The sequence below is a fragment of the Aulostomus chinensis genome, chromosome 4, assembly GCF_037954235.1.
Source record: "Aulostomus chinensis isolate RoL2024-O1b breed Wild chromosome 4, RoL_Achi_v1.0, whole genome shotgun sequence".
In the NCBI taxonomy this organism is placed as follows: Eukaryota; Metazoa; Chordata; class Actinopteri; order Syngnathiformes; family Aulostomidae; genus Aulostomus; species Aulostomus chinensis.
In genome coordinates, this window is record NC_141323.1 from 9,832,360 (window position 1) to 9,899,825 (window position 67,466).

At 48.1% G+C, this 67,466-nt stretch overlaps 7 protein-coding genes across 19 annotated transcripts in view; 4 read left to right on the forward strand and 3 right to left on the reverse strand.

The window, feature by feature from the left end:
• Positions 1–843: 843 nt before the first annotated feature.
• Positions 844–13,556, forward strand: tmem19 (transmembrane protein 19). The gene is made up of 8 exons (XM_086201665.1): positions 844–1,052; positions 2,512–2,659; positions 3,968–4,081; positions 9,980–10,117; positions 10,195–10,271; positions 10,670–10,847; positions 11,108–11,317; positions 11,666–13,556. Exons 2-8 carry the CDS (start codon positions 2,530–2,532, stop codon positions 11,824–11,826), a joined length of 1,008 nt encoding a protein of 335 aa, XP_086057791.1. The 5' UTR covers positions 844–1,052; positions 2,512–2,529; the 3' UTR covers positions 11,827–13,556.
• Positions 13,557–13,737: 181 nt separating this feature from the next.
• Positions 13,738–23,376, reverse strand: rab3ip (RAB3A interacting protein (rabin3)). Of its 5 annotated transcripts, none has more exons than XM_086201661.1 (14): positions 22,949–23,375; positions 19,621–19,721; positions 19,369–19,485; positions 19,098–19,264; positions 18,821–18,995; positions 18,347–18,442; positions 17,769–17,846; positions 17,136–17,345; positions 16,922–17,050; positions 16,392–16,504; positions 16,264–16,287; positions 15,922–16,021; positions 15,574–15,643; positions 13,738–15,375 (listed from the first exon to the last, which is right to left on the reverse strand). In XM_086201661.1, the coding sequence occupies exons 3-14, from the start codon at positions 19,456–19,458 to the stop codon at positions 15,296–15,298; spliced, it is 1,332 nt and encodes a 443-aa protein (XP_086057787.1). In that variant the 5' UTR covers positions 19,459–19,485; positions 19,621–19,721; positions 22,949–23,375; the 3' UTR covers positions 13,738–15,295. The 5 variants fall into 5 exon arrangements, with proteins under 5 accessions (XP_086057787.1, XP_086057786.1, XP_086057785.1 ...); XM_086201660.1 differs by having other exon boundaries at positions 13,738–15,378; positions 22,954–23,371; XM_086201659.1 differs by having other exon boundaries at positions 13,738–15,378; positions 22,949–23,371.
• Positions 23,377–23,954: 578 nt separating this feature from the next.
• Positions 23,955–33,332, forward strand: proser2 (proline and serine rich 2). Of its 2 annotated transcripts, none has more exons than XM_086201666.1 (4): positions 23,955–24,072; positions 25,594–25,774; positions 28,794–29,112; positions 29,319–33,332. In XM_086201666.1, the coding sequence occupies exons 2-4, from the start codon at positions 25,697–25,699 to the stop codon at positions 31,094–31,096; spliced, it is 2,175 nt and encodes a 724-aa protein (XP_086057792.1). In that variant the 5' UTR covers positions 23,955–24,072; positions 25,594–25,696; the 3' UTR covers positions 31,097–33,332. The 2 variants fall into 2 exon arrangements, with proteins under 2 accessions (XP_086057792.1, XP_086057793.1); XM_086201667.1 differs by lacking the exon at positions 23,955–24,072 and adding an exon at positions 27,537–27,722 and having other exon boundaries at positions 25,630–25,774.
• Positions 33,333–34,687: 1,355 nt separating this feature from the next.
• upf2 (UPF2 regulator of nonsense mediated mRNA decay) lies at positions 34,688–50,161 on the reverse strand. 3 transcript variants are annotated; one of them, XM_086201670.1, is made up of 22 exons: positions 50,037–50,161; positions 49,856–49,949; positions 48,685–49,053; positions 47,078–47,857; positions 46,842–47,002; positions 46,531–46,722; positions 46,297–46,446; positions 45,962–46,065; positions 45,723–45,808; positions 45,495–45,603; positions 45,242–45,355; positions 45,018–45,134; positions 44,304–44,693; positions 43,770–44,045; positions 42,618–42,801; positions 40,539–40,693; positions 40,123–40,227; positions 39,868–39,966; positions 39,535–39,708; positions 38,286–38,427; positions 37,525–37,645; positions 34,688–36,733 (listed from the first exon to the last, which is right to left on the reverse strand). In XM_086201670.1, exons 2-22 carry the CDS (start codon positions 49,885–49,887, stop codon positions 36,727–36,729), a joined length of 3,867 nt encoding a protein of 1,288 aa, XP_086057796.1. In that variant the 5' UTR covers positions 49,888–49,949; positions 50,037–50,161; the 3' UTR covers positions 34,688–36,726. The 3 variants fall into 3 exon arrangements, with proteins under 3 accessions (XP_086057796.1, XP_086057794.1, XP_086057795.1); XM_086201668.1 differs by having other exon boundaries at positions 34,688–36,736; XM_086201669.1 differs by having other exon boundaries at positions 34,688–36,736; positions 49,856–50,109.
• Positions 50,162–51,923: 1,762 nt separating this feature from the next.
• slc35e3 (solute carrier family 35 member E3) lies at positions 51,924–57,555 on the reverse strand. Of its 4 annotated transcripts, none has more exons than XM_086201674.1 (9): positions 57,343–57,555; positions 55,790–56,129; positions 54,372–54,824; positions 53,933–54,043; positions 53,790–53,849; positions 53,419–53,517; positions 53,144–53,226; positions 52,758–52,842; positions 51,924–52,659 (listed from the first exon to the last, which is right to left on the reverse strand). In XM_086201674.1, the coding sequence occupies exons 3-9, from the start codon at positions 54,771–54,773 to the stop codon at positions 52,558–52,560; spliced, it is 942 nt and encodes a 313-aa protein (XP_086057800.1). In that variant the 5' UTR covers positions 54,774–54,824; positions 55,790–56,129; positions 57,343–57,555; the 3' UTR covers positions 51,924–52,557. The 4 variants fall into 4 exon arrangements, with proteins under 4 accessions (XP_086057800.1, XP_086057801.1, XP_086057799.1 ...); XM_086201675.1 differs by lacking the exon at positions 57,343–57,555 and adding an exon at positions 57,106–57,248; XM_086201673.1 differs by lacking the exon at positions 57,343–57,555 and adding an exon at positions 56,588–56,952.
• nup107 (nucleoporin 107) lies at positions 56,382–64,573 on the forward strand. Its single transcript, XM_086201672.1, has 27 exons — positions 56,382–56,525; positions 57,469–57,551; positions 57,710–57,799; positions 57,876–57,970; positions 58,138–58,276; positions 58,363–58,466; positions 58,793–58,908; positions 59,007–59,055; positions 59,161–59,232; positions 59,381–59,469; positions 59,578–59,653; positions 59,737–59,850; positions 60,226–60,316; positions 60,631–60,710; positions 60,976–61,035; positions 61,142–61,287; positions 61,402–61,450; positions 61,531–61,600; positions 61,710–61,825; positions 61,948–62,137; positions 62,213–62,319; positions 62,433–62,535; positions 62,688–62,848; positions 63,084–63,209; positions 63,616–63,729; positions 64,066–64,233; positions 64,376–64,573. Exons 1-27 carry the CDS (start codon positions 56,518–56,520, stop codon positions 64,481–64,483), a joined length of 2,724 nt encoding a protein of 907 aa, XP_086057798.1. The 5' UTR covers positions 56,382–56,517; the 3' UTR covers positions 64,484–64,573.
• Positions 64,574–65,255: 682 nt separating this feature from the next.
• The window catches only part of mdm2 (MDM2 proto-oncogene), a 9,763-nt gene continuing 7,552 nt past the window's right edge, over positions 65,256–67,466 (forward strand). The window contains exon 1 of one of the 3 annotated variants that reach the window (XM_086201677.1): positions 65,256–65,402. The gene's annotated coding sequence lies outside the window, so the exon portion shown is untranslated. Of the gene's footprint in view, positions 65,562–67,463 lie in introns of those variants that run through there. The other 2 variants (XM_086201678.1, XM_086201679.1) reach the window with 2 other exon arrangements.

Below are 67,466 nucleotides of genomic sequence, written 5' to 3' on the forward strand. Positions count from 1 at the left end.
ATAATAAAAGTTCTTCTTCTTATTATTATTATTACTATTATTATTATTATTCTTATTATTATGATGACTACTACTACTACTACTGCTACTACTATTATTATTATTACTGTTACTACTACTGTTATTATTATTATTATTACTGCTACTACTATTATTATTACGACTATTATTATTATTATTATTATTACTATTATCATTATTATTATTATTATAATTATTAGTGTTGTTGGTGGTGGTGGTGGTGATGGTGGCGGCGATGGCGTCAGTGTTCTGTTCTCTGTGAAAATCCGATTTGAAAGGTTGTCCTACGAGTATGATTTGAGTCAGTAAAAGTATTCGGTACAAAATGAATCCGACATGAGAATCATGTGGAACTTTTCAGCCTCCAGGCCACAAACACTGAGCTTCATCTGTCGAGGGGAGCAGGAAACGTCTCACATCGAGCTCTCAAACATGTCTAATGAACAACATTTGGATTTTAATCTCATGTGGACTCATGAACTGATTTGAATGATGCTTTTGTCACTGTCTGCACATTTTATTCCTTGCTAAGAGTACTGATGCGTACCTTACACACATCTCATTTTCTACTCTCTCTCATCTTTGCACTTTTGCTCTATTGTCCTCTCTTCTAGTGCTTCATTTCCTTTATTTTGACACAATTGTTAAGTGTGACTATTTAATCATGTCTGGACATGTGAGGTTTAGTGTTTTTCCAGCCTGTTGTCCTCATTTTTTATGTCAAATTCTTTCTTAAATTCCGGCTGTCGTTACACGTCAGTTTATCACCTAAAGGGGGCAGCAGTGTGGTGACACAGCCGCCACCTGCCATAAATGACACGGCAGAAGAAGAAGTTTGCGGAAGTGTCCGTCCCATCTTACCACAGCTGTTGCGAGCAGAGGCGCCGCCGAGCCCGGACTGAGCGGACAGACGTCGGTCTCTGAACGTGAGAAATATCGTTTTAATAATCGCGTTTTTGGAGACTGAAGTAACTAAAACATTTGCTGCCGACTGTTTCTGGGAGAAGACACGATGGCTCCCGGGAAAGCGGGTGAGTTCCCTGACGGAGCAGATCCGTTATTATTAGTCCAGTATGAGCAGCTGAACGTCACCGACATTTTTTTAAAAATTTCTATTTGTTTTTAAAGCTTTTTTTAAAAAAAAAAAAACGCTTCCGTCCGTCTGGTCGCTTCTGCCGTGCTCGCAAGCTGCTCGCTGGGGCTGGAAACGCTCCTCAGCCCCAGCGAGCACTTGTAGCTCACCACATGATTCTGTCCTGCGCCTCGGGGGACGAGATCAGCCCGGCGGAGGAGGACCGGAGCCGAATCACATCCGAGGGGAGCTGGTGAACTGTGACCCAGTGGTCTTGTGACATGTGGTTGTTGGAACAGAGGTCGAGTCCGAGTTGGTGCTCGGTTTCATTCCCGCTGAGATGGAACCGCTCTTGTTTGCCTTTCATCATGACAATTAATGACGTCATGGTGAAGAATTAGGACTCCATGTTGTTCTCCATCATTACTGGAGGTTGATCCTTCCACTTCAAAGCTGCCTTTCTTCAGCGTCACCCTCCCTCCCTCCTCCAACACCCCTCCCTCCACCACCACCATACCTCCATCCACCCTCCTCCACCACCATACCTCCATCCACCCTCCCTCACTCTCTCCTCCACCATCCCTATGTCCACCATCCCTCCCTCCTTCACCACCCTCCCTCCACCACCACCATCCCTCCTCCAACATCCCTCCCTCCTCCACCACCCTCCCTTCAACTGCTACGTTTACTAAAAATGAATGAAATCAGAAACTTTCTTCAAACCTCCCTAAACGTCCCAGATTCTGTGTAACCATGTCTGGTTACTTTGACGTGGCGGCCACCCTTCATCCATCCTGAGTAGACAGCGGACCTGAGATGGAGGCTACGTGCAGGGAGGAGAAGCACCGTCACACGGGATTTCCTGATTAGAAAGCGGGGCTGAAGCATGATAGGTGTCGAATCGATTTTCTGTTCATTTCTCTGATGAAACACCACTGATGGAGGAAGTTGGGCCTCTCAAATGATTCAAGTAGTTTTCTTGTGAGTCTCTGGGACTAGTCCCCCCCAGGCCTTCCTGGCGTACGGCGTTGAGGAGATCAGGATGTGGTTCTGGGGCTGGTTTCAGATTTATGGGTTCAGTTTACAGGCCTAAACCACTTGAAGGAGAAGTGATCTTGAACCGTGTAGGCCGATTCAAAGGCTTTATTGAATCGTTAGGGTTAAAATCATGTCTTCTCTTCACTGGAAGGTGTTAAACCCTCTTGGAGCTGTAACAGTGCCATCTAGGGGCCTGGAGACGCTACTTTGCCATTCACTCATGATGTTCAACCCAACAGCTGCTGCTAACAAGTCCGTTGTCCTGGGGAAAGGGGATGTGTCGTGCGGTCCATTTATTTTGCTCAGTCACAGCGGTTTGGAGACATTGTGAGCCACCAGAGTGCAGCTCAGACGCGCTGACGGACTTTTGCCTCCTGCAGGTTGGTGTTTCTGTCAGCATGGACTCTGAGGGCAAGGAGCTGACGAAGGAGTACGTCAAGATGATGACTGACATGATCCTGCTGTGTGCCACTCTGGCACTGTCGCTCTTCTTCTGGTCGCTGTCCCTCACCGTCAGCACCTACTATGGTGAGCTGCCACACCTGTCTCTCTCTCTCTCCCTCTCTCTCTCTCACCATGGCAACCTGGGAAGGCTTTTCTCTCCAAACCTCAGCAGGTTACAGAAAGTTTAGATGTAGATCTTCAGATGCTGGATGCCTCACGGACGTCGTAAACCTTTAATGAATGTTAGAGCTGGGATTCCTGATCCCAGTGGTGTGGGACAGACTTGTCTATGAAGCGTTTGACCGTGGTGGTTCTGACAACTGTGCTCTTGAAAGAATTTAGTCAAATCAAATCATGTGCTGCCTGGAATAAAGGCTCAGATTGTTCAGGTTTTATGGATTGTTTCTTTCATTTCTTCCCAGAAACGGACAAAAGCTGAAAAGCTCATTAAACATCCTCATGGTTTTTTGTGGTTCAGAAGATAGAATGTGGTCAGTGCATCTTGGATTAGAAGCCCCTGCTGGCTTTCCTAGACCTCCAGTGATGATGGCGGTGATGAGTTGCGTGTACTTCAGATGACACGCTTCTTCTCTTATCAGCTACAATCAGCTGAAGCTGCTGCAACCACTCTGGAGCGGAAGGTGGCGGATCTCCATCTCATCTCACCTTATTCTCCGCCCCGTGCCTCCCCCTACCTCTCCCACGTGCCTCTCTCCTCTGAGTCACTCAGTCCAACCTGAAGGTGACCGTACCTGAGGTGGTGCCTTCATGGTTCACATGACACAGTGAAGCAGCAAACACGTGAAAGCCTCCGCTGCAGATTTATGAAGAATTTGAAGCATTTGAAACGTGGATGAGGCTTTTTCACAGCTCTGTGACGTGAACCTGACTCAGAGACGGATTCATGCTGCAACAGCATCACGGCACCTGAAAGGTCCAAGACACTGACAGGAAAACACGAGACCATCAGCATCACGGTCTGACCTGGAGTTGTCCAGGCCTTGGGCCTCTTCACGCCGCGTCATGTCAAGCTGGCACGCCTTGAAGTTGTCATGGTCTCTCTCTGTGAATGTGGTCTCAGTGAGCAGATCTGGACCTCCACAGAAGCCCCCTTTCTCATGTCTATGTGGAAACTTGCTTCTCCAGATCAATCCGTCTTGGTTTGAATGTTTCATGGTCTAATCTGTGGAATTTGTATGTTTCCTGCTTCAGTGGCCCCGTGACATTCCTCGCTAGAGAAGGAAGTTGTCATATGGTCTGATGCTGCTGCTCTGTCACCAGAGCAAACCAGATTTAACCTCTTATGTGAGGGGAGCGTTGTCAAGCTGCACGCTGTGTTGAAAGCCCTCAAGTGCAGAGAAAATGATATTCTACATTTCTGTGTGATTCCAGGGACACTACAGCCTGTTTCGCCATGGCGATGGTTGTTCTCCATCTTGATTCCGCTGGTGGTGACTATCCGAGCCCTGAAGAGGCGTAGTCTGGACTCCTCCGGAGCGCTGGGAGGTAGGTCAACGGTTTCCTGAAGCATCCGTTGAGTATTCCTGTGTTTTACTTCAACTGACACTGCTGTTCCCACCACAACATTCCTTCACACCATGGCTGAACAGCCCGTCGCTGCTGAGGTTCGCAGTCACTGCTCTCATAACGTGGGTTCAGCAGCAAAGCCCTGGGATATTAGCAACATTAGCAGCTAGCTAGTGAACGTGGCGCAGTGGTGTGGTCCCGATGTGGGATGGGATCCCTCTGCGCAGCGCGTCAGTGTGACGCCGGTCCAGATGTCTCTGAGCAGGGCCGGGGGAGGCTGGGGGTCTGGGTCCGGTTCGGTCACATCAGCTGGGCAGGCGTACTTGAAACGGTGAAAATACGTTGGATGACGGACCCACGGAACGGTTTGGTAAAACTTAAAGACACTTGAACATTTTGTATTATGGCTTAAAACGTGTCATTAAATCCAACACTGGTAAATTTAGAATCTTTTAATTATCTTCAAAATGTGGGTTGCTGGTCTCAGTCATTTGTCCCTGAATCTGCCAATGGCGCCATTCACCACCAGTTTTCAGTGAGTCGAAGCCTCGGCCTCCGAGAATCCAGACATAGAATTACTTTGTATTCAAATGTTGACTTTGATGTGATAAAATCACCAAAATGACCGAATAGTTTGGGTTTTTTATGTACTTGTGAAGTAGCCGTGAGCATGTGATGATCAGTGGTCATCACCGTGACATCATCATCTCTGTGAGTCTCCTCTGAATCTCTGTGGGAGTCTGAGAACAGAGTCATGCTGCAAGATGCTTATTAGCTGACTGGGCCGCACTCACAAGACACTGAGCTCAACTGGCAGCACAAATCCCCCACCGTATGTTGCATGTTTGTCTGACTTTTCAGTCTAAGAGGGAATCACAAGCAAGTTTGTCAGACTTTAGACTCTGAAGCATCGATGACGAGCCTCATGTTTCTGCACTGTGGAAAAATACAACAACCCTTTCGAATAAAGCAGTGCTGCTGAGCTCTGACAGATGAATAAGTCAAGTTCAAGGATGAGCCCTTCAGACATGACAAGTTTCACTCTTAATGACACATCACACGGGCTAAAGAAACGCCCATCAGACTGATGTCATTCAGCCTGATGGGCAGCTGTCACGCGTCGTCCCTGGACTCAAACACAACAAACCAAGGACTTCTGTCTAGGAATTACATTTGTTGTGGGACTTTGTTTCTTTTAAAGTAAGCCTGGATGCTTTGGAGAACATCGATTTAATTTGCAATGTGATTCACAGTATTGGAAGGAGTTATGGTTCTGTCCCTCGTCATTCCCATTTGGACTGTAGAGACATGGATCGCGGCGAGGCTGGAGGGGTTTGTACTGAACACAGATGCTTCCTGAGGCCTGCTGGCTGGGACGTCACTGCAGAAACGTACTTGAACACACGTTGCTCCTTTAACCAATGTTTCACCTCCTGCTGGTTGGATGTTGCATCTTAATTCTTGACTTGGATTGAGGAAGAGGCGTTGACAGCTGTCCTCCACTTCACGCCGGTACCGTCTCCTCAGGTGAGCCCAGCCTCGGGCGTTCCTGCCGCGACACTTCTCCAGCTCCTCCCAGGGCAACCGGGTTTTCTGAGGATGTGTTCAGTCCAACTCAGCTTCTCTTTTGGATGCATACGTCAGGGGGAGCGTGGCGCGTTGTATCAGGTCACTTTGCTTCCTGTCTCACCTCCAGATGTGCAGGATTGTCCTGAAGCAGGTTGGTGGCTGGTTTTTGGCTCACTCAGGGTTTCTCTTCATGGTTCTGTTCGTGACAAAGTGACACTGAAGCCAACGTCTGACCATGGACTGATGGGTCACCAGCGGCGCATCAGAATGCCACCTAAACGTGACCGCGAGTGACATGTGGGCTTAGGTGTTGTAGTCTGCGGATTTCTGATTATTACACGCGTGGAATAAAGCTGAAGACCTCCTGACTGTAAAAACTGTTTTCTCCAGCTGTTCAAGAGCTGACTGTTGTCCCCGCTAAGTCTCACCAAGTGCTGCTTAAATTTGTCACAAAATATTCTCAACCTCAAGGTTGATGTGATTTTCCCTCGAACCGCAACACAAGGCCGAGCAGAATATCGGTACTCACGACTCTCAGCTGACCAGCAGTTAAAATCCCAACATCTGACCTTTAATTCCAAGCAGAGATTCTTTTCAGGTCACATTTGGTCACTGAAGCTCTTTATCTGAAAACAGATGGAGTTTATTTGGATGAAACATGATGCTGGATTTCTATGTTTGGTGGACATGATCTGTGTTCTTCAATTCCAGCGTCCACCAAGAGACGTGGAGACAAAAAATAAGTTTATAGCCCCAAGAAACAAAATGAAGCAATTTGATTGTCATGGAGCAAAACAGAAAAAGACTTGATAGCATTGGAGATGTCACTTGATTTCAAGCGCTGGGTCACTACAGTCCTCCAGAGAGCGTGGGAACGTCTGAACGTTTGTCCGGCTCTCTGCAGCTCATTTTGGGTCCTTTTTGACTTCATTATCCTTCTTTTGACGTCAAGACTATTAGAGGAGAGATTCCCCAACTTTGAGCACAGCCCCCGCTGTCTCTCACACACACACACACACACACACAGACTAACAAGCTGATCCAGTCAATTTGAATTGATTTAAAATGTAACTGCTGTTTTTAATAGGAGTTTTTGCACAATTTTAACAAAGGAAACAAATTCAGTTTTTTTATGTCTGTTAGAACTTTTGAGAAGATTTTTGGGAATCATTTTGCGACCTCTTCCATGTGCATCTTGGGGTCCTGCCCCCTTTTTGGGGAACACAAACAATAGAGGATTACATGAAATAGTTCACATGTTAGTCATGAAATAATAACTCTTATCATAGGGTTGAGGCAGGGTGGTGCTGGGCGGGTGGTGTGGATCCCCATTTTGAAGCCTCAGTTTAGTATTTTTGCTGCCATCAACTGACGAGCCGAGGACACAACATCACCTGCCTGCAGCAAGTTGCTAACAAAGTTAGCCTCCACATTGAAGGTGAACTTCATTGCTAAGTGTTGCATATTTTTTGATGTCAAATATAATAAAGCAGTCAGCTTATGCTGCTGTGGTTGCTCATAGTTGGTTCTGTCAGTCCAAGGTTAGCACCGCCCATCACAGTGAGTCTTTACAGCCAGAGAAACGGAAGAGGAGCTTTCCTCAGTCCTCGTTTGCCAGTTGTAGCTTCAGCAAGTTCTTGCAGCTGCACTTGAGTCAACCGTGATGATCATCAACAGTCGGAACTGTGTAGCTTGGCCTGTCGGCCAGAGATGTGCTGTGAGATCAAGAGCCAGTAGACGCGACTGCCGTTCCTGTTGCTCCTCAGAACTCCGCTCCTGAGGTTCAAGCCCAGTTAAACGTGTATTTACGAAGCTTCCTCGTTGCTGTATGTTGTAAATTATAAAGAAGGCATTTGTCCTCAGCCTGAGGCGAGGGAACGTTGTATTTCCAGGTAAGCCTGGGAAGTTCAGCCAGTCAGTGCTGGTTCTGTTAGGTTTTCCTCTAGAACCTACAAAACAAATCAAATCTCACTAGTGGAATGTGTTTGAACCCATCCAGCCATGTTCTGGATCTTCAAACACGTCCAGACAGACAGAGAACATGAGGAGCAACCTGGTGTCTCTGGCATTGACTGAGGTGGTCAGAGACGGACGATCCATCTTCCAACCTGGAGGACGTCTCAAGTCCTCGCCGCAGCTATGAAGGAGGACCTCTTAGTGACCTGATTCATCTTCACTGATGAACAACTTTGACGATGCTTGAAGCCGAATGCAGTGGTTAGCGTTTCAAAGCTAACGTTAGCGAAGGAACTACACCAGGGTCACGTGACTTCCACAGCCTCTGTTGGCTCTTTGGACTCTTGTTAGCAACCCACATTGTTAAAACACTCCACCACTCCACCATCCACCGGTCTGGTGTTTACTGGTGGATCTGATGTAGAACTGAACCTCCACCATCCACCGGTCTGGTGTTTACTGGTGGATCTGATGTAGAACTGAACCTCCACCATCCACCAGTCTGGTGTTTACTGGTGGATCTGATGTAGACCTGAACCTCCACCATCCACGGTCTGGTGTTTACTGGTGGATCTGATGTAGAACTGAACCTCCACCATCCACCAGTCTGGTGTTTACTGGTGGATCTGATGTAGAACTGAACCTCCACCATCCAGCGGTCTGGTGTTTACTGGTGGATCTGATGTAGAACTGAACCTCCACCATCCAGCGGTCTGGTGTTTACTGGTGGATCTGATGTAGAACTGAACCTCCACCATCCACCAGTCTGGTGTTTACTGGTGGATCTGATGTAGAACTGAACCTCCAGCATCCACCAGTCTGGTGTTTACTGGTGGATCTGATGTAGAACTGAACCTCCAGCATCCACCAGTCACAAAGTGCCTGACGTTGGCTGAAGTGCCATGTGATCTGATCAGCCTCAGGGTTGCTAAGTGTCCCTCGATGCTCCCTGACAACAGATGGTTTGATAGAAGATTGTTCAACTCTCTGGATTCGTGTGCGTCCTGCTTGTTGTTGACTGACTTGTAGTTCAAATCATCGCTGAGGAGATCTGACATGAGATTCTGAAGTCAAACGGGCTTTTTGGTCATCAAACAAGCAGTTTGATGACGTGGGAAATGTCACTGTAGCTTTTTTTATTTTTGAAACCCTCCAGAGAATTGCTCAACAAAAGACATGTTTATAGTCCCAAATGCTAATTGGAATCAATTTGACATCCCTGCTACAAAACCCCAAAAAATCCCGTTACTTCTTCTATCGGCCATAAAGTTCTGTCCCAAATGATGAAGTCAGTGTGTTTTTTTCTTATTTTCCTTTGTTGACATCAATCCACGTCCTGCTGTCCTCTTCTTCAACTGCATTTTTAACTCTCACATAGCAAAGCAAAGTCCTAGATTCCAGTCTTCAAAGTTTGATGAACTAATTAACTTATCTGCAGTTGTCATTCTTCTGATTTGTCCATTGTTTATGCTGATCAAAACAATGTGTTGTGATGTGGGATGCATGACCACGTATTGATACCCTTTCATCAATGATTGGCAAAGACTTCTTCGAGCAAATTAAAAATCTGCATGATTGGTTGTGGGGGGGGGGGGGGGGGTGCTGGAGGATAAATCTGTCAGATGGTGACCACAGCTTTGTTGCAAACATTCCGCCTCGGTCTTACTGGGACGAATGTCATCAGACCACAACCTGACGGATCTGAGCCACAAGCACCCCCCAGCGCGTTGCTACACTTCCATCAGTTAACGAGGAAAGCAAATGAGAATCTACAGAACAAGCAGAAAATAGTCCCAATGTATAAAAATAGGTGAGGGAAAAATGCGTAGAAAAGAAAAAAAATTTAATTTTAAGATTTTCTTCTCTTTGTTGTTGTAATACTCACTTCAGCCACAGGAGGCTCCCAGAGGGGGAAAAGTAACTGGGTCATTCCGTCAGAAAAGCCTCCTCCCAACCCTCTCTGAGTCAGCTGATGTTTTTTATACAATAACTTTAGTATATTTCAGCAAGGCATGCAAAATCTCACCTTCATCCTAGGAGGACTTGTAGCGTCCTGGGCCCCGGAGCTCAGTCCACAGGTTCCAATGTTCTGGTTTGTCATTAGCAGTGTTCTTGCTGCATCGGCTTCACAAATTCAGGGGTGACAAACTTTTGAGCTCCATGAACCACCGTCTTTCCAACTTCATTCATTCATCTTAAAAAGTGCATTTTGAGTAAACTTGTGTGACTGATGATTGTTCCGGCGCACGCGAGGGTGCAGTTGTCCCTACAGATTGACTCCAGGCTCCTCTCCTGGACAGCCTGCCTTCTCATCCCCTGAGCTTAATTTCCAGATCTGTGTGTGGTTCTCAGCTCTCCTGGTGGGCTTCGTGCTGACGATGGCCAACTACAGCTTCTTCTCCTCTCTGCTGGCCTTCTTCATCACCTCCTCCAGACTGACCCGCTGGGGCGGAGCACAGAAGAAGAAAATAGACGCCGACTACAAAGAAGGTGCCAGACACTTCAACACTTCACGTGTCTCGAGATCGAAATGAAGACATTGAATTGGATGCGTGTGTTTGTGTCAGGGGGCCAGAGGAACTGGATCCAGGTCTTCTGTAACGGGGGGGTCCCCACAGAGCTGGCGCTGCTGTACATGATTGAGGTAAATCAGACAAGCGGGTCCCGCATACCCAGAGTGAGAACGTTGGCGTGTGTGACGCCGATCGGGGTCGAAGTCAGACTGTACAACATCCCAACGTCATCTGCTTTGACATCGTAATGTTCACGTGGAACAACTCCGATAGTTTGGGGTTCGTCGCGATGACTGAGCCCGGGAGCACACGGGGGTCCATCATGCCAGGAATCCCCTTTTATTCTCACAGGGAACAACTGATCCAAGGACAGACAAAGAGAGAGACAATAATAACACCAGTGTAGTGGAAATCGGAGTTTCCAGCTCCTGCATGTTGATATGGAAACGTTTGCACTTCCTGTTCGAACCAACATCAGAAAGTTCTGAAGGAGACGTGAGAACTTGATCAGATGGTGGTCTTGTTCCAGGTGGGTCCAGGTGAGATCCCCGTTGATTTTGGGAAGCAGTACTCGGCCTCCTGGATGTGCTTGTCTCTACTGGGCGCGCTCGCCTGCAGCACCGGGGACACTTGGGCGTCGGAGGTGGGGCCTGTCCTCAGCCAGTCACAGCCCAAGCTCATCACCACCTGGAAGGATGTCCCAGCAGGTACGCACGTTCTCAGTGGCCTCTAGTTTGAACCTTGGCTTTCACTCGGAGCCAGAATTCCCTTGGCCGCACGCTCACAGGCTGGTCGTGAGTGTGTCCTTGAACATGTGACTCAACACTGCAGCATGTAAATGTGTGACCTCCCCCCGGTGAACGCCGGCAGGTTCGGACCTCAAAGGATGTCAGTTTTTCTCTGGAAAGTTCCTCTGAAGAATCTCTCTGGAACTTGGAGAATGAGTCTGGTTTCTTTTTCCCTGCAGGGACCAATGGAGGAGTTACCTCCGTCGGACTGGTCGCCAGCTTTCTTGGCGGTCTTGTGGTGGGCGGGGCCTACTTTGTCACTCAGATGCTGTTTGTCAGCGACCTCCACCTGGCCAACCCCCAGTGGCCCATCATCATGTACGGGGGCGTGGCTGGATTACTCGGCTCCATGCTGGACTCCTTCCTGGGAGCTCACATGCAGTACTCAGGTACAAGCAAACGCAAGTACTCCTACTGATTACTCGCAGTACCGGAACATTCTGGTAGGTTTGAGGGTGAAAGGATTGATGGGGTCCAACTCTACTGAAGTGTTGAACATTTTCAAACAAATGGAAGAAATCCGTCTTGAACTTGACAAAGATCAAACGAGACAGAACCTCCCTGCTGTGGGACGGCGCCGTCCCTCGGAGGGCGAGGTGCTGCGGTGTCACACGGCTCGTAGGTTTGCTTTTGATTAGATTGTTTTGATGTTCTCAAACATGCCTGTCAGCTTTGTCAAGTGTTCTTCAAAAGATTAAAACGTGACGTCCACTTCCTGTTCCTGTCCCCGTCCCCAGGTTTCGACTCGAGCATCGGGAAGGTGGTGAGTTACGAGTCAGCCACCACGCGCTGGATATGTGGGAAACCCATCTTGGACAATAATGCCGTCAACCTGTTCTCCTCCGTGCTCATCGCGCTCATCCTGCCCGGGTTGGCGTGGGGGGTGTGGCCTCAGTAGAGGAGGCAGCATGGAGCAGGAGACTGGAAACATGAGACTGATGAGACTCCTCACTCTAACTTCACTGTCTGTCCCTCAGGTCCAGAGGAACCGCCCTGGACGCCATGATTCACTCATGTCTGACACTGATAATCGACCGATCAACAATCAATGAAAAACATTGATCCAGGACAGGACGTTGCTCATGACACGGAAGTAGAAGCAAAGGAGTTTGGTTGATCTCAAACATTCTTCTCATTTTTCACCTTTATCTCATTTGAGCTGTTAGCATTCTTCCGCTTGGAACCTTTGGTTCTGTTGACCCAAGTTCCAATGGAGCTTTGGAGGTGCTGCGTCAAATCACTGCTCCCAGTCAGGAAAGTAGTTCCGGCTACGTGTCTGATTCTACCACTACAACGGCTCCTCATGTTAAACTGGTATTATATATTATTGATGACTTTTGATGGAGCTATGCTAACACTTCCCACCCACTGCCATTCTTTGTGCTAAGCTAACTAGCCAAGGTCCCTGGCTCCTGTCCCCTCAGACAAACGTCAGCGTCGACAGAGGACAGAGCCAGGAAAAAGTCCCATCTCTGACTTTCTGTAGTCGTTTATTTTCTCCAAAATTCGTCACATGAACCAACACTGTAGCAGGTTTGTGTCTGTGCTTTTTGAGCTTGCGTACAATCCTGCAGTCTCAGACGGTATAACGTGATGTCATGATGACGTCCTTGGTGACACACCCTCGTTACCCTCATCGTGCTCGTCACCGCCGCTTCGCCGCAAGCCTCCAACGGCAGTGAGCTGTTCACCCATGCTGGGGTTGCTGGATATTGAAGGTCGTCACTACTTGGCTCCTCTGCTGCTGAAGCACAGCTGCCATGTTTACCGTATTCCCTGTGTGCATGCTCCTGATGCCTGAATGGCCACAGGATGACATCAGTGATGATGTCATCAGCCTGGACTGCTTAACAGACGGGTGTAGGTGGGAGACGATATCCATGTTTCTGTTGTGATTTTGTTCATCATTGATGAAAACCCTTGTCAGCGTTGCTGTCAGTGTTGTTCCTCGCCGCCAGCTGCTGCTCCGCATCACAGCCTTCCATGGCCCTGCATATTTAACCACTTTTATTGATCGACGCTAGAAGTCATTTTCAGTCATATTTTAGTCTCTGAGTCAGCGAAATTAAACTCCTGTGAACTCCCGTCAGACGTAATGAAGTTATGTTCAGCTGAAACTCATCAGCGCTCTCTGGTGGACGAACTGTGTGATGGCAACATCTTGGACTCCAAAGCTCCAGGCCGTCAGCTGCCTGATCGGTTGTCGATCACAAGCTTCTAGATTTTGTTTGATAGTTGGTTTTTGATCGGCTCCTAAACCCCAAACAGCGTCCGGTGACTTCACGTCTCACGGATGTTGAGAAGGACCCTACTCAGTGTTGGCTGGACGCCGTGGTGATGCGTTCATGGTCCCCAGCAGCAGTCAGAGATGGGTGTGGCCCTTCTCAGCAGCCGTAGTTCAACTGCACTCGTCTGTTGTGACGTCACAGCGTTTCTGTCGTATTTGAATGTTTCTACTTTGTTCAGCAGCTTCCTGATAATCACTGAAGTACTAATTTATAGAGTCTCCCATTTTCAGGGTTCCTCACATGAATTAACAGCTCATCACATTTCTGCTGGATGAATAAATGCAACATGTAGATGAACTCGTGCTTTTTGATTAATTAAAAGGCGTGTCGTTTGTCAAGGTGTCGGCCATGTTTTACAAGTCACACGGTCATAAACGAGCGCCAGCGTTGATCAGCACAGCAGGAACACCAGTTGGTTATTTTGATAACCTGTAACTCAAACACAAGTGAAGCCGCAGGGCTTTCGTGGATCATCCGTCCGCCTGAGCGTGACCTCTGACCTGCCCTCAGGAGGCGTCTCACACACACTAATACATCAGAGGTATCACTGTTTTTATTTCAGAGTGTCTGAGAGAAAAGGCACTAAACCAAACTGGGAGAGTGACAGTGACTTGGTGGGGTTTAAATGAACAACAGAACACACACACACACACACACGATTTCTCCTTGAACTCCACCTGAAGCTTCACCGACCACATCACAAATAAAGGTTTTCCTACAGAGACAATAAAGCTGCAAAGACATTTTTAGAGAAGTGTACAAAGTGATTATCGCTGCGTGGAGCTGGACGCCGCCAGTCCTCCTCCTCACTCCCCAACAGAACAAAAGCCCAAACCTCCCACCCACTGAAGGACAACAGTTTGGTTTGATCGGCGCCGATTCGTCACAGACAACTTTGGGCCTTTCAAACTTAACAGACGAAACATTTAACCGGTCTCTGATCTTCAGAACTGTAGTGTGACAGCAACGGGAAAATGAAATGTTTCACACATCAACCTTCAAAAGAAAAAAAAACATATTTTGAGAAAAAAATCTCAAGACAGTGCGAGGTCATGTTGGAGTGAGGAAAAAGCATTTTGTGATTTGTCAAAAACATGAGAATGATTTGCCTCCATAGTTTTGAGAGAGAAATCTACTCTGAGGGTGAGTCGTCAATCACAGCGAAGTGACTGATGTCATCCGAAATGTTTAAAAAGGCCTTTTGAGGCTTCCCCGCCTCCCACCGCTCTCTCTCTGATGAGCCGCTGTGGTTTGAACAGATTCAGCAAATCTTCATTCAGAGCTCAGATATTTGTGGGGTTTTTGTCAGTGTTTTAATGCAAAAATCGGATTTGTCAGAGCTAAAACTGTAGAGGTGCTTCAACCACAAGAAAAGGAATGGGAGAAACAACTTTTAAAAAGATAAAAGGGACATTTCAAATCAAAATTGTGGAAAAACAGTCATTTGTGATGTCATAAAGATGAAAAGAATCTTAATTTTGAGGACAGAGGCCGCGTGGAGAGTGCCGCTGATTCATGAAGGAACTCATTTCACCTGCAAAGAAAGGTTTACACGTTCTTTTAAAATTAGTCCTCGTTACCTTCATGCAACATGGTTTTATTACACTTTCAACATCTTCCTCCCAAACGTTTTAGAAAGAAATCTGACCGCCGATGGTTCCTCACTTGTAGTGCAGCCTCACTGCGGTTCTAACGTGGAGAACGCGTGGAACCTGTGGAGGTGACGGAGCCTCAGCTGAGCTCATCCAGCCAGCGGCGGACACGTTAGAGTTTCACTTGTCTGGTGTCTCTGGACTTCCTGCAGGAGTTCTGGTGTCGGTAAAGAAAGGTCACGTGACCTCAGGCGGGTCGTGACGACAACAAAGTTCCGTGTACACGTTCATGTTTTAATACAGATCAGCAACAACCGAGCAGTGTCTTTGTGATGATTGAGAACAAACACTTCCCCGCTCTCTCTCTCTCTCTCACACACGCGTGCGCACACGCACACACACAAGGAGGGGGTGGGACCAGAAACAGGGAGGGGGTGGAGCTTCAGGACAGAGTCTGCTTTGATTGGAGGGCTGGAACTTCCATCAATCACAGCTGATCTTTGTAGTAGCCCAGTTTAGCGAAGGACATTTCCCGCCGCAGCTGCATCACCTCCCAGAACATCTGCTCTGCTAAACAAAAACAACAACAACAACAACAACAACGACATTCCTTCATCCACTCACTGAAGAGTTACAAAACAACCAGGAGAAGAAGAAGAAGACGATGACGGGTTCATTTAGTCTGAAGAGAAACGTGAGAAATGTCTCCATTTCATTTGTCTACTCTTGATAAACAACGTGTGTGTGTGTGTGTGTGTGTCTCACCGTCCTGCTGTTTGACCAGCCCTTGGTGGATGTAGCGAATGTAGGTGAAGAAGTTACACACCGCTGTGATCTGAAAAATACACACACACACTCTGAGTCCATAAAGTTTTGACAAACAAGATTCAGGATTAAGAGAACAACAGGACTCCACGCTGACACCTGCAGGTCAGAAATATCTCACAAACTTGAGGACCAACTGATCCCCCTGGGGGACCAGAGGTGAACCAGGTCCCTCAGGACTCAGATCAGAGTTCACATCTATCGTGGGATAAACTTAGAACACTGCTTTTGTCCAGCAGGTGTCAGCGTGAGGGCGCATGAAGGATCCTTGGCGTCACGGATACTCACTCGGTATCGACAGTACGGAGACACGTAGTAGTAGTTGGACGAGTCCCCAAACTTGATTCTGTGCTTACAGGTTTTGGTCTGACCACTCAGGGCACATTTTCTATCACACACACACAAGAAAGAGTTATTTCCACGTGTGTGTTTGTCTCTGGATCCACAACTGTCAACAGTACATGAGTACTACAGTCGTACTACAGTAGTACGACTGGAGGAGACGGAGAGGGAGTGAGGTCAATATTTATCAAGGTTCATCCATCAGGATCTCTTTGATAAACCTGGACAGCAGGAAGGAAGGAGGGAGCAGTTAGAGGAGTGGAGGCGAGGACGAGAAGAGACACTTACGTGACGAGCTCTGCCCTTCGCCCACTAGAGGAGGAGAGTGAGGGAAGATGGAGAGATGAAGGAGAGAAAGATTGACGACGATGAGAACGAGTGTGTGTGTGTGTGTGTGTGTGTGTGTGTGGTCTCACTTTGGTCCTCCACACTCTACAGCCGAGGCTTTGACCACCGGCAGGGGCTGGAACCCGACCGGCTCCACACTGAGCGTGTTCTGCTCCACGGCCTCCAAGATGGCCGACCCCAGCTGAGGACAACCAGGACGTCCAGATGAAATAAACACCAGCAGATGACTTTAATAATAATAATAATAATAATAACAATAATAATAATAATAATAATAAGAATAATGACGATGACGACCACAGTGCCATGGGGGCTTGATCATTTCACAGTAAACTCATTTTGCTGGCAGCTCTTTGTTGTGGTTAGCCGTTAGCAGTTAGCCGTTAGCAGTTAGCCGTTAGCAGTTAGCCGTGGGCTGGGATTCCAGTTTGCAAGCAGCTGCACAGCTGTGATCCCAGCTCAGGACGACCAGCCTCCAGCACCAGGAAATACAGATTTTAGGAGGAAGACAGCAAACTTGTCTGAAGTTGTTCGGTCGTTCAGGGACGACCAGACGACTGAGGAGTGAAACGGGAGGACGGTGAGCAGGACTCGGCACCTCGCTCTTGCTGAAGGTGAGGCAGGGGTAGATGTCCTCGCGGTAAACCCTCTCAAGGAAGCAGCAGCTCCGGTCCAACGTAGGCTCCTCCCTCCACGCCTTAAACTCCCCGAACAGCTGGCCGTCCACCTGCAACACCACACCCCCACCCCCCCTGAGATTCCAGAGCAGCGCCGGTCTGATGGACATTTGTCAGGCGTAAATGTGCGCCCACCTCTCTGCACTCTCGTACGATGGGCTGCGTGGCCGACGGGTCGGGTTGCGTCCCCAGGATGGCTGAGGAGGTGCTCTTGTTCCTGCTGTGGCCCTTCCTGAAGGGAGTCTTCACCCCACCTCCCGAGGAGGGGAGTTCACCTACGGGGGAGGTGGGTGAGGAGAGCACCAGCGTCTTCAGGGCCTGGACCTCCGCCTGGAGGACGTCGATCTGAGGAGGAGCCGGAGGAGGAGATGAGTTTCTGATCCAGCAAGGATCCGGGAGACACGTTTGTGTACAGATGAAAACTTCCTCAACTCTCTGGAAATGAGGGGACACCCAGAGACGAACCAGACCAGGACCTGGAGGAGGTCTTGGTCTGGGGGACACAGCCTCCCTTCTGGAAAACCACGTTGGCATTTGCCACAGAAATGCAGCAGCGTGTGTGTGTGTGTTGCAGCGTGTGTGTGTGTGTGTGTGTGTTGCAGCATGTGTGTGTGTGTGTTGCAGCATGTGTGTGTGTGTGTTGCAGCATGTGTGTGTGTGTGTGTGTTGCAGCATGTGTGTGTGTGTGTGTGTGTGTTGCAGCATGTGTGTGTGTGTGTGTGTGTGTTGCAGCATGTGTGTGTGTGTGTGTGTGTTGACTGTAGTCACCTTGCCCAGAGCTTCTTTCAGCTGTTTTTCAGCATTTGCTTGTTTGACGTTGGCTTCTCGCACCATCTTGTGGGCTTCCTAGGAAACACACACACACACACACTTTACCATTTTTGAACATTTTCTAGACTCGTGATTGAAAGTAGTTTTAATTCTGATTGAAAAGCAACACCAACAGATCAACCTATAGGATGACAGTTGCAGTAAAAATACACACAGGAAAGCTCAGCTCTGTGTACAAGTACACAAACACACATACACACACACATACACGTCAAACCAACAACCCACACCACCATGATATCAAATATATGAGAATGACATTGAAAAAAATACATAAAAACAAAAACTCATCCCTGACATGCTAGCTTCCTGTTGGGCTACCACTTGGGGGTGATGAGGCCCCCTGCTGGGGTGGGCGGGGATAACAAGAGCAAGTCAAGAGTCTGGAGACACAAGACACCAGGCAGTGGACAGTGTGGGAGGAGACCTGAGAATGATCCGGTCCCACGTGTCTGTCTGGCTGCTGCCTGGAGGGAAACAGAGGAGACGGACAGACGGACGACAGCAGCACCGACCTGGAAGAGGCTGGCGGTGAGCTCCTCCAGCTCCTGGCCCAGCTGATCTCTGACTTTAGACAACCTCTCACACTCCTCATCCTTCAACAGCAGCTCCTTACACACACACACACACACACACACACACACACAATACCAAAACAGAAAAAGCAACAACCAAATAAACACATGGAAATGGAAATCATAGCATGGGAACAACAAACAAGGAGATGAAGAAACAAAAATTAGTGATGCAGATACGATCGTTTCCATTCAAAACAACAAAGATGCTAAAAAATAATGCCTACAAAGACATTGAGTGAAAAACAGATGATGTCAGTAATGTGTGCTGAGCAGGGATGCAGCCAAGCCTCACACACACACACACACACACACACACACACACATACACACAGCTAAGACCTATCAGATTTTTGTATCTCAGACTGTGAAGCCTCTTGGAGTCCTCACAGGTCCAGGAGTAGCGCCTCCTACCCTCTGGGCCTTGGCCAGCTCCTCCTTCAGCCGCTCGTAACCTTTCTCTCGGACCTCCATCACCGACGGGCTGCGAAGCCGCGACAGGCTGTCACTCAAGGCGCTGCACTCCTCCCCGTCCTCGCCGCACAGTGGCAGGTGACCGTCTGCTGACTCCGCCTCCAGGCCCGGAACACTGTGATGGCAGAATAAATTGTTCTCTTTTGATCACTGTGCTACCACTGGAGCTGCAGGAACATGACCATATAAGGATTTTTCGGGGGAGGGGGGCCATTACCTTCCATTGTGACTGTGGCGTGGCGTGGAGTAGACGGGCTGCGTGGGGAGCTGGTCAGCTCGCAGTGAGGAGGGGAGGCCAGGAGGGGGCGCTCCCAGAGAATGGGTACGATACAGAGAGGTGGGCGGGGTGCTGTGACGGGCGGGGGGGCGCTGCTCCGCTTGGTTCTACCGGAACACACGCGGAACCAAGACAGACACACATGAAGCTTCAGCAACCAAAACCCAAAGTGAAGGTCGAGGATGATGAGGGGAGGTGGCCTTCCTCCTACCTGGAGGTCAGGTGTGGTGGGCGAGGCCAAGTTGACCTCATGGAACCCCTCCAGAGCTTCGGCGTTAGTCTGACCGCTGCTGCAGGCCATAGCAGCTGCTCTCAGACATCATACACTCTACACACACACACACACACACACACACACACACACACACACGTGAAATTCAGAGATGTTGAAAGTCTTGAATCATTTCATGAGTTTTCATCAGTCAATATATTTTGAAGTGTGTGTGTGTGTGTGTGTGTGTACCATGGTGCAGCTGTGGATGGGGACGCTGGGACGGTGCCTGAGGACAGTCAGAACCTCATCAGAACCACTGGTGGCCTGCGGGAGACTGGACCCGCCTCAGCCTGCCAGGACAGAGAGACGAGCAGATTTGACCACACAAATGCAGGAGCGGCGACACTGAGCTGAGTGACCGGAACACACACACACACACACACACACTTTTATAACCCTAAAACTGAACCGGTTCCTGGTTTTTGCTGGCTGAGGAAAGATCCTTACATGATTCAGTTTTTTTTAATGTTGATGTTTTATTAACCTAAGATTTGATCAAGGAAGTTAGAAGATATTTTACCTTTAAAAAAAAAAAAAAAAAAAAGATTTTTGTAATCTTATGAATCAAAAGGTTGATCAAGTAATTAGAATGTGACTGAACCAGACCAGTGGTTTCACTGGTGGCGGTTGGACCCACCAGGCCAAGACATCTGGATCTCAGGATCATGATGAGTCATCAAGGTGTGGAGCTCCACCCACCCTGGCAGGTGTGTGAGGCTGGACTCTGGGTCAAACTCCAGCAGGAAATTCTCGGCTAACATGAAAGTGACGGACAACACCTCGTACCTGAGGTCCTCCTCCTTCATCATCATCCTCCTCCTCCTCCTCCTCTCAGGAAATTAGTGCCTCTGTTGTTGCTTCAGCGCACCGGTCCCACCTGCTCTGACAGGTGTGTGTGTGTGTGTAAAGTGGGTGTGTCTGACACTGAGCATATACACAAAAGCTGAACCAGGTGACTTTGAGCTGGCGATGAGTCAGAAAACTTCACTTATTTAAAGTTCCAGCTGAGCAACAAAGTTTCGTTACATCACTTCCCTCTTAGTTGGTGACACACACACACACACACACACACACACACACACACACACGTCAATAAAACCCAGGTGAAACCCAACATGCCTTCTATGCTCTCTCCCCTCTGCCCGTCTCCATGGAGACCAGTCCTGGAGAGAGCCGGGGGTAACCTGACACACAAAGGGATTCTGGGTAAAGATCCAGTTACCACACACACACACACACACACACACACACACACCATCAGGACCAACCAAACACTCCAGCTGACACGGAGACCTTCGCCTCTGGTGACAAAGAAGAGGACACTCAAAAACTCTACAGGCCATCATGGACGGTGGCGGTCACCTGCTGTATCGCCACCCACGCCCAGAGAGGCGTGTTCAGTGGGAGGCTCCTCCCCCAGGACGAAAACAAACAGACTCCTTTGTCCCCCGAGCCATCAAACTGTTAAACTCTGCACTCGGGGGGAGGGGGAGGGGGAGGAGGAGTGCATGAGCCAGGACACTGGACATCTGCTCCTGACTCCATCACCTCCTCACCGTACCGTCACACATCCACACGTACAAACACACACGTGTGATAATGGAGAGGGTTACACACGGCAAGATGCTTGATTACTGACACCATGATACTTAATACACTTTCTGTTATACTGCAACATAATGAGCAACTATCATTACTACCACTACTACTACTACAACTGCTACTACTACTGCTGCTACTACTACAACTGCTACTGCTACTACGACTGCTACTACTTTTACAAGTGAAATTGTTTTTTGTTTTTTTTGTTCCCAACTGTGTTAATAAGTTTGTTGTTTATTTGACAGGTTTCAATCCATCATCCATCCATCCCTCCCTCCATCCATCATCATCCATCCCTCCATCATCCCTCCATCTTCTCCCTCTCCTCCTGTTCAGGGTGGTGGGGGTGGAGCCTATCCCAGCAGCCTTCCCCCTGGACAGGTCACCAGTCCATGGCAGGGCCAACACATAGAGACAGACAACCATTGGCTCTCCCAGCCACGCCTACGGTCAATTTAGAGTCTGGATTAACCTGGTCCCTCTTGATGTCTTTGGACTGTGGAGGAAGCTGGAGTACCAGAGAGAACCCAGCAGGAACAGGGAGAACATGGAGACTCACACAGAAAGACCCTGTGCTCCTGCATTGCTGGACAACAAACGAGACCAAATGCGCCGATGAAGCTGCTCCACGCCCACTGGTCGGTCTGTTGTGATGAACCTGACTGCTGATGCAGCGAGGGAGAGCTCAGAGTGACATCATCGTTCTCATTCCAATCCAAAACCTGGATCAAGAAGTTCTGGTGTCAAGTCGTTGTCTTCTGTGTGGAGAACCTGATATTTCGTCTTTAATGAACTTCTGACAAAAAACTAAAGGTCTGAGTCTCCCCGAGTCGCTGCTGGTGATGAGCAGAGATTCCCTGAGCAGCCCAGACAGCTGGAGCTCGACGGCGTTCACCTGGAGAGCTGCCCTGTGACACAGACACCAGTCACCGCAGCTGAAGCTTCTGAGTCCTGAAACGAGTCCAGAATCAAGCAGGACACCACATGGATGTGGAGGGTGGGGATGTCCCAGGCTGCTGTCCGGGTGAGGACTCGAGCTGAGCCCCCCAGGATGATTCAGCACGGGACGCGTGAGCGCGGGCGGATTGAAACTAGCGAACCCGAGTCTCAATCCCCTCCATCAGCTCGCTGAAACACGACGGGTGAGGGCATCATGCCATCAGCAGCAGGTCACTGGGACTGACTGCTGCTCACCAGAACTGCAGTACGTGCAGTAACACTGACCCGGCAGCGTCTCTGCTGTTTGCTCGCGGGTTCGAGTCCCGCCGCGGGGTCTGACAGGCACACACCAGTGACAGCTAGCTGGGGGTTAGCCGCCGCCGCCACTAGCCGCGGGGCTACCTGGCAAATAACCGCTTCACGGGGCTCTGGCGGCTAACGCTCGAAGGCTAACGGATGCTGTCCGTCCGTCCGTGACAAGCATGACGGATGGACGCGTCCAGGTGTCTCTGCTCATCCTGTAGAGCTACGAACTAGTAACGTCACACCGGGCACCCGCGCTAGCTGCGCTATAGCGGTCCGGCAGACGGGCTGTCAGCACTCAACAAAACCAATCGCTCTCCAACGTCCCCACTACTCGCTTACTGATGGGGGGAAGCCCTGCTTCCATTATCGGCCACAGTTCGAACCCCACAGACGGGTTGCTAAATACACGAGGACTGACAACACAAGTGCACGTCACCTGAAATTTAGGTTTGTTCGGGTCATCTATTGTTTAACATCAGGACTGTCTTTGTGGTCGATAATTTGATCCAGATTTCACGGGGAAGGATGGAAACTGCGACAGATGGTTTCGTGTCCGATAATGGGCGCATCTAATGTCATTATATATTCGTGTGTAAGCTAACTTAGCTTGCAGGCTAAGTGAGTTACGCTAATTCAGCTCAGGAGAAGAGCGCGTTAGCTGGGTACTCACCGGACCTTCGTGTGGACAGGAACCGGTACGGTGCTCCTCCGGTGCAGCGCCGAATTAAACCGACCGACAAACTGCTCACCGGTGCGGTTGTTGACGCAAACCCGGAGCGGGTTACTCCAAGTAGACGGTGCGTTTACGACCACTCGGAAACTACAACGTCAACACCTTTAACTGGTTTGTAATCAAGGCATGATGAAGGGATCTGCTGTGCAACATTGCCCCCCAGTGTTAGAAAGGGTAAAATGCGAATACCTTCATTTCAGAGGTCATTTTTCAGAAGAACCTTTCAAATAAAATAAATTTTAAAAAAAATAATTGACTTAATAACGTAACACAACACACGTCAACACGTCAATAAAAAAATCATATCTCAGAATTTACAGGTCAGAACAACAAATATGAATTCAAAACAATCGTGCATCATGAAGCATGTATAACAAGTACAACATGAAAAATGTTAAACAGGGTTGGAATTCATTCATTACGGGGAAAACACATGTTAAAAACAGTTTTAAAAAATAAAAGCAAAATTTATTCAAATTCAAATTCCAAGACTTTTCCTGGTTTTTCCTAAACTGGATGAATCCTGCATTTTCACTAAACTGGTAGAATTCAACCACCAGATGGCGCCACAGAAAAATCAGCAGGTTTCTCGTCGCTGCTCGTGAATAATCCCAGAATATCTGCTACAACAAGAACAAGAACAAGAACAAGAACAAGAACAAGGACAACAACAACAACAACAACAACAACAACAACAACAACAACAACAACAACAAGCCCTGGTGGAGGTCAGCTGAGTTTCATATTCTGATGTTTCAGACAAAATCAAAGTTGAAGACGTTGAAAGTGAAATTTTGAGGCGGATTTGAGTTGAGAATAACTTTCCAGCGTGTCACCGCAGTCACCTCCCTACACACACACACACACACACACACACACGCTTGACAGTTGTGGGTGGAGTCTCCCTCGTGGCTAAAACTGGTGCGTAATGAGCTGCGGTGCAGTTTTACGCGCGGAGCGCAGGGAGAGAAACCGGACTTCTTCAGGAGCGTGATTCCTGGCGATCATCTCTCCGGAGGAAAACACACTGGTTGATCATGAATGACCTCTGGAGCTGCTGGGTAAGCCCCGCCACTCACCCTGGCACGGAGAAATACACTCTTATACGATAAGTTTAAAAAAATAAAAGTGACTTGTTTGTCAGAATGTTGGAACCTTTGTTTGACCATTCGGAATTACATGTCTGGTCAAATCAAAATACCAGATAACAAAACTGGGAAGTGTTTCGGATGCGTAAATGGCAATGAAAAGGTTTTCATGAACTTAACACCATTAAAATGTGTTCAGAAAGTTCAGAATTCATTTACTTTGCTCTGCTGCTGCCACGCTTGTGTTTGATGGGCTGATGACCGTCATTTTCAATGAATGAAAATCTCAACGTCATTTAGGTGGAAAACCTGACATCAAGCTTCATCTGAACTCCAGAAACAAACAACATTACACAGAAAACAGGAAATAAAGTGGTTTGAGAGAGGGGTTTTTCTTGGTGTTTAATCTGCCGGGTGCATTTCCACACCAGCTGGCGCGTCCGACCCCCCCAGCGACACCACTGAAGCACGAAACTCGCCCTGAGATGCTGGGGGTCAGGGGAACTTCCTGGCGACGATCTGTGTTTGTTTGGCGTTCACCTGACAGAACTTCTTCGTGTGGGAGCAAACTGTGATTGTTCTGTCAGAGCCCCAGAAACAGAACCCTTAGTCAACGGATCACGGCCTCCTATGACCTGTGTGAAACAGAAATCTGCTGCATTTGACCCAAACAGAGAACCGGCTGGTTCCAAGCTAGCCGCTGACCCAGCTGAGGTCCATAACGTTACTCTGTTCTGGGTGAATGAGTTTGACCCGGGACCGAACCCAAACGGACCGCTTCTCAGTACCAAATTTGAGAGTGAAGTTTCCACAACCTTATCTCAACTTCAGCCTCTGCTACTCAAACATTGTCTCGGCTCCAGCGGGGGGTTCTTTCTTTTTTACCTTCTTTTTGATCAGAGCAGGGAGGAATGCGTCGGTGCGGAAGCTCCAGAGTTTCAGCCCAGCAGCCTGTTCCAGCCATACTGGTCCATCAGGTCTATTTCCATTCCCGTAGCCTGAGTAATCCCAGTCACAGCGCCTCAGAGGCGGCTCACTAAAACACTCACGCATGATTGACAGGCAAATCAGCTGGTCGTCTTCATGATTCCTCAGGAGCTCTTCCTGATCTCGCTCGTTATCTCGTGAAATCATCAGGTCGCTCATGATCCTGCTTCACATCATCATCATCAACATCAAACTCATGAGGTGAATTAACTTGAGGTCCTGAGAAAATGGAGAAACTGCTAAATCTCAAAATAGAAGTTAATGATGTCACCAGTGCAAGATGATCCAAAACAAGCCAAGTTTCTCAGATCAAAATGAACTGATGGTGAGAAAACGGCATGAAGACGTAATTAGAAGCTTCCATATAATCTGGATTTTTAATCCAGGAATATTCGAAGACTGTTGCCGACAGCAGCTTCCTCTTGTGACACTGTGACCTTGGCTGACCTTGTCCGGTGGGGTCGTGGCGGTTGAGGTTTGACCTCTTGTTCTTCCTGGTGTCCACAGACTCTCATAGCGAGACCAGACATGATTGTGGTGTAGCGCCACCCAGGACCGCCGGTCCCTCCATGAGCTGCCCAAAGGTCGGCTCACGTCTGACACTCGCACCATGGACGTCCATCCGTCAGCTAACGCTCAGCGCCACCTCAGGGTCAACGGCGACATCCTCCAAACCATCAGGCCTGGTGTGAGTACTTGAAAACCACTGAAGTTACTTGAGAAGTTACTTTTATGTCACATGACAAAGTATCATGTATGATTTTGGGTATGAAAAGTACACATAGCCTCATAGATAAGATTTATGAGTAGGATTAAACAGCAACGGCAACAAATTTGACATAAATCTTTATTAAACAAGCAAAAACTAGCTAAAGTGAATTCTGAAATAAATATGAGAATATAGGATTTAAAAACGATTGCAAGTATGGCCAGCTTCTGTAGAGAACTGGGCTAGCCCACAGCTAACGCAGCAGCCTGAAGTTTGCCACGTTAGCTGGAATGCTAGTGTGTGCTAGCTGGTTATATTAGCCGACGCTACTTGTGGGTATTTCTTGAGAACAAAAGAACATAACTTGAATGAACCTAATTGCAGCACTTTTACCACTCATTTCTGCCCGGCAACAGTTCCTGTCAACTTTGTTATTGTTAAGCGTGAGAATCCTCTAACAGCGGATATCACACGCGGTGCCTTTAACCACTGGAGTTTGACTGCTAAAATTACTGCAGTGTGTGGAGTTTTGTGAGTACCGTCATAAGACGAGGATCTGTTGGGTCGGCCGGAGCACAGAGGAGTCCTGTCGAGCCAGTAAACACACTCAGGTATCAGATGAACAGCTGATGACTGGAGCTCGCCTCCGCCGAGTGTTTACACAAAGCAGCCAGTCTCCACAGACACAGAGACATCACATCTGCTCCTAATCCCTTCACCTGCCTTGGGGAGGACATTTATTGTCACCAGACGACTTGGCGGAACCGGTCGAGCTGCAGTTTCCGAGGTTCCCAGCTGCTTCTCAGTAACAGAGGTCATTGACTCCGCTGAAACCAGTGCATCCGGCGACTTGATCTCGCCCTGGTTTCTGGTGGGTGTTGCTGCAGGTGTCTTTGTGTGTCTCTTCACTGTTGTTGAAGTTTTGAAAAAAGAAAAACGCTGCCATCAACAAAACCTCTCAACCGCCACGTTGGCCGTCGCCTGAAGGTCACGACCTTGACAGGCCTTAAATAAACAGCTTTCTTAGGCAGTTTACTCAAGTCTGGCGCTTACGAGGGCCACTCGTCGAGGCGGTCAGTGACTTCGGAGGAACCAACCGGGTGAAATGAAGAATAAATGTAAGAAAATCAGACTCCAGCATCTCTGTTCAATGTAAAGTTTGACTTTAGTTCAAATCAAAAGAAAATATTCAACTTTTCACTCATTAATCTGGGAGCTTAACTTATTTCACAGACTACAAAATTTATATTCCTCCTCAGTGGACAAACAGAATTTTGAGATTTTTCTAAGACAATCATGCATGAAATGTTCCACCTACCTAAAACAGGCCCTGGGGCCCAAATCTGGACTCCCATTTGTCAATAAATCAAGCCCTTTTATTTAAAATGTAAAATGTTTTTTTAAAAAATGATGTAAAAAGTTGTTTCTATGAAGGACAAGGCATCGCTGAGGCTGAGCAACACTGTTGTTTTTGTCTTGAAGGCCTCAGCCGCGTCAGCCGTGGCTTCACGCTTCCATCGACCGTTGCAGAACTTTATTTTATCAGCCACTTAGAGCAAACTTTGGCCTAAAGTTTTGAAGAAGACGTGGACAATTGATAGATTTTGGTGAAATCTTGCAATTTCAAGCTTAGATTTTTACCATCTCGGCTGATAGAAACACGTCGCTCATGATTTGTTCAACTGTTGTTGGGAAGGTAAAAATCAATGATAAATAACGCAGTGTAGACGATTTCTTACAGGAAACGTCTACAGCAGTGAAAAGACAGACAGACATTCCTCCAGTAACGAGATCAGTCCACAACTATCAACTATAAGCAGGCTTACGTCTCCCAGCTCTGCCCTTTGGGCCGCGTACGTTTGAGAGCTTTGAGCTGCTGCTGCTGGAGCGAAGCTGTGAGGAAACAGGAAAAGGAAAGAAAATTAAGGTGAGGAAATGATTGCCCCGTAATTATAACTTGAGTAAACAGTTTTCAGATTGGTGAAATGTACTGCAGTAAAGGAGGAACTTTTGGGGAAATACAGTCAGCGCGACGCTGCCTTTGACCTTGGATGGACATCCATCTTCTTTCTTTAAAACTTTAGGGTGATTGGATCCACACCCAGATGCATCGCCAGAGTTTAAACTCCCCGAACACGTTAAATGTTACAAGTGCTCTTGCTCTGACTGCAGTAGTCCCCCCACACACACACACACAACTGTTTATTTTTAGGTCCATTACACACCATTACTGGGGACGTACCTCTCCCTTCAGCCACGAGGTCGGACTCGATCTTTATCAACACTGAGAACGAGCTCAGAGCGAAAACGCAGCACCAACAGTCGCCCATTGTGCTGTTAGCCAGGACAGGTACCTGTGGAGGCTAGGAGGAGATGGGGAGAGATGAGGAGGCAGGGGCCCTCCTCCGTCAGAAGAGAGGGACATTTGAGCTAAATATAGGGCGAGGGGGGTGGGGAGGGCTGGGATGCAGGAACAAGCAGGTCTGTGTTCGTGTTGTTGGCCGACACGTGACGACTGTAAGAGCAGCGTTGCAGCACTGTGAAGCACCAGAGCGGTTCTATGAGGCAAAAGGAAGATTCAGCTTTCACCTTTAAATCAAAGCTTCACACACCAGACTGTAGAAACTGGACTCCAGGTTTGGAGCTGAAGTGAGCGTGCTTCCAAACTGCAGTCTTTCTAACAGCCGGTGGCGATGAAACAAAAACAAGTCTGATTGGACAGAATTCTGAGGAAAATGACTCGTTTCATCAGCAGCCACCAAAAATGAGGGGCAGGAGGCTGTCGACCAAACTGTCACTGGATAAACTGATGCCCACAAATAAAGCTTGTTTGATTCCATGCAATGAAGGGTCCCGATCCCGATAGGACTCATCATGGACTGTATTTTGAGGAAACAATCAGAACAAAACCTTAGCAACTGTGACAAAGACAAGAGCCATGAAAGTATTTGGTGGTTCAAACATCCTGGCACACGTTGTTTCTCTCTGGCCATTTCAGGAGGAAGATACGCTGCGGTTTCTGAGCCAGGAGGAGAAGGAGTGCCTCCGATTCTTTGAGAAGACCATCGACTCGTTGGAGGACAGCCTGGAGGTGGACGAGCTGAGGCCCAGACAGGCGAAGCCCCCTGTCAGCACCAGCCCCCCTGCTGAGGAAATGGACGGACCGATTGCAGCCTCGAGTCCAACCCCCGTGGCCATCCTGTCCTCCCTACAGGCCAGACCTGCCACTCCAAAAGACCACGATATTATAGATCTGGTCCACCCAGGACCAGACCTGGTACAGACCAAACAACTGATCTTCAGTCCCACTGATCCAGGTACAAAACTACAGTTGGTTGTTCCTCACATTTTCACTGGGCTAAAAATGAGGACGAGAATAAAGCCAGTGAAGTACTCATGGGTCTATGCCGTGAAATTGCAGGAACACACACGTTCCCAATGGAAATCAGGGGCTTGACCCCAGTGCCCTCTAAGGTAGAATCGAATCTGTACATATTTTAATTTTGAAATTTGTTCCTTCCAGATTTCCAGAGTATGATGCCAATCCCTGACAGCCACTTTGAGATAAAGGCGAGGCACGATCCCGTGGACCACCTGCCGTCAGAGTACAACCCTCCCCTGCCAAGTGGCAGCTACGAGTCTGCAGACAGCCCCTCCTCCTACCACCCTCCAGGATGTATCCCCACCCCTGTCCTGATTGCCCAGAAGATTGCCGAGAACCAGGCAGGTGGAACCTCTAACCTCAATCCCTCTTCAGCTCCATGCCGTCTCGGCCTGGAGTCAGAAAAGCCTCCGAGCAACAGCACCGATCTCGTCAGTAAACAGGGTCCTCCTACGACTGCCAAGCCGACCCGATTCCCAGCCAACATCAGCATCATCATGGGCAGCAAAGAGCACCAGAACCAGTCCCTGCCTAATGTGAACATCCAGGAGAGGCGGGCACTGATGCTGGCTAATCTATCAGGAACTTCACACACTCTGCTGCAGGAAGATCCTAAACTGGATGCAGAGCACAGGAATCAAAGTATTCCCAGTCGCAGCGTTTCCTTCAGGGATCCCACACCAGAGAAATCCAGGATGGAGGCCCTATCAAAGCTGGGCCTGACCAGGAACCGAGCCATGTCTGGAGATGTGACAGTCCTTGACCCCTCTAACAGCAACCCACCAAGTTCTCACACTGGGGCAGAAACCAGCACTGCGCCTCCGGAGGTCAGACCTTCCCCAACAACAGACACCAGCACCAAACCACCAGAAGCTGACACGCCGTCTCCTCAAAGCCAGACCTATGTCGACAGAAAGCCAGAGCTTCTGCAGTTGGATCCTCCCACGAGCCATGAGGAGAAAAAGCACCAAAAGAGTTTACCTCCTCTGGAAACCAAGGCATCCCTCACCCCTCCACCAGAGGTCTCCTTGCTGGAATTCAACAGCTATGGAGGGAAATCCATCGTGGTAAACCCCTCCGTTTCACTCAGGAGCGAATCTGTGACTCCCCCAATTAGCCCTGAACCTAAAACCCAACCCCCTGCACTGGCTAACCCCAGTGAGTTCAACAGCTATGGAGGGAAGACCAAAGTCATGACCCCTGTTGTAGCCGTTCATCGGAGCGAGCCTTTCCGGAGCGACTCTACTAGGAGCGACCCTCCCTGGAGCGACTCTACGAGGAGCGACCCTCCCCGGAGCGACTCTACTAGGAGCGACTCTACTAGGAGCGACCCTCCCCGAAGCGACTCTACTAGGAGCGACTCTACTAGGAGCGACCCTCCCCGAAGCGACCCTCCCCGAAGCGACTCTACGAGGAGCGACCCTCCCCGGAGCGACTCTACTAGGAGAGACTCTACTAGGAGCGACTCTACTAGGAGAGACCCTCCCCGAAGCAACTCTACGAGGAGCGACCCTCCCCGGAGCGACCCTCCCCAGAGAGACCTTCCCGACATCCTGAGCTCACATATTGACAAGAGTCACACCATGCCTGCCAGATCAGGGCCTCTACCAACCGAGCTCAACAGCTATGGAGGAAAGAGCCGAAACTTCAATCCCTCCATGGGGTTAAACCGCCCTTCCGACACCCCAGCAAAGACTTTCAAACCCCCCCCTCCAGCCCCAAATCCAAAACCTCCTCGGCACTCCTACCACCTGGCTGGCCACAAACCGGTGCCGCGAGCCTTGTCCCCTGATCACAAGCGGAGATCCAACTCCCTTTTCCGTCCTCAAGGCATCACCGTGCAGTTTTCTGGACGGGGGGCGTCAGATGAATCTCGCAGGGAGGCTTTGAGGAAACTGGGGCTGCTGAAGGACTCTTGATAAACTCTGGGGTCGTCATCTAGAGTCTGTCGAGCCGGACTCTGTGGTGTGTACCCGCTGGTGGAGGTTGTACGCTGTATGTTTTCCCGTGCGTGTGGGAGAGTGAGGGGTGGTGGTATGGATCTAATTTACTGAGGAATGGAACCGGATCCTACCAGTTCTCTCTTCCTTCCTCGTTGACTCTGAAGACATTGTATACCTCTATGAACTGAAGTGTCTTCGTCCTGCGCTGATCAAATAACAGTCCCTTCTGTTTTGTTTGCAACATGTGAGAGTAAGAATACGACGATTCCTCGGAGTGTGCAAACCGACCGCAACAAAGCCAACATGAAAAAAATCAAACGGGTCGGCACAGAATTCTATCAGTTCTTTTCGGCCCTTCTAGCGACATTCGGCTGACAGGCGGATCGGTGTGGAGGTAAAACCAAAACAAAGTAAGACAAAATGCAAATGAGCAGAACTGTTGCATTTTAATTGCAAAGTGCAATTAAAAAATGTAAGAAAAACGAGTGATGAATTTATAAAACACAAACAACTTTACTTTAAAAGCATCTTAATTGTGCCAACAGTTTAATATTTGTAAAATTTTAATTGAGACATGTAGAATTAAGAAACTCTAAGCTTCGATTTTTTTTTTTTACTTTTACCAACTGAGTCGGGCTTAATTTGTTTAAGGACAGTTGGAAAACTGGTAAACTGTGCAACTTTGATGATTAAAAAAAGCAGGTTTTGGGTTCATTGACAGGAGCAAAATTTAGCAGTAATATTCACTCAAAAATTACTCAAATATGATAGAAGTTTCTGAGTACTTTTTCCATTGCTCTCTTTTGTCTAAAAACGATTTATAAAAGAATAAAATAAAAAAAAATTTAAAATGTTAATTAATAAATTCAAAACAATGAGAAAAGAGCTCCAGATATTTTACATGCTACGGAGGACTGGATTGGCCAGAGGGAAAAATGTGGAAGCAGAAATTTTAAATTAAATCCTGAGGCCCAAAAAATTTAACTTGTTCCCAAGATGCAGGTTTTTTTTTTTTTAGTACTTCCTCAACAACTTATATCTTGTGGGCACAAATTATTTAAATTGAGGGAACAAGTTATATTTAGTGGCTTTCAAATTGTGATTGTTTTCCTCTCCATGGCGACCCCAGGACCCCGTGTCCTTCCTTCTACAGAGTCTTATGTATCTTCCTTCTTGCAGTCAGGTGACACAAACGTTCCTACAGCGACGGTGACGTCTGTATCACCTGCGACTTCAGAACCTTTCATGTTCTTACTGGTTTATTTACCGTTTTGGGGCATTTTATTATTTTAGCGACATTTTAGTCAGGCGTTCTCTCTTTTCCCCCCGTCTGTCAGCGACTGGGGGCAAATCCTAAGCACTTTTCTCAAGAGTAAATTTTCTCACTTCTGAAAGAGCCAAAACGCGATTGAAAGTTTCTGCTGTGCAATCCTGCCGTATTAAAAGTGAACAACAGATGATCTAAAGAACAAAGACCCACAACAGAACGTCTGGTTCAGAAGTGAAAGGGATTCTTAGGAGATGTGAAGCTGCAGTGAGGCGGAGGATATTTTTACTCGGCTGAACAAACTACCCACGCTAAACCACAGACTGTGGAATGGCTTTTGTGGTCTTCGACTGTTCTAGCCGGCTACTTTAGAGCGGTTCTTTAGGGATGGGCGAGCACATGGCATGATAGAAAACACAAGCACTAGAACCGCGGCGTCCAGAAATACGTGCTGGGTTACTTCTGGGTTTTTATCCTCTCCAACTGTTTTTGATGCGTTTCTGACATTCACATGTGTTATTTAACTGTTGTAGCAGCATAAGCGTGTGTGTGTGTGTGTGTGTGTGTGTGTGTGTTTACTGACTCCAGCCTCTGTAGTTCACCTACAGTCAATTTTGAAGTACATTTAGTCTCACAGAGAAGTACTACTCCTCTGTGAAGTTTAGGGATTGTTTACAGACTCCGGTTCTCTGTAGTACATCTACAGATCTTTTGAAGTATCTTATGGTGCATACGTACAGTCAGTAACTTCATTGTGTACTTTACTTTTTGGGGAATGTCTATGGATTCTATGTCTATGGAGGTGCATCCCTGTGTGGTAAATGGGAAGATCTGACAGTCGCTGCTGACAGCCTGGAAAACTCTGAATATCATGGAAACGCTCCTGTTGAACGCCTGTCAATTATTAAACGGAATAATTTCTCTCCCTCTTTCTCCTTGTTGTTCTTTGAGTAACTGTGGAATGTCAAGAATGAAGAGCAGTTCAATGATTTTCCTGGTCAGTAGAGAATCAAACCCGACTGGGAAGTTCATCCTGTGGGAGGATTTGAAGGAATACTCTGCTTGGACAAGGAATTCTTGGACTTTTCCCACAAGAAAAGTGTGTTTATCTCATGATTTCTGCTCTGGAAGCTTTGAGTTTCCTCTTCACACAGCTTGAAGTCCCAAATGTCACCAATGTCATTTGTTCTGATTCTGGTTTCAGTCCCTGAAGTGACCCGGGTTCTGCTTGTTGTAGTGGGGATGTGAGTCTTGACCTGAGACCCTACCAGAGAATTTATTAGCCTGGAAACGAACGAGTATCAGGAGGGAGGATGGTCAGAGCACCCCCCCCCCCCCCCCCCCCCCGCACAGACACACACGATAAACTCCAGACAATGATGATGATGATGATGATTCCAAAACAGCTGGAGGGAACTCAGCTCGGGGGGAACCTGAGAACAGGCGTGAGCTCATGTGTGGCTCCTCACTAGAACCTCCGACATCCGCAATGACATCATCGATTTATAATCTGACTCTTGATCCTATAATTCTGATTTTACTTTCCCATAATTGACTATTAAATCTTGTGACTGAGACTTTTTAATCTTTTGTCACATTTTCTTATCAAGTCATCGTGACTTTTATTTTGCTTCCATCTCATAACCATTTATTCAAGTTTATGAATTTTTTTTATCTCATGACTTAGAATTTTTATTCCATTTGGGACTTCTACATCTCTTCATTAAAGCAACCACCTGCATGTTCAAAGGCTGCATTTTTATCCAAACTGGCATCAGCGAGCTCAGTGGGGATGAAGGGTTTTTCATTCCTGGAGGTCAGCTTGCGGCTGCCGTGCTGCTCTTCTGATAAACTGAAGGAACAGTCGGGAACGACGCTGGATTCCCAGCTCCAGCAGCCTGTTAGCCGTCGTTAGCTTGGAGACTACAACTGCTCTACTGCTGTGTGTTTCTGACCTTCGTCCTACTTCACACTGGACTGAGTGTGTGAGTGTGTGTGTGTGTGTGTGTGTGGGGGGTCATCAGAAGGAACACAGCGGCCAAGCGTCTGGCCTGCAGACTGTAACACAAGTCTCAAACACTGGCGCTTGCTCCTCTGGCGAGCCCACCGCCGCTCCGCTGGGAGCAGGACTGACAGCTTAGTTGCGTCGCATCCCTCATTGTTTGGACGCTTCTCAACCACAGTTCAGAGGAGACGGCGTCCAGGAAATGAGGACATTCTTAAGTTTGCTGCCTTGTAATTAGACCTGAACAAACAGGCGCACCCTCTCCAGCACGCGAACGCCACAACATTAGCGGACCTTTCAGACTGGGACGCCAGCCGTAGCCTTCTCACATTTATTGTGGTCATTTTTGAGGCAAACAACACAAAGCTGACAGGTACTTGTTTTTTTCCTCTGCTTCCAGGCGAACACCAGAGACTGTTGGAGACGGAGCAGGAAAGACCCCATGCAGCAGAAAACAGTATATTCATCCATCGACCAGCGCAACAGACAAAACTAATCTAAATTCTATTGGTGGTTAGTCATCACGGGGGAGACAGGCATTATCTGGTAGTCCAAAAAAACCTAAACAAAACAGAAGCTTTAAGCAGGTAACACGACACTTATCAAACCAAAGCAAGTGGAATATTGTCAAACTAACTACTCGTCACTCAGGATTGTGGCAGAGAGCAGGAGAGCAGCTGGAAAACATCTGTACAGGAACTTGGGTGAGCATCAGTCTGAGCAGCGCGTCACTGCTGGCGTTCAGACTCGTCGTCATCGCCACGGTCAGAAAACATGTCACTCTGGCTGACGTGACTCCAGCCACAATGTGGGAGGCGCTTCAGGGTGCGGAGCGTTCTGACTGTTGGAGGAACTGTTCTCGCCCCCCGTGCGGTTTAAGTGCTGCAGGAACGTGCATTCCAGATGGTTCAACTTTTTTTTTTTTTTTTTAACTGCCTTTTTGAATAGCGTTGCATTCATGGGACATGGGAATGTGTGGCTTGCCTGTGGCTTTACCATGCTAAAGCTGACGTCAGCGAGGTGGCTAACGCCATCGAGCTGCTGAGCGGGTAGCCGACCTCACTCACAGGTACTTTGATGAATTAACACATTACTGAACGTTCTGTAACTTGAAAGTTTGAAACAAAAAGGATGAATGTGTTTGCAGGGCATCTTTTAGGTTACTGCCTAGCTGATATTAGCTTTAGCATGCTAACACTACGTAATATTGCTTCTTCTTAAACACATAAAAGGTTGCTTCTGTGTATTAATCTTCTCCTGAGTTGGTCCACTGTCATCAGCGAGGAAACATCGTTGCTGCCCCCAAAACTGCCCGACGCAGTTTGATGACATCGCAGAAAAAAGGAAATAACCGTGTTTGGCGCCTCGCTGCTGTGTTGCTCCGCCTCCTGAGACTGGATTTAATCTGCTGAGGCTCTTCTCCGGTGAGGACTCTTCTTCGCTCCTGCTTCAGGTGTTTTCTGAGCAGAACCCTGACGGACGTGGGTGTGGGTTGGCCATGTACACAACTGCTGGTAGTCCCTGTACACCTCTGTTCTCAGCACAACACTGACACAGCGGCGTCACAGCGACCTCCATGTTCTATCACGTGCCTGAATGACTTCAGTGAATAAACCATAGATGTATGGGAACCCGAGAACCTCCACAGCGGGTAGTTCCTGTCCATAAAAACCTGTCTGGTAGGAGAATGGTGGTGTATGACAGCGGGACAACCATTTAAAAGTTTCATGAAGAAGAAGAAGAAGAAGGTCAACAACAAAGCAAAAACCAACAATGACACACTATTTAGAATCAGCAGCACGCCATCATCCATAGAATTCCTCTGAGTATATAAACATCCCCCTCCTGGTTGAGCCAACAGTCGACCAACACCAGCGTTCAAACCTCGCCGTCCCGCCCCCTCAGAGCGGAGTTACATCACAAAACTGATCATGTGTGCCTGTCCAAAAATCAAAAATCCATATCCATTGCGAGTCTCGTATAATTGTTGTCATTACTGAGTCACTGTTTCCTCCCGCTGGTGTGGCGGCGGGGCGCCGTCCTGCCTGTCTCGCCAAGACCGTTGTTTTTTTGTCATCTCCGGCAACAGACAAAAAAAGAAAGAGAGCCATCCGTCTGACCCCTGACCTCTGACCCCAGCTGCCGGGTTTGTCTCTGCTCCTCGGGCTCTGGGCCCCTCGGGAAGGTAAGAGTGTGTGTTCAGGTCAGGGGTGTGGTCTGTCCCGGCATCAGTGGGCGTCTGGAGGACTCGCTCCCTGTTAGACGGGCTTCCCTCCGATCCTCTCGCTCTTTCTTGTTCCTTCGCTCTCTGGCGCGCTCAGGGCCAGACTCCCATCAGCGTCTCCTGGAGGACAGAGCAGGACATTTACTGCAGAGCAGCCCAGCAACACCTCTCACTCATCCACGGATGCAGCGTTTCCACAAAGGCTCGTCTGCGTTTCCTTGCAGGACTACGTCCATGCAAGGAAACGCAGTTCTTCAAGGTTTGACAGAAACGCCCCTGATTGGCTCATCAAGTCTGTTTTTATCCACCTCATCCTGTGGAATATCTGAATGGAACACAACAGAAATGGAGGTTTCCCACCAAAGAGTGAATGAAACACGGCAAAGGAGAGCAGATGAGGTGTTGGAATCAAGCCCATGGCGGCGTCTTAACCCCGCCTACCTTAGCCAGGTCCTGAGACCGGCGGCCACATAAATTGATGTGCTTTTGTGTTTCCTGGTCCTCAAATCGAGGGAGATTCATGCCTGGAGGAATTATGAGTTGTGTTCTCATCCCACTTCACCGAAGCAGAAGCACACGGTGCTCTTGATGCTGACCAACTACAAGCTTCAAGTCAACTTTACGTTCTGCGCTTTCAAAGAATCGTCCCTGAACCCTCGGAACAGTGGGACGCAGCTCGTGTGTTCCTGACGCTTGAACGAGATCACGCTCAGGTCTCGCTCCAGCAGTTCTAGTCTGCTTGGTGACATAACTTTGGCTCCTCCTCGTCTTTCCTGTCTCGTCTGTCCTGCTCGTCTCGCTTTTCACGTCATTCATTTTGTACCGGGATGACATAATGAGCCCTTTCTCTCATGCCGTTCCCTCTGTGGTCTGCTGATCGCCAACCTGCCAACGACCTGAGGTCTCACCTTCCTCCAGTCTTAAAGATGAGGTCGGCGTTGGGGGCACCTTTTGGGTGCTGGTAGCGTGGCCGGCGCTCTCGGTTGGTGTTGGCAGGAGCCGGACGCTGAGCCAGGGACTGCATCATCTCTGTGGGAGGGAGAGTGGTTTCATCAGACACGTTACTGGAGAGTCTAGTGATGCGTTGAGCGGATCTGCCTTCAAGGTTAACGGTGTCTACGCCCCGTTCTGCACCCCAAAACCAGGTTCTGGTGAAAGTCAGCGTCACAGATGTTGGGAATCCTGCTAACAGACACACAAACTCCACAGAAAACAAACGTTGACACTCACAGAGAGAGGATTCCACCGATCAATCGGCTGATCAGTCACAAACATGACAGGTAAGCAGGCCCCACTCATATGGAAAACTGGGGGCTGATTGAGATGTTATGGAGTAAATTCTTCTTTTTATGGATTCATTTACTACATAAAAGCAGAAACACATCTTTTTTTGTAATAATTCCTCAAATATGTTTTAACACTGAAAATGTACTGAGGGTAGAACATGTCACCATTTCAAAAAGGTACTGGCACTGCAAAGATGCAGAGTGCCTGGAAACAAGATATCATAACTTTCTCAAGAGGCTCAGCACTTAGAAGAAGTTAGCTGCATGGAGCTAGCGATTAGCTTAGCTTAGCTTTAACTAGGATGTGCTCTCAGTGGGTTAGCTGCTATGGATTCAAACTCTTGAGAACATTGAAGTTCTTGTGGAGGTCTGAGAACTCCTACCCTGGTAGTCCTCCTGTTCCTGCCTCTCGTTGATGTCCAGGGTCAGTTTCTTCATCCTCATGCGTTCCTCTTGCTCGGCCTGCTGCTGGTTGAAGTGGTTCGCCGCCAGGTGGGACGACAGGGGCACGTTCAAGATCTTGTACTGTTGAACACAAAACACACGTTGGTAGGATAATGTGCAGAAGCTGAAAGATGCAGAGCCTGAGTTTGCTTGAATGCCCTTCGTGTGTGTGTGAGAGAGGGGGAGGGGGGTGTACGCAGTCATCCCCACAAAGCAATAGTATGTACAGTCAACAAACACACACACACAGGATGCTTTTATTCAGTTTGTGTTTACGGTGGCAGGAAGAAAAATGGCGTTTCCTGATCTGCGAGCATATTCTGTTCTCTCCAGCTTCTCGTAGGGTTTTTTCTTCGTTGTCTCAACAGACTGAGCGCTCTATTAAAGCTCGGTGGGATAGCTGGACACACCCTACAGTACAAGAGCCCGTCTCTGCCCTCAAACCACACATTCCACCGCTGCAGTTTGCCTAAATACACACACACACACACACACACACACACACACACACACACACACACACACGAGTTGAGAGTCAATATTGTTTCTGGGCTTGGACGGAGTGTGTGAGTGTGTTTCATTCAGTTCCTCCTTGACTCCTGGCTGTTTGCTCAGCATCTACACACGCTTACTGTAAGACTGTAGTACTCATGTTTCTGTGGGTATTTCTGGACCTTGGTGACCCAGTAACACTCCTGGGTCCCTTAGGTCTTCTTCAGGGTTCATTTTGCCATGTATGAACTCAAAACGGCCGGTCTGGACCGAGCTGTTCCCCCGTTCTGACTGTTGCTTGAGCACAGCTGCTGATTCAGCACTGTGAACAGTGAGGCCACAATAGTTGGGACTGTTCTCATATTGAGGGAGAACAAGAAGAACTCAGGAGGCAGACTCGGCTTAAAGGGCAACTGTTACCATCACCGTCCATCTATTTAAGAGCTAGTTTGTTTTTCACATCTGCAAAGCAGGTCATGTGACCACTGGTGCGTGTGTGTTAGCGAGAAACATCAAGAACCAGCAGTAGATCTTTAATATTCAAGGAACAAGTGATGAACTTGTCCAGCTGATCTGAATCAAACCCTGAACGCTGACCCGGCCGTTGCCAGGATGGAGCTCGACGACGGCAGACTTCCGAGGGTGGAGACCTGTCATGTCTGGTACCGTGTGGCCCCTCGGTGAGCAAGTGTTTACCTGCTGCTTGTTGCCTTTGCGCGTGAGCATGACGAACTGCATGGTGTCAGAGATGTCGGCGTCGGCCTCCCCGATGCACTGCGGCCCCGAGCCTCCCTTCTTCAGCTGACTCTTCAACTGCAGAGGAATGGCGACGTCCAGCTGGTGAACCTTCACCGTCTCGCCGCTACGCTGCTGCAACCACCGAAAACACACGTATCAAGAATACAGCGGGTCTGTCTGCCATGTTGAGGTCTCGCGGTCCTCAAGCTGAGCTCCAGGAGGACTCACACAGCTCAGACCTTCCCTGCACGAGTTTACACCAGCAGCAGACGGACGAGCAGTTCATCATACCTGCAGGTTCTCCAGCATCATCTTATCCAGAGCCTGGATGAAGTCCTCGTCCTCCGCACAGGCCACATGCTTCAGCCCTCCACCGCGGATGGTCACCTCCTACACACCACAGCAGACCAGACTTTAACTCATCACCTTACAGTCCAAACGTCTGAGTGGCAGCGTTCAAGTTGAACTCATTTCTGGAGTTAGAGTAGGTTGATCTCTTTGGTAGCGGAACCTCTAACTATCTCCCACCTCCAGCTCTGATCTTACATTGTTCTCCTCATCGGTCTCGTTCTCTTTGTTGGAGTCGGTCAGGTAGTCCGTGTTCTCTTCATCCTCTTCCTCTCTCTCCTCCTCTTCGTTGTCAGACCCTTCCTGTGGAGATAAAACCAAACAAAATACTGAACCACAGCTTGTTAACTGACTGGGAATCCGATCAGATGAACACGATTCAGGGTTTGACCTTTTCACGGACTGGTTTTACATCCAGATTCATCTGTGAAGGAATTTGTGACTTCAGTCTGAAAGGTGCTGAATGAGTAACATCCCCTTCCCCTGCCTCAACTCCACACTAAAAGAATGTTCCCAAAGTCACCAAACAATGTAACAATCAGAATATCTGCTGCCGAGTTGTCTCTTGGGTGGCAGGACTCAGGGTGTTCAACCATGACAGCAGAAGAACTCACGTCCTCTTCCTGTTCGTTCATTTCGCTCTCGTTGCCCGACTGCTCCTCAGTCTCGGCACCTCCTTCCTCATCATCTTCACCGTCGTCGTCTTCCTCGTCCAAGCCTTCCCCTTCACTCATGGCACTGGAGCGCCCGTCCTTCTCCATGGCCAGACCTTTGACATGAGGAGAGGTCGGTAAACTAGTCTCTAATGCAATCAGATGACACACAAGCAGGAGTTCTAGCTGACACACTGGAGACGTGGGCTACACATCAGGGAGTGCACGTTTGTTCTGGCTGCTTCTGAGCCTCAGGGCTGCAAAAAATGGGATGAATCAATCAGGATTTGCTCATTTGTTTGTCATTTATGAAAAATGGTTTGGACTGTTGGCTGGACTAAAGAACTGATTCCACCGCGTCACTTTGAGCTCTGGAAAAATCCTCACTGTCTTGACATTTTAAAGGCCATCCTATTAATTGAAGAATCATGAAAATAAGACGCACCTCCTAATGAGCACCTTTACCTGGAACCCAACCCCAGAAAACTCAATTCAATGAAAGTCCCAGTCATAAATAGATGGAGTTATCATTTAATTAGGCTGTTTTCTGGGATTCCGGCTGACTGGTGACAGAGACGGTTCATTTTCCGAGCCTAATAATACGAGCGAAGGTGAGAGCAGAGGAATGGAGTCAGGCTGGCCGAGTGAAGCTGAGGATCCGGTCCCGTGTGACTCAGCGGCTGAAGAATGACTGATGCTGCTTCAAGAATGAAAACTCCCACAATAGCTGCACTGTTCAGGGGCCTCCATTACCCTCATCAATCACCCCCCCCCCCCCACACACACACACACACACGCACACACACACACACACAGAAGAGAAAGGGGCAGCCACTGTTAGGTGCCTTGCTCAAGGGCACTTGACTGTCGAGGGAAGATAAAGTAGTGTTCTTTCTTATCTTTCCCTCCAACATCTTTCCTGCCCTTCCAGAGATCCAACCAGGAGCTTTTATTTGCTCTTAAATATTCATACACTGTTGCACTGGTACGAGTACTTCAGTCTGGCCTGGCCTCCAGCCAGCCACTGTCTGGGTGGAGGGTGGAGCCGGTGGTTTACATTTTTCTGCGCACATTCCAAGAAGTCAACACCTTGAAACTTTTCAACAAAGCCCAGGTGGCTGCTGTGATATCAGGCAGCAGGCTGAGATACACTTGCAACACAACAGTTTCCTTCTTCCTCCCTCTCTCTCTCTCTCTCACCCTGCTCACTTTATCTCTTCCCAAATATTCCCACGCCACCCCGAAGCAGCTCAGGTCGGCTGTACGGATTTGACTATTGTGTATTAGAAGCAGATTAGCACTCAAGAGTCCACAGCCGAGCCAAGGTGACCTCAGCTAAACCCAACGCTGCAAGAGCTCATTCCTCTTCCAAGGTGAACTTTGACCCCCGACTCAATGGTACTAGGATCCTAATCAAAGCTGCAGGCAGCAATGAGAGGACCCTCACATCCACGCACACGTGGCAGTGTGTCGGCTCCACAGAGCAAGACGCAGACACCTGGTCGTATTTGAGTTTTGCAGGAAGAAGCAGACTTCTGCCGAAGCAGACCTCCAGCGTAGAAGTGTGGAGGAACTCGATTCCCAGCTGCAAGATCCAAACAAGTTGAAAATCTTACTGCCAATAATGGTGGCAATAATGGAAACTGATCTTTTCTGGCCTGAAAAGATCCACTTACTACGATTTTATCTGGACTAATTTGTTGGCAGGCTGATGAAAAGTCCATTTTAGTCCATCACAGTAAATCAACTTTTTGTGAGTCCACTTTTGGGAGTACACGCCCCTGTACGAGTATGCGGCCCTGTAACGTGTTTTCCTTCGCGTGTTTGATGAGGCAAGTGGACCTGACGTCTACAGCCATGTGAGGAAGTGGGATCCTCCTCCACCACACCGGGGAATGCTGCTCGGCCGGGACGACAGAGAGCAGCTCGACCAGCGTGACGGGCTGCTACACAAACATCCGTCACACGCGTGCTAATTACATGGAGGTTACAGACAGCTGCCCGTCATCTGTATACAAGCACACGTTGTGTCAGGCGTACCTAGCTTGACGAGCACCTCCCTCTCCAAGTCAGTGACCTGCTTGGTGGCCTCGTCCAGAGAACAGCTGAGCCTCATCTTGGGCCTGAGCAGCTCCAGGGTGTCACTGATCATGTAGTCAATGTCGATGGGGAACGGGTGATCCTTCGTCCACACGTCCACGCTCTTCTTCCACCAGATGTACCGCTGCGCGCGCGCGCACACACACACACACACACACACACACACACACACACACACACACACGTCACAAACATTTTCTGGCACTAGGGCCCCCCAGTGGTGGTACCAAAAACTCCTCATATCAATGTAACAGCCAATGTAAAGGCTCAATCTGGTGTTGTTCTCCAAGTTGGTGACTGAAACAAACAATATTTTCTCTTTGTCCAATGATGCTCGTCATCCAGCTGTCTCAGACGTATCCATGGTCCTCAGTGTTGCTCTGAGTAGCAGGTTCCTACACTATCATCATTCATTTTGACTAACACACACAATTCAGAAACTTCCAGGTACAGGTTCCAGGAAACAGCCCAGGTCGATCACTGACTGATGGAAGCTCAAATTCACTGGTGGTATAAACCACAGAACAGCAACATTAGCATTTCTATGTCATCTTTCGTGTCACTGGGAGGCATAAATCCTTTAGTGTCAGGTGGTAAACCAGTGACAAACAACATGCTATTTTTGATATCCACACATTTGATTGAGACAATGCTGCATTTTCCACTGGTTTTGTTTTTAATCAAAGTGCCCTGAGCTTGACCTGGATGCCGTGATCTGTTCTGAGGAGCTCCAGTCAGAGGAACTTGACTTTGGAGGCCAAACATAAGCAGGGTATGGATTAACGACTCTGAGTGTGCTCTGGTTTTGGGACCTTACGGTTTGCCGTACTCTATTACGTACCGGGCTGTGACGTGACGTCGTCTGTGTGATAAAGGATCTGCTTTGATTTCACCATCTTAAAACTTTATTGTCTTCCTTCAGAATCAACGGATTGAGAGCCACACAGTATTAAGAGCTGGGCGACTACATTTCTGAATTTATGCCAATAACATAAAATGAGAATATCAGCAGGAGTGTCTTTGAAAAGACCTGCATAAAATTAAGTTAGAATGAGAGAAACTAAGGATCCAGAGTTGGAGGAGCAGACTTGCCTGGAAATAGATGAGGAAACAGTCGAGCTTCCTCTTGCTGGAGCCTCGGTCAAAGTACTGACCGCAGGTATCCAGCAAGGTGCAGACCAGCCGGATGCGGAACAGGTGCTCCGGGGGGTCCAACGAGCTGGGGCTCCCGTCCTGATTGACCCCGAAGGAGATGAAGGAGAAGAGGGTGCGGAAGATGACGGCTGATTCCACCATGCGGTAGTTGTAGAGCTCGCCCAGGAACTTGGCACTGCTGATCCTCCGCTGGTTGAACTTGGGCTGGTTGACCTGGGAACAGACACGGGATATTTCAGATGATGGAATTAAAACTGAAGCATAAACATGTCAAAAGTATCATTTAATTTCTTTTTAAAATCTAAATCTGCAAAATGAGCACTGGCAGCGTGACTTGACCTTCATGGGAATTCATCAAATTTCAATGATGAAATTCAAAAACTAATTCAAAGGATTTGGGGGGGGTTTGGCCAGATACAATTGCCTGTGACAGACATGTTTGATGTTTCTATGTTTTTCTTCTCTCGTTACCTCCATGCCCAGGCGGATGTCCTCCAGGACTCCATCCACCACATGGATGCCCACATCCTCCTGGTAGGCCACCAGGCCAGCTAGCAGGTTAGCGACACAATGGATGCTGTTGTACTTGACGTTCCAGATGTTGACCATGCAGCAGATCAGGTAGCTCTTGACCTCCGGGTCCTGCCAGGGCAGCTTGCGCATCTGCTTCAGCACCTTCTCTGTGGTGACTTTGGACAGGTCCTTGTAGAGCAGCTTGCGGATGTACTCCTGCAGGGGTGGTCTCTTCTTCTTCACCGTCTTCTCCATGGGCGGGGGGTTGCAGTAGTAGTAGGCGTTCTCCACCATCGTTACGTAGCGGGCGTCCAAATGCTGTGCCTGCTTTTTGCGCATCATTTGCTCCTGAAGTGCAGATGAGAGAGAATATCAGCTACAACCACAAATATTAATCAATTACCAGTCTGTCAAATGTCATCATAAAGGCAAGCCTAAAGACCAGTACCACATACGCCTCTGCTACTGGCTGAAGATGTCCATGGCATCGCAGTTGATAGCAAATAATTCACTGGCCCAGACACGGGACCCTGCTTCTCCCTCATATTACAGCCAGGAAACCAAAACTTCTTTTCGCAGCTCTAAAACAGAAGCCTAAAACTATAGAGGGAGTTGTGCTGTGCTTCCTCTGACTGTCGTAGAACAGAAGGCAGCTGATGATGACGCACTGACCAGGAGGACGCTGGTGCGCAGGTGAGAGTCAGGCGACCTGAAAAGGAAGCGTCCACAGGTCTCCAGCAGGGTGCAGGCCATCTCTACATGGTGATGGGTGAAATCAGACAGCAGCATCTGTTGGGATGGACACACACACACATACACACTTTAGCAGCGCTCTTCTTTCCTCTCCTGTTGAAACACTCCCTCTGATCGGCCTCAGATTAAGATGCTTCTTCTACCTTGAGACAGTGAAGCGTGTCTGTTTTTGAGAACATCTTGAACTTGGCCAGTTCCCCGATGAATCGAACGGTTTTATTTTTGGTTTCTATGTTGATCTGGTCCTTCTTACGAATCTGCAACACAGATTTCATTTGAAATGAGGGTTCCGAACAAAGCTGAAGCATCAATCTTAGAACATATGAAAATGTATTCTATGATATCAGTATTGGCTACAAGAATCCTTTCTTGTTCAGGCTCTAAAAGAGGACCTACATGAAACCTGAAGTCTCCCTTCAGCATGGAGCAGAGGTCTTCAGCCACATCTGACATGCAGGGATGAAGAGTTGCCACCAGGCGAGAGTAGAAAGGCAGTAGATCCAACCTGCAAAGAAAAGAGTCGGCATTTGTATGTTTACATGTGTATGTACTATAGCAAGATTTCAATAAATGTGGCAAAAGAATGTAGGAAGAGACTTTAGTTGATGGGTAACGTAGCTTTACCTCTGTCTGGGGACAGTGAAGAGGGCTCGGACCAGCTTCCTCCTGTTGGATTTCGTGTTCATGTTCATGCAGAAGTCCATGGCAGCCTGCAGGAGTCAACACAGTGCTCAGCAGGGGTCAGGGGTCACGCCAGCGGCTCTGCCACTCTTTCATTCTGTTTCTATCAAACACTCTCTACACAGAGCACAATGGTTTGTATGAAAGCAGTGCGGAGCTGCTGCCGGCCCATCCCTCATCACCTTGTCAATCAGATCTCTGTTGACACAGTTGGGGAGCTGCTGGATGAAGGCGTCCACGATCAGCTTCAGGTGGGATCCAGTGTTGGCCTCCTCGTCCTCTTGTTCTACAGATATTATGGAAATGCATTTAGAACAAAATATGCACTGCAAAAAATAACAGTAATAAAACTTTCAACTTTCAAGTACTTTTATTTAATCTTATCTGATTAAAATAATTCAAACGGGTGCTGCGTGTCCAGTGCTACATTCCTTGGTGTGAGGAAAGTGAAGCTTGCGCAGAGACGAGAGGAGCATGTGCATGAACAGCTTACATCAGAGGCGCTGGTCATGCTCACCTTGCTCATCCATCAGTTTCTTGGCCAGTTCCTCGTTCTCAGCCTCGTCCGGTCCCTCCAGTTCAAGAGGCTCATCTGTGATATCCAGAGCCTCCAACTCCAACTCCAGCTCCTCTGTGGTGGTGGCTCCTTCCTTCCCCTCTCGGCCATCTGACCAAACATCAGCAGCCAGCCAGTCAGAATGAACCTGTGTGAATATCCTTCTCTGACTGCCTGTGGATTTACCAAACTTACCTTTGGCGTCATCCTTGTCTCTGCCCTGGCTGGCCTTCTCGTTGTCCTTGAAGAGGATGGCAGGGACGAATGCCTTCAGGTCTACCAGGTTCTCATAGAAGTTGCGAGCATCTTCATCTTCCCAGATCCCTCCCTCCAGGTCATAGTCTCCAGGCTTCCCAGGGGTGAAAATATCGATGCCAGGGCCGTGCTCTGAGAGAGCAGACGAATAAAGTGAGTGACACACACCTTCACAGCACTGGATTAGCGTATATCTGAAATGGAAACATGTTTTAAATTCAACTCCAATTCTATTGAGGAGAATGACACACCCTCCTGCACAGTCTTGTCCTGAGGTAACTCGGGCATGTTTTCATCCAGCAGATCAGCCAGTGACTGAGTGTTGGCCAGTAGCTTCTGGTAGGACGTGGCGAACTCCTCATACTGCTTGTGCCGGTCCTCACTCAGCTCCCCTTTGGAATGTAGGATACGCCTGAGGAGGACAAACAGGAGGGGGTGACCACTGCGCTCTCTAGCAAAAAAAGCTGAACCCGGCTGTGGCACCCACCTGTTCTGCCTCTCAATGTTCTGCAGTTCTCGGTGGTCCTTCTTCAGGTGTTTGGTGAGTGACGTGAAGTACTCCCGTAGAAGGTTCTGGAAGGGCTGCTGCTTCTCTGTGCTGATGATCTCACTCGGTGGGAAAGCCAAGCCAAACTTCTCAGCAGCCAGTTTAACCTTGCGAGGCACCAGACCGGCGATGTCGTCACCACAGTGCTTACAGAAGCTGATCACCACTGACACGTGGGTGTGTGTCTCCCGGTCAGTCCCGATGATGTTCTTCAACTGCTCGTATATGAGTGAAAGGCCCTCTTTGTCAGTGAAGAGGCCAACAATGGTCAGCTCGGCAATGAAGCGCAGGTCTGTGCGCAGCTTGCTCACATTGGGCGCCTTGTCTTCCTTTCTCGCTTCAAAGTGCTTCTTCCACGCCTGGAGGAGTAATGGAGCGAACTCGGCGTAGCGCTGGTGGAAGAGGGAGCAGAGGTGGACAGCGCAGCCTACGTCAGAGATCTTCAGCTTGGCCTCCACAACAGAGCTGACGGCCTCCCCGATATACTTGCTGAGGTTCAGTGAGGCAAAGTCGTTGGAAAGAGAGTCTCGCTGCTGCTCAGTCAGAGTGCGAAGCTTCTTGACAAACGCGGTGTTCTTTTTAAGGCTGGAGTCCAGTCGGCTGAAGAAAGCCTCTTCGGGCCGACCCTCGTGGGCATTCTGGTTCTTACTGCGCAGTTCCTTCCTGCACTGATGACGCTCCCAGGCCTCCTGGTGCAGCTGATGCCCCTCCTCCTTTTCCCTGCAGACATCAGGGGAGACACATGATGACAGCAACACAACAATGCGAGGGTACATGGGTTGCGCTTCGTTTGCGTGAGGGTTACCCTCAAGGTTAACAGGTTCTTTGGATGTTTAAAATATATTTTAAGAGGAAACATTTTAGGTCCTGGTCTGTCCAGTCATAGTTGTGATTTTCAAATATTCTCAAAAATGTATGTATTTATTTATTGGTATTATTTCATACCAATAGTTAATTTTTTCAATAAATATAGACTTTTACAAGCAAAAACACTGGATCAAAATATCAATATTGTGGTTGAGGTCATAGCGTATTTGGATTTGAGACAGTTTTTAACTTCTATGACGCCAAATCACAACAAAGACTTTATCCCATGACACTTCAGGAGTAAAGCAAGTTGATTAGCACAGTCTTCAATTTAGTTTTGTTTGAAGAGGTCCAATAAGTCCCCTGCCCCAGCCAGTTGTCTCACTCTTTTTATACGCCAATTGATTGGATAGATGGAGCAACACAGACCCTGGGTCCCACGGTTCCACCTGCTGAACGGCAGTATTTCATCGAGGCTCTTACCAGGGCTTGTTCATCGCTAAAACATAGCCGATAAGATGAGATCACAAAAGGTGCTAGTGTATGCAAGAGAGTGCTGGGTTTGAACGTGATGTGATAATCAACTCAAAAAATTTCAAATTGCTTCATATCTTTGTTATGTTAACCTCACCAAATCTGACACATCTGTGTACGTCAGAGTTATGAATACGACAAAAAGTCTGACGAGGATCAACAGTAAACAAAACTTCAACGGGGCTGCCAGGCTACTGATGGCTTACTTCAGGAGAGCGGCCTCCTCCTCACGCTGTCTTTTGGCCTCCTCCTCTTGGATCTTCTTCTCTTGCTCCTCATGCTGTCTCTTCACCTCCTCGTCCTTCTGCTTTTGCTCCTCCTCAGCTTTCTGTTTCTCCTCCTCTTTCTTCCGTCGCTCCTTTTCCTCTTTCTTCTTCTTCTCCTCCTCGAGCCGCTTCCTCTTCTCCTCTTTCCCACCGTCTTTTTTGCCACTCATTTTGACCTCATCTTTGACTTTGTCTCGGGCAGCTGTCAGTTTTCTGTCACCGTCTCTGTCCTTCTCTTTTTCCTTGGCAGTGATGGAACAAACGTCTTTCTCATCCATGCTTACTGACCGCTTGCGTTCAGCAGGCATACTAAGAGACAAGGTGAGAAAGGTTGCTTGACAACACTTCCTAATAAGTTCAAGGTATTTCCACTAACTTTAAACTGTCTAAGAATGGTCCACTTTGTGGTCCATCTGCAGTGCAGTAGGTTAAACCTACACTTCTGACTCCCAACATAGAGAAATTTAGTGAACAGAAAAGCCTAATATCTTAATATTGTATTATATAATATTACAGAGAACATATGAAACTGATCTATCAGTCACTTCCATATTTTACCAATAATAAACAGGAGTTAATTCTACACCCTGCCTGTTCGGTTATGGAAAAAACAATAGTTATCTTTTTTCCAAAGACATTTTGTAGACCTACACAGCATTAACTGATCAAATAAAATCATTGACAGCAGCCCCGTATCCACCCACGCAGCAGCTTCCTTGCATATACCCTTCGTTAGCCACCTAGCCTTAGCAATGCTTTCGTTAGAATAGCTTGAGTTATCATTTCCCTCCTCTGTGGCAAAACGTAAAGTATAACATTACTTTTACTAAAACGGGAGGTAAGTTAGCAGTGCATGCTGAGAAGCTGGAGCGTTTCACATGAACATCTCCACACAAACTCATGACAAATTCACAATTAGCACAGGCTAACTCGTTTAGCTAGGCCACTTGAATGGACGCACTGATGTAAACAAACAGATTTGACAGCGTGTAACGAGCAGCTAGCGTGTCACAGGTCACGACCGCGTACGCTTAAAATACTTCTTTATTTGAATCCATGCGCGGCCGTGACCGTTTTTGTGCAAATAATCATTTAGAATGCAAAGATTTACCTGCTAATGTGAGCAAAACAAACATCGGTCATCGGCGTCGATATCCGTGAGAGCCTTCGAAGGACCCCGACATTTTGGTTCCTCAAAATTCCGCCTAACGAGAAATAGCATTATTCATTGACTTTAAGTGACATGTTTGGCACGGAATTGTCGTGTGCGTATTGTGTTTATTTTAACATACCACTATGTTTTTAACCAGCAAACCGTTTTTAATCTCGTAAACTATAACGATGCTACATCCACAGGCGATGATTGTGGTCTTCAAAAATGGTGTCAGCTCGAGTGCGTGTGAGTCGGTTTATCTTGCCGCTTGGGGCAGCGCAACAAGCTGCACAAATCTCTCTAATGGACTATTTTTAAATAATTTTTAAAAATAACTTTTATTTTCATATAAATGCCAATCATGCAAAACGGAGTTTAATAATACCTGAAATGCATTAGAATGATTATTATTCCATTAATTATTTGCCTTTATTAAGCCGCTGACGAATGAGTCATGATAACATTCGTGAATGTAGAAAACATTCCTCCACTAAAGCCTCCCTTCATGAGGATTATGAGTCTTTTGGTTTTATTTCATCTGTTGGAGAGGGGAGTTGTTGTTGAGATTCATACCATTTTATTTATTGTTCAACTCAAAAACACAACATCCTTATAAAAAATGGATTGATTGACAGCGTGTAAGCAGCAGAATATTGATCGGTGTTTTGGTTTGATCATCTCCTCATCCTGTTGCAAAGCCACCTTGAAAATACCGGGCTCTGATTTCTGATTTAGACCTCAGGCTCCTGACTTTGATCTCTGACTGATCTCAGTCAGTGCTGTGGCTGAACTCCTCTTTGATCTCTGACTGGTTTTGACTGGTTTCTTGTCTCTGTCATCACTCTGTGTTGTTGGTATCATGAAGCTGTCATCTCAGATCAAGACCCTTCAACTTTGGTTCATAGCCACACACACACACACACACACACACACACACACACACACACACACACACACACACACACACACACACACACGTCACATTTTAGTTTGAAGATGTTAGATCGGAGATGAAACCGCCTCTTCAGGTTGTTTTACTGGCGGCTCTGATTTTTTTAACATTCATACATACATTATATATACACATGTATGTATACACACACACACACACATATACTTATGTACACATAAATATATTCATTTTATATTTATATATACACACATATACATATATACATACACACACACATTCTCTCTTTCATTCAGATTGTGTGTATGTATATATGTATATGTGTGTATATATAAATATAAAATGAATATATTTATATATACACACATATATACATACACACACACACACACACATATTCTCTCTTTCATTCAGTTTGTGTGTGTGTGTGTGTGTGTGTGTGAACAGAGCTGCACTTGTAGCTTTATTGACACAGTCTGGGTGATACATAAACCCACCCACAGTCCTGAGATCTCATTGCAGAGCAGCTGAACAGAGGAGCTCTTCATGGGAACATGACACTCTGGGTGTGGTTGTCCTTGATTCAGCCGTGTTCACGTTCTCCTCCACAGCTCCAGTGAATGTACAGTTGGACTCAAGGCAGAACTCTGAAGTTTTAGAACCTGCCACTGTCCCACACAGTCAGCACTGTGACCTGTAGGTGCTGGGTGTTCTTCATGAGCACTTTGAGCTACCATATCTCAGACAAACTATCTATGCTTTCTACAAAACATAACTTGTGAAATAAAATTCTTCCACCAGTGGTCGACACGGTGGTTCCAGATACTTTGGCTTCTGACAGTTTACAAAATAAGTGTGAACGCAAAGAAGGAACACATTGATTGGTCACATTTCCAATTAACTTCAGAAAAGTCCAGCTCCTGCTAACTCACCTCGAACTCACCTGTGTTTTTTACAAGGACATTGAAGGTCACTGTCTCTTCATATGAGCGCCGCATCTCTCGAGCTCCTGGGAGAAAAGGCACTCAAGGATGAACTGAGAGGATGTTGGTGGTCAAAGGTCACCGTGACAGGCTGCTGCAGAGAGGAAGCAGCTTGGGGAGAATTTTTCAACATCTCTTTATTTCACACGTTGCTTTGAAATACATTTGACAGTTGCACACATCTACTTGAAAACACAAACGCGAGCAAAACCCTCGTAGTCGAGCCCTGTTATTACTAATAGTTTGTACCCGCCTCCAGCAGACGAGGGTTTGACCCCCGCCTGAGGAGTGTGAAATACCGCAGTTGTAAGAGCTCCATCGTAGTTGCTTCCCTCTGCCAAACCGTAAACAAAATCGACGTAAACCTGGAGTCTCCGTTTGATTGGTTGCCGTCTGGTGGGTCGTCCATCCCATCATCAGCAGGAGTTCCTGGACGACGTTTCGTGTCTCTCTAACAGCTGTTTAAATAAAGGTTTATCCATGCTGGATGAAAACCACAGATGTTTCGTCAAGTTAACACAGTGTCCAAGGCTTAGCTGCTAAAAAAGGGCCCTGCTGTCAGGAGCGTCAGTGTCTCTGGAGATGTACAGTCGAGGTGTGGTGGAGTGAAGGACCATGGGAAGAGTGAAAGCGGCGGAGGAAGTGCTGCCGCGACCGTCCTGTCAGGACATCTCAATGAACGCCGTTACTCTCATAGAAAAATACTCATAATAAAATACATATAAAGAGGTCTCTGAGTCCATGCAGTTGATTGCAGGTGAGCCAGCCTATGGTCTCTGGGCCAGCCGGCTCTTCCCCTCCTCCTGCTCCATCAGCTTGATGTGAGTGTACGACAGAATTCCAGCCAGAGTACAAAGGATCCCCAAAGCCTGGGAGAGACACCGGAAGATGGGACAGGAAAGAGGGATTGACGGGAATATTTACTGGGTTTGAGCCAGAATGTTGCTGGTGGAACAGGAAGTCTCACCTGATTGAGCGACAGCGGGTCCTGGAAGAGCACGTATCCTCCAATCAGGGTGATGCAGAACTTAAAGTGACCAAACATGTTGTATCTGGAGTTTGGACTCAGGAAAACAACAACAGCGGAAAATCCTGACATGGAACTGATGCGGAATAACAAACACCAGAATCCTTCTGAAGAAACCCAGTAAAAACAACACCAAGGAAAGTCCTCAACCCTCCACAAGACACCGCAGACGCAAAAAAATCCTGACTACGTGACCAACGTCTCTGATTTGGTTCATGGTCCAAGGGTAGAACCCGACCGGGACCTCGACCTCGACCCCTCCAACCCGTCTGACCTCCCCTCAGACCCGCGCAGGTCTCCACCTCCCCACTGCGATCTGAGGATACGTCACCGCGGAAGTGTTTCCGATGATCCAGTAGATGGACAGGTTGACCAGGAACGCAACCACACCTGAGAACACCACCGTCACCTAGGCAACGAGAGGAGGACTTTGCTACTCTTGTCACATGACAGGGTTCCAACTCAGGCCAGTGAAAGACTGGACAATCTCCAATCACTGAATTTCAATGTTTAGTTATTCAAGGCAAAATCTGCCGTTTAAATGACGAGGTGTGTGTCTGTGTGTGTTTGTGTGTGTGCGTGTGTGTGTTTTGACACTGACCAGCGCAGGCAGAGACCAGGGTCCAAATATTCCTCCATCTCCTGTCAGTGGCTCAAACACGGGGACGATACAGAGCAGGAAGCCCGAGGACAGCGGAGCCTGACGGGACAGTCGGTAGCGTTAGCCTCAGCACACGGTGACAGTCGTCAGTACACGACCTCCCAGTTTCACGACCCATAATTATCTTAAACGTCTGTACACACGAAAAATACAAATCTAAATGAATCCAAACTCAAGTCCTGGAATGACGTTTTGACATGTTTGTCCCGGGGCTGAACCAGAACATCCACCATCTGAGCGTCCCGTGACAGGGTCAGTACTCAGAGCTGTTCCAGGATCAGAACCTGCTGCTACTCCCTGTCCGGCCGTACCTGATAGTAGAGCAGCTGCATGGAGTTGACCTGGAGCTCGTGTTGCTTCGCTCCCACCCACTGCCACAGAGACAAACAGATGTTGACTTCATTGCTGCTGATCTCACAGAAACCTCCTCTGAGAACGCGGTCAGCTCACCCACCACTTGATACAGGGAGGTCACCAGAACGCCCAGCGATGCAAACACCGTCCCCAGCATGTTGAACCGCACGTCGTAGTAGGAGTTCAGGATCACTCCTAACGTTATGGGCACCTGGAGGGACGGACAGAAACCCACAGCCGTGAGTCCACACGAGCAACAGCAAGCAGGAAGGCTGAAGAGCCAAACAACGTTCAGTACTACGAGCACAAGCCTCCAACCCCCCCCCCCCCCCACGCAGCCCTGAAACCTCCTTGGAAAAAACTGCCATGTCTGGAGAAGCGTCTCTCTCTCGCTCTTCTCGTCCATCTCTGAGGACAATGAGCAGAGGCTTCTCCTAAAACTTGTGTTCCTTTGATAAATAACCAGCAGGATGCTGCGACAGGACCCCTGAGGCTGGTGTTGGTGGGAAACCAAGTGTGGCACGACTGAAACTCCTCACCAGAGTGAGTTTAATCTTGGTGGAGAAGGTCTTCTTGTAGTAGGTGGTCTGGATGAGGATGATGACGGGGGTGGTCATGGCTTTCGCCAGCTGGTAGGTTCCGATGGAGTTGTTCTGCAGGGACAGGTTGGTGAAGGCCACAAACCCACAGAAGCTGAGGGCCAACCACACGATCCTGCGGATCGGGAGGCTTTTTGGAGAGAACATGTCCATCTTCTGGCAGACGTAGAGTCCCAGCCAGGTGACCACGAAGTGAACGAGGGTCAGGGTCATGTTGGGGAAGCCATAGTGCACATAGATCCACTTGTTGATGAAGACGATGCAGATGGAGGACAGCAGGTTGACCAGCAGGCCGGCGATGATGCGCCTGTTGGCTGATAAACTGACCAGCCTCTCCACCATGTTGCCTCCTCGACTGAGCTTCGTCCAACTGATCGGGGCTGCTTGTTTACACTGCAGAGACAGAGAAGAACAGCGGAAGGCATTGAGCAGGTCCTCACAGCACTCCACACCACGCGCTTGGCTTCAGTGGAGGACGAAGATTTCACCCGTTTCAGGACGGAGATGTTGGCCCTTCCTCCAGTATTCATTTGTGTTGGCTGTTTGTGTGTGATGATGCTTCTCTATTCATCTTCTATCAACTTACTTGCGCACATTTCATCTTCTTGAGGAAAAGTTCATAGCCTTGCAGTCGCCATAGCAACACAGAATGTAAAAGCGGGGCGTGTGATGCAACTTGCACAGTTAAGCTAATTCGTTTAAGGCCAGGAGGCGAGGGAGCTGGTGCCCACGCTCTGTTTCGTTCGTGACCGCAGGATGAGATAACGTGTTCACGCAACTTGATGTGTTTGGAAGAAGACAACTCGTGGCCATGAATTAATCAAATCGAGGGGACAAGTTATAAACTGTGGCCACACATTTCAATCTGACATAAGAAGTGTCTCTATATCATCAGCAGTTTGGTCACACTGACCTGTCTGGGGATTTCAGCCCTGTAGCTGCGGCTGAAGCTGGACGGTGCGTGATAAACTGCTGTGTCATGTTATAGATGTGGTGTAACTGCTTTAGCATCAGGAGTCTCCAGTGCCTTCTCTAAAACACCCTTTCAGTGTGAACTCCCAGAGGGGAGAGGATCTCTGCTCCGGGGCGTGGAGCAGGTTCAGCCCCCGGCTGCTGCCACCTCGGTCAGCTCACTCCAACCACTCGGTGCGATGCGCTCAGCGTTAAGGAGCTAATTCGCACTAAAGCGCGTCGTTGCTGGTGAGTTTCACTTGAACTCGTAGTTTTCAACGCCGTCTTGAGCTCTGATTCTGCTCATTTTCCTCGAACAAGAGACTGCATAGCATGTCTGTCTGTCTGCCTGCCTCTCTGCCTGTCTGTCTCTCTCATTCTGCCACGCAGCCAGAAAAGTTTCTTACCTGGAGTCTTCATCTCCAGTCTTTCTCTCCCCGCGTCTACCTCCTGTTCTGTCTGTCTCGCTCCGAAGGTTGCCGCGGTGTCTGGGAATGTCTCCCGGGAACTAAAAGCTCCAGTCAAGGCCTCTGCAGTGAAAAATTCCCGTATCTTTCCCTCAGGGTTTTCTGTCTTCCCTCCCGATAAGGCGAGCCGGCGGTGATTTCTGGATAACAGCATCCCTGTGTGTTCCTGCTTCCCCTCGTAAAAGCTGTTTAAAGTGTGAGAGCGTGGGGCGACAGCGCCGTCTTGTGGTCAGGAGGACACACGACTCCCGGAAAACTGAGTGAACTGGACTCAAACACCCTGCAAAATTATGAACAAAATTGGCTTTGTTAACAGATTATATAATCCCAATATCACGTGAGATTTCAGTTGATATGAGACGTCATTACTCTCATGAATTCTTTCCAGAAGTGGACATCACCCAGAACAAAACAAACAGCGACCAAGAATCCGTGACTAAATGTTGGAGAAAAAATAAAGAGTGAAATAAAGTCACCACCATTGCTATTGATCGTAGATTATTTCCTCACACGTTCCTTTTTTTTTTTTTTTAATTTTCAGCTCCTGACCAGCAACCATCCTCGCAGTGGAGCTACAGCACTTGAACGCACCTTGAAAACGACCATTAATGTCGCCACGAAGAAGAAAGCATTAAACCTCGTGAAGCGGGAACTGTCAGCTCACTACGATGGACTGGTACAGTTACTTTTTACGTTTGAATCCGCTTTTACTCCTGGCAGTGTTCAGATCTGTGTTACCTGCTCTTAGTTAGACTGGTCGTCAGTTTATATTCGAGCTCGCTTGTTCCGGTTCTGCTCATTTTCCTGTTAGCAGGCCCAACTGTGCTAACGCAGCCGTTGGTTACCATTCGGGATGCTAGCAGGCTAATCACTAGTCTGTAACAGGACTTGTTTGTGTTCTAATAAAGTCGTTACCGACCAGAAATTAAAGCTCATGACATGTAATTGACAAACTAAAGGCGGAACGAAGTGCTGGTTCTGTTAAATCTTTTTAAGGCGATTAACTGCCAGAATTTGGCTGTAAAAAGGAGCTGCGTGTGTTTCCTAACAATTTAGCACGCATCGATCTTCTTGGTAGCTCTCTTTAATGTCGTTTTAGAAAAAAAAATATCTTCCAACTCCTTCTGTCCTATCACGTCAAGTTTAACGTCACATCAGTGCACAAGAATGCCAATGTTTTTGTGGATGGTTGTCAAGCAGGAAGTTCCAACAATCGATTCCCGGCTGGCACAGCAGTTCATGCTAACAGGTCTCACCTCGGCTGACTGAACCCTCAGTGGTGCAACTGCCTTCCCTCTTCTAGTTAAACTTTTTTCTTTTTCAAACTTTTAGCAGCATTTCAAGTAAGTCGCCACCGCGCGAGCGTTCAAATTCATATTTACTGCAACTCTGAAAGAGTTTTTTCGTTACAACCAAGTAAGAAACTGGATCCGTCATTTGAGGAGCAGATCGATTCATCTTTGAAGAACTTTGCTCCGTCGGTGTTTACTAACCCGATTTTATTCAGTCAAAGTGAACGGAGCTGAGTAATGGTCAGCCTCCGATGGGTTCATGACAACAGAACCTGCAGCAGCAGCCTGTTGTCCCGCCTGTGGTGTAACACTGCTGTTGTCCTGCAGGGGGCAGAGTGAGCTCCTGTCTCCGGTGGTCCGAGACGATGAGGTGACGATCGCTGCCCGCAGGAGGAGGAAGAAGGTGGCTTGTATCCTTGGAACCCGTGTTGCATTGTAGGTTTTCTCGCAGCAGTTGTGAGACTTGACATGATTGATGTGGTCAGTTTAAAGAAGCTCCATGAACTGCCAGCATTCACTGATGAGTTGGAAACGTGGGGACCGTTGTGTTCTTGACTCTTGCTCCCAGTCCCCTCAGCTGCCAGCCCTGTTGCTTCCACGGTAACACCAGCCCGCTCGCTGACAAAGAACACTCCTGCTTCTCTGTTCAGACAAGCTGGTAGGACACACACACACACACACACACACAACCAGACCTCTCACCTCATGACTCTCTCTCTCTCTCTCACTCTCAGTAACTCCCAGGATTCCAGATGTTTCTTCCATTTTGGCTCCAGGAGGTCGAACACCTCGATACACACACACGCCCAGAAATGCACTTGGCAGTCTGGTGAGGCTTTTTTTAAAAAATAGAGACACCTTGATGAATTCCTCATGAGCCTCTCAAGAACAAATCCATAAACAAATGTCGTCCATGATGAGACACATTTGTACAGGAGGTCACTGATGGAGATGTGTTGCATGATCAAATTAACAATGTTGTGTATCTGTGTGTAGAATTTAGATGACAGCGATTGGACAAACAGCATGTACACGTCTCCTGTTTCGGGTCTGGAGAACACCAGCCTCACCTTCACAGACGACATCACGAACCTCAGCTCCGCCCTACTGAAGGAGGACGACCCCGGCGAGGCTGGTGAGTGAAACAAACGCACCCATGCTCCTTCTTTTATGCTGTGATCGACGCAACAGTTGACACTGGAGAGTTTTTGGTCCTTTCAGCGGCTGCCAGCCTTTTCCCAGAGTTCCTGGCTTCCTTTCTGAAACATTCTTCGTCTGCTGTGTTTGAGCTGTTGGAGGATTACCAGACGCTTTGCCAGGAAAAGGTTTGTTCAAGGAACCCTTTGGCAAATTTCAAGAAGTTCCCCTAAAGTGTTCCAGATATAACGCAGTAATGAGAATTAGACGGACAACCCAAAAACATGAAGCCTGTGGCCCACGGATATCGCTGGCATCAAACCTGAGATATCAAGCATGTAGGGGACATTTTGTTTTAGCTGCCTGGTCAGCGAAGGCATCGGCTGACAGCCGAGAAGTCGGTCACTAGAAATCTCTCCCGTGACAGAAACCAATCAGACGAAGACTCAGTTTGGCTGTTTTAAAGATCCTGAGCCTCCCGCCAGCTCAGCTTCTGTCCTTCATCATGTCTCAGGTGGACGTGCTGCAGTGGGTGGTCCTACGAGCGGGGCAGAACAGTAAAACAGCAGGGGTCCGCTGGCTGCTGCAGCAGGAGAGCTGCTCCTGGAGACTCATCGCCTCCCTCTACAGGTAGCTGTCTGTCTGCAGGACCACCTGTCTGTCTGCAGGACCACCTGTCAGACTGGCCGCCCGCCTCTCTATGACTGATCAGCTGTCTGTCTCTGCAGGGATCGGGTCCAGTTGGCAATGGAGGACGACATGATGACAGACCTGGTAGTGAGTGTCCAGTCAGACCGTGATGGCTCCCAAAGACGCAGTGGAGCTGCCACCATAAATGTGATGTGTGTTTGTGTGATGTGATGTTTGTAACTGTGTGTGTAGGTTCCCAGTGAGAGTGAGAAAGTGGTGATGGAGCAGCTTTTTCAGCGGGATGCCGTCATACGCCAGAGCCAGGTAAGAAACGCCGTCCTGCAGCTCTGCCACTCACGGACTGACAGGACACGGGAGAGCAGGAGGACAGCGAGAGTCAAGTGTGTGTGGGAACTACAGTGATGGTGGCCGCTGGAGGCCAGTTCCTCACTGCCATGTCACTGTGTTGCAGCTGGTTGTTGATTGGCTGGAGAGCATCGCCAAGGACCAGATTGGAGATTTTTCTGACAACATTGAATATTACGCAAAAAATGTCTGCTGGTGAGTTCCTGACCATCTCTAGATATCAAGTCAGCCGTAAGAGGTGTGTGTTCTGGTTTACTCAACAGTGCTGGTGTGTGTGTGTGTGTGTGTGTGTGTGTGTGTTAGGGAGAACACTCTCAATGCGCTGAAGCTGAGGAGGAAGAGTGGCGCTGCCTTCACTGTCCCTCTGGTCACTGAGCTGGTGAGGACAGTTAACAGAGGAGCACACATCCTCATTCTGAGCGTGTCTTACTACAAAGTGTGTTTGTGTGTGTGTGTGTTCAGGACCCAGATGCTCCTCATCGGCAGCAGCGACCCCTGGCTGACCTGGACAGAGAGGATGACGCCCGGCTACTGAAGAACCTGTTCACCCTGATCAGAGCAGGGATGATCGACGAGGTAGAGGGACCGTTTATCCACGACTCGATCACTTTATTACGACTGAATCCAGTGGGGCCGGCAAACGTTCCCTCCAGAAGAACGCTCGCTATCTTGGCCAGTAATGCTGTGGAGAAAGGGTTGATCTGTCTGTGTCCTAACATGAGAAAAGGCCAGAGTGGCAGACTGACTGCAGCTGATCGAATCCAAGCTCCATTCACAGTAGAAGCATCTTGAGTGGAGTGGAGAAACGAATCAAGTCACGAATCTGCATCTTAATGTGCTGCCTTTCACAGTACTTTGATCACTTTAATGGAATTAACTAAAAGTAAAGCTAATGATGCAGTAATTAGGACTCATTTCCTCAAGAGTGTGTGTGTGTGTGTGTGTGTGTAGGCTCAGAGGCTGTGTAAGCGCTGTGGTCAGGCCTGGAGAGCAGCAACTCTGGAAGGCTGGAAACTCTACCACGATCCCAACATGACCTCAGGTAACTTCTCACCTCCATGAACATGAGATTTTTGCAGCGTTTGATTCGTCGGCCAACATGGCGTCGTTGCGTTTCTCTGGTAGTCCAGTAAACGTTTCTATGATGACACGAAAAGCAACACTTGAAAAGTCTTAAACTCTGTCACATGTGTGACCGACAATCACCAGGGATGCAGGTGATAAGTTGACGATCTTCGAGTCTCTGGACCACAAGGACAAGTGGTTCCATTAATGCCCCCCCCCCCCCCACACACACACACACACACACACACAGTAGACTTGCATGCTGTTCACATGCATCTCTTGTGCTTGCAGGCAGCATTGAGTTGAAGCCTGTTGAAGGAAATCCTCACCGAGGAATCTGGAAGGCCTGCTGCTGGAGGATGGCTGAGGAGGTACCACACACACACACACACACACACACACACACACACGCGCGCGCAGTATCTTTTTATGGCTTCATGGGCCTGTAGTGTTTCACATACTCATTCAGAATTTTTTCTTTTACATTGTTTTAGTCACTGCACAAAGCAAACTGCTGTGTGTAACATTAAAACCTAAAATATTTGCTTTTTCCCCTCGAAGATTTGTGAACACAGTTTTTAAAACATGTTGAACATAATCAGTGTGTGTGTGTGTGTGTGTGTGTGTGTGTTTCAGGAGCAGTTGAACCGATACGAGAGAGCCATCTACGCCAGCCTGAGTGGAAACCTCAAGCCGGTAATGTAATGATGATTTCAGCTAAATGTTATCATTCTCAAAAGCTCCATGTCGTCAGAAACCAAGTGTGTGTGTGTGTGTGTGTGTGTGTGTGTGTGTGTGTTAGGTCCTGGCAGTTTGTGAATCGTGGGAGGACTGTGTGTGGGGGTACTTCAAAGTGATGGTGGACTCGCTGGTTGAAAAGGAACTGCTGTCATCTGGTATGGCCCACCAGGAAGTGGAAATGCTGCCACGGGAATACCTGGAGGCCAAGTATGAGACACACACACACACACACACACATTTTGTCAGGAGCACAGCGTTCACTGAGTTGATAAAAGCCTGTTTCTGAGCTCCTCTGACTCGTTTTCTCTGTCCCCTCCTCAGCTGGACCATGGAGAAGGTGTTTGAGGAACTTCAAGCTTCAGAGTCAAAGGTGAAGCTCACACGGACTCAAAAGTCACATGACTGAATCCGCCATTAAACCAGCCTCATCTAGTGTGTGTATGATTGTAGAGAGTGTTGGAGGAGACAAGAGAACATTACCACATCATCCAGAAATATGTTATCCTTGGAGACCTGGATGGTAAGACCCCCTCACCTATGACCTCTGACCCCTGCCAAATACATACAATAACCACGTCATTCTGGATGTTGACAAACGGCTCCTAAACCTCCCTCTGTGTTCCTCACAGGACTTCTGGAGGAGTTTTCTGATTGGCTGACGGACTCTAAAACCCTCCCCTCACACCTGTTACGTTTCATGACTCACCTGCTGCTGTTTTTCCGCACTTTGGGTTTGGCGCTGAAGGTAAAGTAGCACGACCACTCACTGTGCTAAGCTAACTAGCATGCGTCTCCTATTTTTGCTCATCCATCTTCTGCCGTTGACGTCAGCTGACCTGTTTGTCTTTCCTGTGCTTCCTGTCTCAGGAGGAGGTGTTTGTGGATGTGCTGAAGGCTTATATCGCCCTCCTCATTCGGGATCATCAGACTTCTCTCGTGGCGAGCTATGTAAGCCAGCTACCCGCCGAGCTCGCCACTGCTCAGTATGCTGCCTTTTTGGAGACCGTCACCCAGCCAGAGGCCCGCCCCCACTGCCTGCAGCTCGCCACTGATGCTGGTGAGAAGGAAACATTCAAACGTCCACAGGGATGCCAGGAAAAAAGAGTGTCAAACTGAGAATTTGTTTTTGCAGGTCTGGACGTCGCTGCCGTCACCAAACTGGTGGTAGAGACGGTGAGAGAGAGAGACGAGCGAGAGTTCACACACCACAGCCAGACGCTGGAGACGGGAACGACCAAGGTGCTCAGCCAGGTCACCTGGCCCACCAAACTACGACTGGATAGAGCTGTTGTTTTTAAAAGAAAGCTAAAGTTGGGAGCGCGTGGAGTGACTGTGCTGCTGTGCTCTGACAGGAGGACCAAAAGAAGATTGATGTCATCGAGTGGTTGCTGTTTGACCCCGCCCATCGAGTTGAGGCCATCAAGCAGTCCAACGCCATCATGAGGAAGTTTCTGGGTATTTGTAATGTTGAGTTGTTTTAGACCGACAGGCTTCTGGGGGTTCTTCTTCTTTATTTATTTATGTTGTTTACATCTTGCTTGATTGATTATTAGCCATCAGGGATGAGATTGAGACCATGATGCATCGCTTCCATCTCTCTTGCTCAGCCCTGCAGAAACATGATGCAGCCAAAGCAGTGTTCTCTAAACTTCCTGCCGATTCAGTGAGGGAGGTGTTCCACCAGTGGACGGCGGGCGGTCACTCCACGCCCTTAACGGCTGAGGACGACAACGCCGTCCGTGAACACCTGTGCATCAGAGCCTACCTGGTCTGTACCACACTGTGGAGCTTTCCTTTCATTATGGCGAGGATTTCTGTGTTTATTTTCATGTGTAAATGAAAGCTACACAGAATGTTGGGAAAATGTTCCCCAAATTAACGTAAAAATGGAGATAGAAATGCTTCTGAGCCCTGGACACAAACAAACCGCTGTTGTTGGCTTCTGCTAACAAGCAGTCTCCTCGCGGTGGGCGGATTTTATTCGATTATTTCTTGTCTGACAGGAAGCCCATGAGGCCTTCACTGATTGGTTCAGCCACAGTGGCTCCGCCCCCCAGAGGCCTGCGCCTGCCTCAGAGGCCAAATTCACAGAGCAAGTAGCCAATGAGATGAGAGAGAAAGAATACCAGGTAATACACACACACACACACACACCAGGGCTGTCCAAGAATATTGCATATATTATCAATATATATCTATAGATATATGATATCAATGTATTTCCAACATATATAAACAAGTAATATTTAGATATGAACAGTCAGTAACGCACCTTTAAGCAGCCATTAAACCTCACAGAAGAAGAAGCCACGCAGGAGCCAGGGTACAGGAGAAAAAAGAGCTGAAACAGTGTTGGATGAGCTCATCGTGACGACGGCGGCGGACGGTTAGAGTCGGACTCAAGTGGAAAGAGAGCGATCGAAAACACCCTGTTTGGAAGGAGCGGTTTCTCTCTTGGTGGTTTTGTTTTGTACTGCACTCTTGTGGACAGAAAGAGAGTTGAAATTCTGCAATGTGTGTTTGTGTGGGTCCCAGGCCGCCCTGTCTGCCTGGTCCAGTCGCCTGGATGTCCTGACTGAAGACGTGAAAGAGCGAATCTACAACGTGCTGCTGTTTGTCAATGGAGGATGGATGGTGGACACCAGACAGGTGAGGGTCCCACCAGCGCTCAGGAGCTCTGGATGCTTAAAGGAAAAGTGTGACGCTTTACAGAAATTCAGTCTTTGCAGAAAAGTGATACTACTTTATAGCTCTCATTACCTCGCATCAATGCTAACCCAAACTTGGTTGAGGAGTGAAAAACAAGTTTAAAACTGGAATTTTGTTGGGTTTGGTTGAAGTCTTCAGTCTCCAAGCAGCAGCCAGTCTTGACCCTGACTGGCTGAGAGGATGGGACCACCTGTTCTATGAGGTCAACCTATTTCCAGGTTTCACGACTCAATCCTGCAAGGCTCCATTGATTTGTTTGTTAAATTGCCTTCACAGGACTCGGAGGAGGATTCAGAGCGCAGCCACCAGATGGCGGCGCTGCGCTCACTGTGTCTGCCTCGTCTCAGTTTCTTGTTACTGAGCGTGCTGCAGAGCGCCTCCAGGCACCAGGAGGCGCTGCGACTTGCTGACATCATCTCGTGTGACCAGCACCGGCTCTACCAGGTAACCAGAGGGCTTCTCTGACCTGCTGCTGCTGGTCACGTTGGTTCACAGGAGATATCATAGTTTAAGTGTTGGTGTTGGCAAACACACGGAGTAGCAATGAAAAGATTCTCTCTCTGTCTCTCCTCCTCCAAACATCCAGGTTTTCTCCAAGGAGGAGCTGAGGAGGTTTCTTCAGAAGTTGAGGGAGTCGTCTTTGTCTCTGTTGGACCAAGGACTCGACCCGCTGGGCTATGAGTTACAGCCATGAATACACAAAGAAAACGTTCACACGTGCGCGCAGCAGCATTTCAGTCGATTTTGTCATGTTGGAATGTGTTTATGTATTTACAAAATAAAAGCTTGTCTTTCTTTAAGTGGTTACATGTATTTGAAGCACACCGACGCCATCGCTGCTGCCAGTCCGCTTCGATCAGGCTTGATTATTTTTATATCGTTCAAGAGGCACCATGCAAGTAGATAAATCTTTTTATTATTTTGTGGCCTCCGTATATTTTAATCTCCATGAAGACAATTAAATGACCAGTGAAAGGGATATGAAGCAGCACTCTGACCTCCCATGACAAATACAAGAGTGCAGTAGGACGGAGGAAATGTTGGCATGAAAATTGGATAACCAAGTTGTCGTTTCATCATCAGCAAGGGGAAAAATGTTGGAGTACTTTGAGAAAACACTACACTTTAAGGAAAACTTTCAATATAAACAAAAAATACTAGATACAATAAGATGAGTGCAAAAGTTACCATTAAGGACAATTTTTCAAAAAATTACAAAGCAAAATTCAGTCTTTGTAAAGCGGATATTTAAGATTGTCTCTATTGTATGTAAAGTGCATTTGCAGCTCAAGGGTTTAGCTCTTGAAATGGGTTCCCAAATGCTCCATAAATAAATATAATGTACATTTTTTCAGGAGTATAATTCTTATATTACACAAGTTTTTCCCCATGTGAAAACCGGTGCACTCATTACGTAAAAATAGTTGAACATTTTCATCAAATTTCGCTGGTAACTGAAACATGATTATTCAACCCTGGATGCAGTGGCAGTGTTCGGCCAGTAGAGGTGCTGCTACGCCAACAAGTGCCACGACACCATCGTTAGATCTGTCCGTTAATCTGGTGAATATACGCCGGTGTCGGATATTATATCATCGGCAGTTGATAAAAAGGTACGTAAATTCATTAACCTAAAGTGGACCGGCGTAACTTTGTGATAGATGAAATCTCAACACGAGTCTTAGCAATGTGCTAGTAGGCCTCGGAGCCTCGGAGTTTCCTGGCTGAAGAAATCCGGACTCGTGAGCCGCTGTTTGTCTGCTGGGTCGCAGGTGAGCCTTAAACTAACCAGTAACCGTTAAAAAAAGAGAACTAAAATACTTTTATTTTGACAGATTCTCACTTAACAAACCTCAGCTTATGGTAAAGTTAATTTATGCTAAAGTGAATCATTACTAAGTTAGTTAGAAAGGGGTTAACGTTTAGCTACCACATTTACGCGCTCGTACGTTATTTCTGTTGCGCGTGCAAATCAGGTGAACTCTTTTGACTCAACCGGTGTTGAGTTGAATTTGTGCTCTTTCTGACTTTTTAACTTCCCATGAATCGTGTGATTCATGATCATCTGAACTGAAGCATCTTGTGTTTGTATCACTCGGCTGTGGCCATGCTGTCCGCCCCCCGCCGGTCATCCGTGCTAAAACACCGACGAGTGCCGTGAAACTTTGGATCGGATCCATTAGACAGAGAAAGTTCAGTTAACGTCCACATCGGTTTAGCATCGCTAGCACGCACAGCGTTCACCTCCTGCGAGCCCAGAGGTGAACCCGGCGACCTTTGCTTCCCCTGATCTTGTCTAATCCAACAGGGTTGAAGTTTCTGCATCTCAGTTGTTGTGTCGTTAATTTGACTTGATGAATCTGCTTTCTTGGATGTGTGAGTGAAAGTTCACAAATTGTGTGTGTGTGTGTGTGTGTGTGTGTGAGAGAGAGAGGGAGAGATAGAGAGAGAGAGGGAGAGATAGAGAGAGAGCGAGAGAGAGAGAGAGCGGGACATGTCCGGGCATATTCTCCCCGCCTGTGTGTTGACTTGACGCCCAGCTGACTTCTGTCTGAGGACGCGATGTTCCGCCCGCCGCTTGAACAGATTCACCCTCTAGGACCAGAGACGGACGCTTGTACTTTTCATCCAAATTGGAATTGTGAAATTCTTATGTCACAGCCGCGGGTCAGCCTGACTTGGAGGGGAGAGGGTAACACCCCCCCACCCCCCCCAGTTGTTTCTTACTGGATCAACAGTGAATTTAAAAATCGTAGAACACAGTTGAGTATTTAGTGGCAAGGAGATGGAAGTTTATCAATCCTTCATCAAATTTTATTCCCATTTATGAATTTGTATTCTTTCAAATTTTCTAATGAGAGGCCAGAATTTTTGCACTTGCCAGGATTAGGGGAAATAAATACAACACCTCCTAAGTGCTGTCAGGTGCCCTCAGCATCCCGAGGACGGTCCCCAGCACCCCGAGGAGGGCCCTCAGCACCCAGAGGAGGGCCCTCAGCACCCAGAGGAGCACCCCCAGCATCCTGAGGAGGGCCTGGCGTCTTCAGACACCAACACATGGCTGTTATTGACATGTCATTCAGAATCTGACACTGAATCAAAGCCAAAACTAAGTAGGCAGTTTAATAGCTAATGGAAGTAACTGCTAGTTCAGCCCTGTTAACTTGCAGGAACCACGTCCTTGTCTCTGTCCGCCACAGGCCAGGTGCCTGCAGGATGACCATGTTCCTCTTGAGATTTGGTAACGTCTCGGTATCACGCTAAATGTGTTGGAGGGACATTTTTCGGCCGTATCACTTCCCCCCTGCAGTTCCTGTGGAAATAAATCAACATAGTACCCATATAATCATTTCCTTCCCACCGTTAATTCTCTGCTGTGAGGGTGAGGTAAGCCTTCAACTTTACTCAAAGTGGCATGAAGAAGTCTTAAATGTAGCAGGCTGGATTCTGTGAGAGGAAGAGACTGGTTGGGGTTTGTCCCCTGGAGCCGGTCTTAAAGGGACTCTGCCGTCTGCTCCGCTTGTGTTGTTGCTGGTGTGGTTAGCTGGTTATCAAATTTGTGAAATGGATGAGTCATCTTGGACTAGTCCCAGCATGTCCACACACACTTGTATGATTAAATCAGCTGTTCCCGTCAGTACAGCTGCAGTTACTACTACTGAGGCTGCTGCTGACTC

Bases quoted from the DNA above. Each gene is read 5' to 3' on its own strand.
- tmem19 (XM_086201665.1), top strand. From the start codon at position 2,530: ATGGACTCTGAGGGCAAGGAGCTGACGAAGGAGTACGTCAAGATGATG. The intron at 2,660-3,967 runs GTGAGCTGCCAC...GTGTGATTCCAG, and splicing joins CACCGTCAGCACCTACTATG to GGACACTACAGCCTGTTTCG. The intron at 10,118-10,194 runs GTGCCAGACACT...TGTTTGTGTCAG, and splicing joins AGACGCCGACTACAAAGAAG to GGGGCCAGAGGAACTGGATC.
- rab3ip (XM_086201660.1), bottom strand. From the start codon at position 19,458: ATGGCCTGCAGCAGCGGTCAGACTAACGCCGAAGCTCTGGAGGGGTTC. The intron at 19,265-19,368 runs GTAGGAGGAAGG...GTGTTCCGGTAG, and splicing joins CCACCACACCTGACCTCCAG to AACCAAGCGGAGCAGCGCCC. The intron at 18,443-18,820 runs GTAGGAGGCGCT...TGTGTGTGTAAG, and splicing joins AGCTGGCCAAGGCCCAGAGG to GAGCTGCTGTTGAAGGATGA.
- proser2 (XM_086201666.1), top strand. From the start codon at position 25,697: ATGGACGTCCATCCGTCAGCTAACGCTCAGCGCCACCTCAGGGTCAAC. The intron at 25,775-28,793 runs GTGAGTACTTGA...TGGCCATTTCAG, and splicing joins TCCAAACCATCAGGCCTGGT to GAGGAAGATACGCTGCGGTT. The intron at 29,113-29,318 runs GTACAAAACTAC...TGTTCCTTCCAG, and splicing joins CTTCAGTCCCACTGATCCAG to ATTTCCAGAGTATGATGCCA.
- upf2 (XM_086201668.1), bottom strand. From the start codon at position 49,887: ATGACCGATGTTTGTTTTGCTCACATTAGCAG. The intron at 47,003-47,077 runs GTGGGTGCCACA...TGTCCTCCTCAG, and splicing joins AACATTGAGAGGCAGAACAG to GCGTATCCTACATTCCAAAG. The intron at 45,135-45,241 runs GTAGAAGAAGCA...CCATCCCAACAG, and splicing joins ACACGCTTCACTGTCTCAAG to ATGCTGCTGTCTGATTTCAC.
- slc35e3 (XM_086201674.1), bottom strand. From the start codon at position 54,773: ATGGTGGAGAGGCTGGTCAGTTTATCAGCCAACAGGCGCATCATCGCC. The intron at 53,850-53,932 runs GTGGGTGAGCTG...TCTCTGTGGCAG, and splicing joins TGACCTCCCTGTATCAAGTG to TGGGTGGGAGCGAAGCAACA. The intron at 53,227-53,418 runs GTCAGTGTCAAA...CTCGTTGCCTAG, and splicing joins CCTGGTCTCTGCCTGCGCTG to GTGACGGTGGTGTTCTCAGG.
- nup107 (XM_086201672.1), top strand. The intron at 62,536-62,687 runs GTATTTGTAATG...TCTCTTGCTCAG, and splicing joins CATCATGAGGAAGTTTCTGG to CCCTGCAGAAACATGATGCA. The intron at 63,210-63,615 runs GTAATACACACA...TGTGGGTCCCAG, and splicing joins TGAGAGAGAAAGAATACCAG to GCCGCCCTGTCTGCCTGGTC.